Raw genomic sequence first — 68,507 nt, forward strand, 5'->3', positions numbered from 1 at the left:
TCCGCATCATACTAGTTATTTTTGGAAATAATACCAAATACAAGAGGCATACGATTCTAGAGTTTCGAATTTGTTTTCGATATAGTGTTCTTTTGTTTTTCTTTCCCTTGTGATTTGATTGTTCTTTTCGGTTAACCTAAAGTTATTTTAGAAAATTAAATATTATCTTTCTATAAAAGGTTTTGTCTAGTCGGTGGTGGTTGCTCCCATATCCAAGAAGGCCGTGTGCCTCGCCACGTCAGTACTGGGAACTAATTATGGAAATTAATATTTAATGGAATTAATAACTTAAGGTGATTTGGGTCGAACGTGTTAAGTTCCGCAGGAGATCCAAGTCAAAACCTAAAAGAACAAATAGATTAAGTTTTGGATCAAACGTGTTAAGTTCCGCAGGCGATCCAAAATTTAATTTAAAAGAACACATGGTAGCTAGGAAAAGGTTCAGACCTTTGTACAAAATTTTTGTACAGTGGAACCTCTAGGTTTTCCAAGTAGCAACCAACACTCAGGTAGGTTCATTTTTCTTCTTGTGCCCTGCTACTGTTCGGTTCCTGATTTTATTATTTTCCTTACAGCTTGGGCCGAGCAAATCGCCACTAGCCATCGGCTAGCCGAGCTGGAGGATCTCATGGAAAAACTCCAAGTCTTGGGGGGTCCATCAGCCGAGCGGGAGAAACAAGCCCTCGAGGCCGAACAGAAGAAGGCCGCCGACCTGGCTACAGAGGTGGCTCGACTCGAAGACTTGGTGAAGAAGCGCGATGGAGATGTGAAGCGCGCCAGTAGCCGGAAGAGGCGGGCGATTGCTGATCTGGACAAGATGAAAGTTGAAGTCCGAGCCCTAGATCAGCAATCTAAGAAACTGGAAGCCCAACTAACTGCTGAACGGGAGGGGCGCTCGGCTGAACGTACTAAAGCAGAGGTCGACCAGAAAGTTCTCCAAGATTCACTTATTGCCTCCCGGGCGACGCTCAGAAAATATAAGGAGGGAGAGCCGAGTCACCTAGTAGCAGCGTGCCAAGAATACCTCCGCTCAGAGCGGTTCGGCACAAAATTCGGTGGCAACGTCTCCTCAACTTTCGCCGAGGCGGTCAAGGTCACCATGGCGTACTTGAAGAAGGGTGGCCACCTTCCTGCGGGAATGCACATTCCTGCCTCCGACCTGGCGCCCATGATAAATGATATCCCGGATGCCTTTTTTGATTTTGAGGACCCGGAGTGAGGCGAGTTCTTCCAAGTACTTCTTGTATTTCATCCGCTCTGCTGATGTAAATTTTTGCATGTGCCGATCGGCCAAATTGTGTTCCTTTGCCTGTATTTTTGTTTGCCCTTCATTGCCCTTTTTTAGTCTGTTTGGTGCTTATTCGTAGAATCAGTTAAGCTCCACGTGTTTCCCACTGGACGACCGATCAGGTTAATCAATTGGCTTGTTTTCCTGGAAATCGTTTAGCGATTGGCTGCACTATTTGTATTCAGTGAATGCGAAGTATTGGCAAACCGATGGCCGATCGGACTTCATCAATTTAGTACTTGCGAACGCTCGTTATTTGGCGTCCTTAGTTCCGTCCAGTAAGTTCACAGTCGGGGGCCTTCGCTCTCGAGCTCCCAGTTCGAATATTTATAGCCGATCGGCGCGGCTCTCGATCTTTAACGACGGAGCTCGTCGGCGCGGATATTTATAGCCGATCGGCGCGGCTCTCGATCTTTAACGACGGAGCTCGTCGGCGCGGATATTTATAGCCGATCGGCGCGGCTCTCGGAGCTCGTCGGCGCGGATATTTATAGCCGATCGGCGCGACTCTCGATCTTTAACGACGGAGCTCGTCGGCGCGGATATTTATAGCCGATCGGCGCGGCTCTAGATCTTTAACGATGGAGCTCGTCGGCGCGGATATTTATAGCCGATCGGCGCGGCTCTCGATCTTTAACGACGGAGCTCGTCGGCGCGGATATTTATAGCTGATCGGCGCGGCTCTCGATCTTTAACGACGGAGCTCGTCGGCGCGGATATTTATAGCCGATCGGCGCGGCTCTCGATCTTTAACGACGGAGCTCGTCGGCGCGGATACGTCTGTGGAGCACTTCAACTCCTTCTAAGTCCCCGGGCCCGAAAATGACTTCCGGTCCACTTGCCCGCTCTTGGCTACAACCGACTGCGTGGATCTGGAGCTGCCGGACGCCCGCCTTTCTGGCTCGGTTGGAGTCTCCTCCGGTCGGCCCACCAGCAATAACGTTGATCTCGCCCCGGGAAGTATTGCTCCTATTTTCCTCTTCCCGAGTGGACGGTCGGGACCGTTCTCTGGACGCTCGGCGATTCTCCTGTCTTGGAGATCGGTGTCGATCGGGCGTCTGTTGATGTCGCCTCTCGGTGCGGGTCCGGTCGGTTTCATGGGTCCTTTGTCTCCGGTCGATGGAAGGAGACCGTCGTTCGGCCTTCCTGGGAACGGGATTAGCCACGAAGGGAAGACTTCGACAATCCCTCGTGTTGTGCGTATCCGTCCGGTGGAAGGAGCAGAACATAGGGGTCCATCTCTTCTTTGGCTTGGTCCGAGCGGCAGCTACTTCTTGCACTTGGGATCTCACACGAGGGGAGCGGATTGCTTCGGCCCTTGGTCCTCTAGGCGGTTGATGAGCGGCATGCTGTCTCCGTTCAGCATGAATAGGCGCCCTCTCGGTTGGAGTTTCCTTTTTCCGGGCGGCTTGCGCTTCTTCCACGTTTATGTATTCGTTGGCCCGATGTAGCATGTGATCATAATCTCGGGGCGGCTTTCGGATGAGCGACCGGAAGAAGTCCCCATCCACTAGGCCTTGTGTGAAGGCATTCATCATGGTCTCCGATGTGGCCGTTGGAATATCCATTGCCACCTTGTTGAACCGCTGGATGTAAGTTCGAAGCGATTCTCTCGGCTCTTGCTTGATGGCGAACAAGCTGACACTTGTCTTCTGATAACGCCGACTGCTGGCGAAGTGGTGGAGGAAGGCCGTTCGGAAGTCCTTGAAGCTTGTGATGGATCCGTCCGGCAGCCTCCGAAACCACCGTTGAGCCGATCCCGAGAGAGTGGTAAGAAAAACTCGGCATTTTACTCCATCTGTGTATTGATGGAGTGTAGCCGTTTTATCAAACTTACCCAGATGATCATCCGGGTCTGTTGTTCCATTGTACTCGCCAATCGTCGGAGGCACGTATTGCTTGGGCAGAGGGTCTCGTAGAATAGCCTCCGAGAATTGGCGATTGATCCGCTCGGGAGATGAGTCCACTCGGGGGGCTTTCCCCTTTATGTCATCTCGCCTAGGCATCTCGTCTGAAGAAGATCCTCTATCTCTTCGAGCTGGTGCGGCTTCAGGGGTGCGAAATAAGGCTCGATGGAATGCGACGGTGGCTGGAGGTGCTTCCGCTCGGCCACCCGACGCAGATGTTGCTTGCTGCTCCGGCCGCTCGGCTACTACTTTCTGCTTTTTGCTCCACAAGTTTGGCGGCCCTCATCTCAACCAGAGCGTCGAGTTCTTCTGTTGAAAGCGCCACCGTGTGTTGTCGTCCAGCCTCGTCCATCGTTCCCGTTCGGATGCAGGTGCGTTCCCACAGACGGCGCCAAATTGATCCTGTCCGAATCAGAAGTCAACGGACGCTGGGGACGTGGCGCTCCCTGCTGGACCCTCGAGTGCTCCGGCGAACCTGCAACAAACCGAGCCGGGAGGGGTGTCCCGGCGACGGCCCTCCGACGCTCAAGTCAGGCGAGGAATAACAAAGAGGTGGCTTCAGAGATTAAGACCCGCGTACCTCCGATGAAGAAATGGAGGCCTTATATAGACCTCTCGAAGGAGCCTGGGCGCGCCAATCAAAGCAATCACCTGCTTTCGACCATGCTCAGGTATGGGTTTGTCAGAAGGGCATCCATAAGGCCATACCGCTACTGTATCAACCTCTCCATGATGTGACGGCGAGATCCTCCATCGTGCACTCTTGTGTACGGCGTAATCATCAGACATGCCTTTGCTGACATCCCATATCCTGAGCCGAACGAATAGGCCGCTCGGCTAATCTTTGTATCCTCGCCCTTATCCTGGCCGAGCGGACCACCCGCTCGGCCCTTCGGTCCCAGCCGGGTGGACACCCGCTCGGCCATTCAGTCTTCCCGCCTTGGCGTCGGAAACCCAAGCCCATGGCTGGGTTATCTTTGGCTCCGCTCGGACCTACTCAACTGCTCGGCGCGGCCATTAACCGCTTAGTCAGCCCTCCATCTGTCCTCAAGCTGGGACCCTTCAGAAAGTGGGTCCCTCATTCTTACCGTCGGATCACCTATAAATGTAATGTAGGTGGAAGTAGATAGCTTGCAATTTATATACTTAATCATTGAGCAGTGTCTAATAATTATGAAGGTGACCTTGGAAGCTACATTATTAAATTTCTAGTGTTCTTAGAGAGAAGGCAAATAATAAAGATCCTTAAATATCTTCAATAGTAGATGATTGTAACTCACCTAAAAAGACATAATACATTTAATTTTTGCTCAAATTGTAGTTAGTAATTTAGTGGTTCATAAGGGCATCCGTAGTCATAAACCTCTTAAAAAAATTTATACTCTACCACATAATTGTCACATCAAAAATTAAAAACCTTACTTTTTTTTTAAAACCCACTATCTATTATCATAAAACCTCCTTTCTTTTAAAAACTCTAATTCTTTTAAAATTCTCTCTCTATCATCTCTCTACTAATTTTTTTATAAACATAGTCCCAAAATTTTAATACAGGTTTACAAAAAAAAATTATAAACTCCACCTGTGTAATGGGAGAGAAGTTTATAGCATAAAAAATGACTTAGGGGTTCAAACGCACCCCGGAGATGGTCCAAACTGTCGTCGAAATCAAACCGGTCGACGTTGGGATTCCCGCCGGCCGCTTCCAGTAGGGAGCCCACTGTGGAACACCATCCAGGTTGTTCAGCCAATCATTACTCTCCACGTTACATGTTAAGGTTTCTTTTGTCTCTCGTCTCTTTTTAAACTCCTTCCAACCTCCTCGATCCCAAATTCCCTTTCGGATTCCACCAAAAATGCCGAATTCTTTCGCTTCTGGTTGCTAGATCGGATTTGCGGCGCTTGAGATGGAGAAGAGCTTCAAGATCAGGCTGCTGTTAGGTTTACTCTGCTCTTTCGTTCTGCTTCTTTGGCTCGCATTGTGTTTCGTCCTCTGGAAGAGAATGATTTTCCGCAGCAAAAGCGAATCCTTGGAGGCCGGCGGCGAGGGAGGTGGGGCGGGGGAGGATGTGGAGGCGGAGGAGGGTCTGGTGAAGTTCGCCGGGGGAGAGTGCTTGACGGTGCACGACATCTTGGACGCGCCGGGGGAGGTGGTGTCGAAATCGGGCTACGGGACGCTGTACAGGGCCAGCATCGAGCAGAGCGGCGCGGTGCTTCTGCTCCGTTTCGTGCGGCCGGCTTGCGTGGCACGGATTGAGGAGGTGCTGCCGGCGATCCGGGTGCTGGGGGCTATCCGGCACCCGAACGTGGTGCCTCTGCGGGCGATGTACGTCGGACCGCGAGGGGAGAAGCTCTTGGTGCATCCGTTCTATGCCGCAGGGTCGCTGAAGCAGCTCCTAAGAGGTGAGTTTGCTGGAAGCTTAATTTTAGTGCTTTTTTAAATCCAGATCGAAGAAAAAATACCGATTTTTTTCTTGCTCCGAACAAGAGAAATATGCAACGACCTTGTGATCTTGAAAAGAGCAATTTTCCTATCTACAATCCCTCTTTTTGGCATCTATTTCGTCGGTTCATATTTTCCTGTCTAATTGTCCTGTTAAATTGTCGCATTTCATGTTGTCGTTTACAGTCGGTTTTCTTCCGATGGATGTGAAGAAAAAAACAAAACAAAATTGTGTGATAAACAAAGCTTTTTTGTTTTGAGAAAAAAAAATGAAATCATGAAAAAGCAATGAATGATCAATCTGTTCCAATGACTACAGCTGGTGTTGCAGAAGCATACCGATGGGATATCATCTATAGGATATCAATCGGCATTGCCAAGGGATTGAACCATCTCCACACGGGTCTGGAGAAGCCCATTGTGCATGGTAATCTCAAGAGCAACAACATTTTGATTGATGTCGATTACCTGCCTCGCCTTTCGGATTTCGGTTTGCACCTTATCTTGAATCCGTCGGCGGCGCAGGACATGCTCGAAGCCTCTGCAGCTCAGGGATACAAAGCCCCCGAGCTGGTCAAGGTCAGAGATATCAGCAAAGAAACCGACATTTACAGCTTCGGAGTGATCCTACTGGAGATGCTCACTCAAAGGGATCCTGTCAGCAACAGCAAATTCTTAGAGTCCAAAGATTTCCATTTGCCCAGTTCCCTGTTAAATTTTGTCCTTGAGCACAAAGTCTCCGATGTTTTCAATTCTGAGCTCCTAAATCAGAGCATAGATCAAAACTCCACCAATGAACAAGGCCTAGTGATGCTGTTCCAATTGGCAATGGCTTGCTGTTCCCCTCAACCTTCTGCGAGACCAGATATCAAGCATGTCATCACTCAACTCGAAGCCATTGTTCTCTGATCCTCAATGCAGCAATGCAGCTTGCTGTCGCAAAGCAAATGGTTGCTCATAGTGCCAAGAAGATGACAAAACCTTTCATTGCTTGAAACAATGAGTTGTTCCAAGTGCCATGAAGAAATGACAGAATCCTTTATTGCTCGAAAGGGACTTGTATGTTTCACTTGTGATCGGATGGCTTAGGAAAGCAGTTAGCTGGGATGTGGTCTCCACTCTCCAATGTGACATCCAGTGCCACCAGCATGGATCAAGGTGGTTGCTGTATGGTTATGACAGGTATCTTAAATTTTACAGTGAAAGTTGACACCAGAACAGACGGCTCTTTAAATGCCAGAATGGGCTCACAAGCTGTCTACTTGCAGATGAAAACAAAGTTCAATAACATCGCACTGTTGACCTTTCTTCACACCACCAGTGGAATACATCTGACTCAACTGTACTTACTGCAATCACACAATAAGGGCTAAATGTGATTGGTGGATACAATCTTCTGTGGTATATACAAGGTCTGGATTGAAAGGATTGTGATACATATGTTAAATTAGAGGATGGATCTATAATAGCATCTAGTTATCATCGAACCAAAACTACCCAATCAATTTGGGAGCATTCTATGCTTAGATTAGTACTTATCAATTGATTGGTGAACTTCCGATTGATATAAGAACAACCGATGATAAATTAATCCTAAACTGATACCAATTGATACATCAATGTTAAATTAAAGGATGCATCTATACTAAGATTTAGCTATCAACAATCATAAGGTTAAAACTGAAATCGATGGAGTATCAAACCAAATGGGCTAATTTGAATCCATCGCAAGAGCTTCGTATTGTTTACTTGTCACCGTAGCCGATTCTTGCAATGCAACGGAAGTCTTATGCAGGATTAAGCGGCAACTTTAGCTTGGTCTCAATTGGGAAGCTTTTATGGAAATTTATCAAATGACGCATGTAGGTTTCCGAATTGACCAAAAGCGCACGTTAATTTGACATTTACTAAAGGGCGTATTCAATTATATGCTCTTCCCATTATATTCTTCTGTCAAATATGAATTTTTCTCCTCTTTCCTCTCTCATATGCATGTAAATTCTCTTCTCCTCTCTTCTCTTTCCTGTCTCTTTTTACATGCATGCATAAATATTAATTTCAAGTTAACATTGGGATCCACATTAGAGTTTACAGTCGATTCTTCCAATAATATTTTAACACCTATGAAAAAATAGAAATTACTAATGGAGGGTACCATTGAATCCTTGCAGTCTCAGAAATCTACAGGACCTAAAATGGGTCTAATCAGACCTGTTTAGGTCCGTCAATGGATTTCAATTAAAATTCACTGATGGACCTAAATATGCCATATTGGATATATTTCGGGTCATTTATATTTCTGACATTGTAAGGATTCTATATTAGGCCTACGTTGGGGTTTAGAGCCGATACTTTCTTATTACATTTTAACATCTTCGAAGAAGTAGAAATAAACAATGGAGGGCTTCGTTAGATTCCTTGCAGTCTCAGAAATCCAAAGGATCTGAAATAGGTCCAATTTGACCTGTCTAGATCCATCTGTGGATTTTGATCAAAACTCATTGATGGATCTAAAGAAGTTTGATTGGATCCATTTCATATCCTTTGGATTTCTAAGGCTGTAAGTAGTCCAATGGTGCCTTCATTGTTTATTTCGACTTTTTCAGAAGTATTAAAATTTTATTGGAAGAATCGGCTCGAAACCCTAATGTGAGCCTAATATGACTGTATCATGTTCTTATTAGGTCTAACATGAATTTGATATGAATATTTATGCATGCATGTAAAAAGAGAGAGGAAAGAGAAGAGAGTAGAAGAAAGAGAAGAGAGTTTGCATACAAAGGAGAGAGGAAAGAGAAAAGAAAAGAGAAAAAAAAAATAGATTTGACATGAGGGGTAGAATTGAAATAACACATAATTGAGTAAATACCTTTTGGTAAATGCAAAAGTAACGTGTGCATTTTGGTCAATTCAGAAAACTGTGCGCTCCCTTTGATAAATTGGGGAAGAGTCCAAGGGGGGGGGAGTAACAAAAATCCTCTTGATCCAAGATGCTTAAATCAAAGGAAGTTTCTTCCTCATGTACCAAGTCCATCATATTAGGACCATCTTATTGGATCGAGATGCATGTAAGACGGGGGTGAATCACGTGGTTTTGAAAAACTTTTTCTTTTCATTTTGAAATCAAAGTATGCGCAGGGGAAAAACGTGAAAACAAAAATCAAGTAAAAAGATAGGTTCGGAGCCTTCGGCGACTCCTACTCCAAGACTCAGGTCCTGAGAACCTATGGATGGATAATTCACTAATAACCTCGTTTAGAACCGTCGGAAGAGGGGATCGAGTACAAAAGAATAGAATAGGTGTAACACATTACACTTTTCCTTTTACAATAATTAAATATAGAATTTAAACTTCGTTACTAAACACCCTTTGTAGATAGTTGGTTCGAGCTCGGTATTGGATGGCTCCTCAGTTGGGCGTAGCAAAGTCATAGCAGGGCAGGAGTAGGAAGCTGGAGAAGTCGGAACCCCAATCGGACATATAGAAGCTTGTAGAATTGATTATCTCAAAACCTTGGTCGAGATGGTCTTTTATAAGGTGTGGAAGGTGCCTTCCATAGTCCTGAAGGTGTCTTCTATAGGCAAAAATCTATCCGAAAAGAGATGCTCTTTATCATCGATGAAGTCTGATTTTTATCTATTGGAAGGTGCCTTCCAAGCTCTCGAAGGCGCCTTCCATGAACAGTTTACTAAAGGCGCCTTCCGTGGCCTGGAAGGTGTGGCGGGTACTGTTCACTCGAGACCTTTTGTGCTTCCTTTGCCCTGCAACAAGTGTTAGTCCAATGCAAAGATATTTAACATGCAAAACAAGGTTAACACAATAATAATATGATTAATTTATGACTTAGACATTGTCTTTCAGACCAGGATTTAGTCAGTGTCTCAATTTAGATTTTCAAAATGGACTTAAATTTGACTGACGCCGACTATCCCCTTAACCGGGACGCGTCTTGTTGTGCCCAAAGAATGTCCACATATCTCCACAATGACATGATATTATCCATTTTGGGCGTAGACCCTCATGACTTTGCTCTTGGGTTCTCCCCAAAAGGCCTAATACCAATGGAGATATTCTACATCCTTTTAACCACATGATCTTTTCCAAATCTTTCCAATGTGGGACTTTGATTGAACTCTAACAATCCTCCCCTTAAACGAAGGACCACAATTACTCTCATGGTCCGGGCCTTCCCGTGAGTATTCAGTCACCTTGACCTGTTCTGGGCCTCCCCACAAGAAGCTGGATCCGATCAATCTTGACCTGCTTCGGGCTTATCACCCTGACCTGCTTCGGGCCTCCCTGCGAGCATCCAGTTACCTTGACCTACTTGTCTCCCTGCAAGTATCCGATCACCCTGACCTACTCTAGACCTCCCCGTAAGCATCTGGTCACCTTGACCTACTCCGGGTTCCCCATGAACATCCGGATTCGGTCACTCTTGACCTACTTCGAGCCTCCCTGCGAGCATCCGATCAACCTGACTTATCCCGAGCTTATCCTTAACTTCGTTCAAGGCCGTCCCATATGACATCTGGTCTGGACCATGACTCTGATACCAATTATTGCGTAAAGAGGGGGGCAACACCTCAACCTCTAAAGCGCAGAATAAGAGAAAGAGATAAAAGATATCGCACAGAGCAACAAGACAAAGACGCACAAAATGAGAGCAAACACGAGGAAGGAGAAGAAGAGAAAGAAAAAGAGTTACTGTGGTTCGGCGGCATGCCTACTCCACAAAAACGGCCGAAGCTTTATTAGAATTCTCGCTACACAAGAGAATTACATCAAATGATTCTTGTGATTATTGTTGTACAATAGGTTTACAATGACCCCTATAGGTAATGCACAAACCCCAGACCCAGTAAAATCATAATAGAATTTTGTTATGAAAAATCGCAACAGAATTCTGTTATGAAAAATCGTAATAAAATTCTGTTATATAAAATCGTAACAGAATTTTATTACGAAAAATCTTAGCAGACTTTTCTTTCATAACATTTATCACATTGACCTCATCCAAATATGAGTCACCCGTCAACAATCTCCACCTTAGTGAATATTCACCCCTTCGAAGAACACGAGTATCTGAATAAAACTCCACCTGGATCTCTGGGTCTGAGCTTCCTTCCTCTAGCATCTAGAGATATGGATCAAGTTTAAGCAATGCTTAAACTTCTATGTAGTCATTGGCTTGGTCAGCATATCTGTAGCATTGTTTGCAGTGTGAACCTTCTCAAGTTGAATTTCTCCGGAAGCAATTAACTCCCTGATTTTGTAAAAACTCACATCAATGTGCTTGGTTCTCGCATGATACACTTGATTCTTCGCCAAATAGATAGCACTCTGACTATCACATAACAATTTGACTCCACCTTGCTGAACACCTAGTTCTCTGACCAACCCTGTAAGTCATAAAACTTTCTTCTGCTTCAACTGCTGCCATGTACTCAGACTCCGTAGTAAACAATGCAACAATAGATTGTATCATAGATTTCCAACAAATAGGTCCTCTTGCCACAGTGAACACGTATCCTACTATGTTTCCCAAGAACACAAAATTTGCGGAATTCAAGCTTGCACATCTTAACACCCTTCAACAAATCTCTCTTGTGAAATTCTAGCATCCCACGTTCATCCATATGCCCTGGCTGCATATGCCACAAGACAGTACTATCTGATTCAGACTCCATCGAGGCGACTCCACCTACAACTGTAGTCCCTATCAACTTGTAGATGTTTCCTACTACCTTTTGTCCTTTCATTACCGTTAGAGCTCCTTTGCTAACCTTCATCACCCCGCTCACTGATTTGTAATTACAACCAATACCATCCAGTGTGCCTAGTGAGATCAAGTTCTTCCTTAGCTCTGGTATATATCTGACATCACATAAAGTTCTGATCACACCATCAAACATCTTGATTCTGACGTTCCCTATATCGATAACTTTGCATGACGCATCATTGCCCATCAACACTGAACTAGAATCCACTACCTTATAGGTGTCAAACCAATCCTTATTTGGAGTTATATGATATAAATATGCAAAGTCTAAAATCCATGCATCCGTCAGTTGTTCTGAACTTGACATAACTGATAGCATATCTCCATCACCACTTTCTGAATTTTCTTCTTCAACTATGTTTGCAGACTTTGTCGAACTACCTTTTCTCTCTACAACATATTTCTTTATCTCTGGGCAATCTATCTTGATATAACCTTTGTCTCCATATTTGTAGCACGTGATCACCTTCTTCCTTCTCGATTAGAACGAGTCTTGTTGTTGTTACCCGATCCATGTCGAGATTTGCTCCTACCACGCTCTTGGTTGCTATTTACTACAAGTCCTTCTCCCTGAGAAACTTTATCGCTTGTTTTCTTCCTTTGGTGAAAACCTAACAACGCACCTGTGATCTCCTCCAATTTAAGAGTTTCCTTACCCCACATCAAAGTAGTAACCAAATTCTTGTACGTAGGAGATGAAGGTAGAGAATTCAACAACATCAGCACCTTGTCCTCGTCTTTGATCTTCACATCAACCCGCTTCAAATCGCTCACCATCTGATTAAATACATTGATGTGCTGGCTTAGATCGGTTCCTTCTATCATCTTCAGCCCGAATAATTTCTGTTTGAGATATAGCTTGTTTGTTAATGACTTTGACATATACCTGCTTTCCAACTTTTGCCAAACTGCCACCGGTGACTCCTCGTCTATGACATGGTACATCACATCATCTGTAAGATAAAGTCTAATTGTTGTTACTACCTTCACTTGAAGTTCTTCCCAATCTGATCTCTCCATACTTTCCGATTTCCTTTCTCCTAGCGCCTTCATCATGCCTTGTTATACTAACAAGTCCTTGACTCTTCTCTGCCATAATCCGAAGTTTCCGGTTCCGTCAAACTTCACGAGATCAAACTTCACAGAAGTCGTTCCCGATATGTTGAAGAAATCAACAAAAACCTGTAGCTCTGATACTAATTGTTATGCCCAAAGGATGTCCACATATCTCCACAATGACATGATATTGTCCACTTTGGGCCTAGACCCTCATGACTTTGCACTTGGGCTCTCCCCAAAATGCGTTATGCCAATAGAGATATCTTACATTCTTTTAACCCCATGATCTTTTCTAAATCTTTCAAATGTAGGATTTTGATTGAACCCCAACAATCACGTCCTTACTTAGTCACTCTCCTCCAATGACTTACCTTCACTTACCAAGTGTCAAGTTACCTCCTTAACGTCAATCTGATCCACCAAGCATTTCTGTCAGAATCGCACATCTGGACTCACCAACCGAGAATCGAACATCCCGATCTTCTGCCGGAATCGCACATCCGGATTTCCTCCCGTTGGGAATCGAACATCTCAGCCTCATGCTAGAATCCCACCTCTGGACTTTCTGACCGATGTCAGGTCCTCTTGACCCGTCAAGTTAGTAAACCCTGCTCACTTGATAATAAGATTAAATCAACAACACATCTTACTTCATTTATCATTCATCAAAATTTAGATTTGATCATTGGTGCCAAATATACCAACACAACTTTAAACTCATTCATCATTTACAATGAATAGAATTATGGAATCTATAGAATTACATCCAATAATATAAATTCCCTTCGTACTTAGAGCATTAAATCATTTAATTAACGTTTAATTCTTTAATGACATAATTATTAGTTGTTGTTGTTAATCAAAGGTTAACCCACCAAACAGTCAGTGGCTGCTTCAGTCATTTCTGTAGTTGCTAGAGACAATACTCATACAAGGCACACAAGGACTGGATTTTTTTTTTTTTTTGGGTAAAAAGAATGACATAATTCAAGAACTCAGCCTTTGCCTCTCAGTTACTGATTTTTAAAAAAGCTGTATCATTCATTGTCTTACAACAACTTTTGTGCAGAGCTTCCCTGTTGCTTGGTGCAGATTTCATTGGACCACACTTAGATTTGCTATCATTGATTGAATGAGCTTGGCTTGTTGAGCAACTGACTGGTCTGAAACACCAGCTCCACGCCAGTCATCAACTCACGTGAGGAAATCGTGTAGCATCCAACAGTATTTTTTTTAAAAAAGAATAATTGATATTAAACATATAATTTACACGGACTAATTTTAAGGATGATTGATCCAATTCTACCATGAAGGTAAATAAAAAATCGTTAGCTTAGCATTTTTAGATCCGACCCATGTGTGGTTATGTTGCATCCGACCCTTGTATGATTTTGCTGCATATCTATATAGGTGAATCCGTTCGTCCCAGTATCCCCATCAACTCGTCTACATGCCTAGAGAGAGAGAGAGAGAGAGAGGAGTTCATGTTTGTTTGTGAATTAGCTTCTGCCACTTCACAAAATCTAGCCAAAAGTAGTAGTGTCAGTGGACTAAACTTGGCTCGACTCACTCCTTTTTGGATCATGCTCATGTCCACCCCCCAAAAAAGCCAAGGTCAGTTCCAGCATAAGCTCGAGTCTCGGTGTAGCAGGTTGTGCTCAATGGGCTCAAGCTCATCGAGCTTAGTGAATGGATCGGGTTCCACCGTCAGATTGTGTCATGCACTATCAAGCAGCTCAACTCATTCAAAACCTCTAGCCAAACTGAAACAATTGAGGTTTTAGAGGAGTTAATTGAGAGAAGAAAATGATAGAAAGAACCCATTCATAAGGTCTTAAATGTGAGAAACAAAACCAAACTAGCTAGACAATACATTCATCACTGAAAATGAAAAAGAAAAAGAAATCATTAATCCATGAATCAATTCCACTATTGTGCCTCTGCCTTTGGGCTATGTAGCATTGGAAGTCCCCATGCAGAGGTTGCAGGAGCATTTATCGACTGAACTAATAAAAGAATTATAAGGAAAATAAAACAAAACACAATGATGCAAGTATCAAAAACTAACACTCTTTGAATCAGTAAACGAGTGATCAGACAGAGTTGGCATCATTCGCCTGCCACAGAAGAAGAGAAGAGTTAATAACAACTCATTAGCTCATGAAGCATAATACTTTCAGCTACCTTTAAACTATCACCCTTATTTAGTATTACAAATGAAAAACAATCAATATTCATATGTTCGATAAATTATCGAGTATAAATATTTAATATAAACACCAGGGCCAGTGCCTGCGCCTGCGTGCTTACAGAGAACAATGTTGGGAGCATAATTGAGAATTGAGGTTAAATCTCCTTATCAGAGCTCGGTCTGGCATTACATGTTGGATCATATACCAAAGAATGACCATCTCTAGGCTGCTTCAGAAGAAGGAATACCATGATAGGCGTGTGAGTGTTCTGAACTCACCGGGTTAGCATGATACTGACCATAGAAGGCATACATCACAATTGAGATCAAGCTGACTATGACGAATCTGAACCATGCTTCTTCATGAAGCTGCAGCACCATCAAAAAGAGCATTAGCCACAGTTTGTTGTGACAAACAAATTGCAAAATGGAAAAAATAATATTTAGTCCGCTGAAAGAGGTTTAAATGGAATTGAGAAGCTAACATGAAACATGAAAAAGTTTAGGAAGCTAACCTGTGCAAACAAGAACATATTGAAGAAAACAGAAACTATAGGGATAACAGGAACCGCGGGACAAGAGAAGCCAGGGGGATCTGTGTAATCCTGCAGATGCAGAGATGTTGTCAAACACAAGAATTTCAAATACTCATGGCATGAAATTAAGTTGGAAAGCAACTTTGGTATTTCAATTAAATATGACATGTTCCAATAACAAATGCTTGATCCAGAATTACATCTTGCATTATCTTCCGTTTTAATAGATTCAACTTCTATATCTATAAAATCTATTGGCGCAAACCAAGGGGAAAGGGTGTCTACCTATGATAAAAAAAATAAAAATAAAAATCTATTGGTGCCTATGGACATTGTCTTTATTCAACATATTTTCTCTCATTTTATTATCTATTGGAACTATACCTAATTGTTATCATTTTATCATGTAATAATAATATACAAGTAGAAAAAAGAAAATTCTAGACAAAAAGCTATATATCACTCACTTGTCGGAACTGTAGAGCAGCTGCTCCAAGAACTGCTATTATTATAGCAAATATCATAAGCATAATTGAGGCATTGAAGCGGTAGCACAGTCCAGCAATAAAACCACAGAAAGCAATTGCAACAAGACAAATAGTGCCTTCAGATTGAGAAGTAATATATTTTTGAGAAACTTGATTGGTCACTTTGTCCTTCCGTCGAAGTGTTATTACACATGCTGAAACAACTGAATAGCCAGTCTGCTCCATGGGAAAACCAAAGAATGAGAGAAGTATATCTATACTGCCACAGATTCATCTCAAATAGCAATCATATGATAAACTGGATAATGTAAAAAAGAGTTGAATTGTTGGTGGTAAGGACATACCAGGGTACCAACTGAGAGAATGTGAGACAACTGATGAACATTAAACAAACCAGCCATAATAGTGGCAACAATACCAACCCAGACCTGAGAATGGATAGGAGTATGGCGCACTAGATGCACCTTAGAAAAAATAGCAGGGAGCAAGCCATCCCTTGCAAGCCCAAGATACAAGCGGGACTGTTCATTGTAAACAATTATGCATTTAGTTTTTGACTAAAATATTTGAATTGTAGATAAGGTAGTAGCTCAACCACCTGAACATATAAACCAACAAGAAGGGTTGTAGTGAGGCCAGCCACAGCTCCAATGCTGATTAACACAGTAACAAATTTCAAACCTTTAGCAGTAAATGCCTCAGCTAAAGGGGCTTCCTCACCAAGAAATTGGTATGGAACCATTCCGGTTATTACTAAGCAGACGGCAACATAGAGCATTGCACATACTAGAAGGCTTGCTAGAATGCCAATAGGCAAATCCCTCTTCAAGAAAAAAAGGGAAAGTGGTAAAGAATTTAAGATTTAATGATTCTGTAATTTACTGCTACTGTTTCTCTGATACAAATAATGAACTACCAAATTTTGAACCAAATTTAAAACCCAACAAACAAAATGGATGCTTAGATGTAAGATACCTGGGGTTTTTTTGATTCTTCAGCAGAGTTGGCCACAGCATCAAATCCAACATAAGAGAAGAATACAACTGTTGCTCCTGTGACAATTGCTTTAAAACCATTTGGGGCAAATGGGGACCAATTTGATATATCCACTTCAAAAGCACCAGCAAATATCACAATAATGACAATGACTACCTGTAATATATCTCACAACATCAATTATCATGGACAATTATATTCTTCTTTTGATGAGCAATACCTTATGCAACCCAAAGAAAATGCTTGATAGTAGCTTGAAGAGTAAGGTAAATAAATTTCTAAGGTTAAGTGAAAATCATAGGGAAATACAATCATTTTCAGAGAAAATGATAACAGCTTATGTACAATATCAGTTGTATTTAACAAAAGAAATGAAACAGCAGAAAAATACCACCAACACCCTGTGAAATTTATAGAAATCATAACTTACTCTTTTTTTTTCCATAAAATTCTGTTTGATTTCCATTAAAATAAAGATAGAACAACAAATTCTAAAATTGTTGATATGCAATATTCATATCTGTACAAGTTTTCATTCTCTGACTATCTAATTAATCCTATTCATTTTTGTTGGAAAAAATAATAAATTCATTACTTGTTTTAATATATGGCATTGTATTTGAACATAATATTTACATATAGTGAAATAGTGATAAATCTAATGAATACAATTACGTTTTTTTCTCCCAACTAGGAATCAGAAGCTTCAGAATATCCAACTCTTATATCCTGTCCTCGCTCCCAGCCTCCCACTCTTCCCCTAGTGTTGTTTACCACCTTGTTATGGCTTTCTCTATCTGTTATGGAAATTCAATTAGATGCAGCTCGCTTGGTGATGGCTGACCTTGTGGTTTGTTTTTGTTCAAACCTGTGTTTTCGTTCGTTTCTTGACCAAGTTGCTATTGACTTACTCAGTTGGCAGTCGGCACATTTCCATTCAAAACCTTCTTTGAACTATTGAGACATTCAACACCTTGTAATTTTTTTAATAAAAGGTACCATTCTTATTAATGAACTTAGTTCTATATTCCATGTTATTTAAATTTGCACAGCACACATTTGGGAACTGAGCTTGATCTCATTCCTATTCTATACCGTGTCCTGCTAAAATTGTGATTCACTGTGATAATCTATGTTTTTTTTTGTTATGCTCACTGTGACATGCCATTCATAAACTATTGTTTACATGAAATTCATCAAACATGCACATTCCTTTTGTGGCCAAATTCTGAACAACAATAGCATATGATACAACAAAACCATATAACCATATACCCTAGAAACTGAAAAGAAACTAGTGAAAAAAAAAACTAGAAAGTTCAGCATCTAATTCTGGTGGCTATCAAAGGTATGAAAAGCCAAAGAAAAGACAGTGTATCCCACTGTTTAGCAATTATTCAGTCATAATACACAAGCATTTGCATACACACTGTCACAGAGGATACTAGTTAGTTATGATATACAATTCTCAAGTATCAGCATGAGCTGAGATTGCTTTGAAGGGTACAAAATAAATATCCTAACTATAGAGTACCTTTAAGTGAGAAACAATGGACCTGCTCATAAAAAAGCTTAATGACAACATTTGTACAATGACTACCACTCAAACTAAAAAGTTACCAAGTTGTTAAATGCAAATTCACCAAAATTCAGATTGCAGATTGCCTAACTCATTCCTCACCGATTACCAATGAAATGACAAATACATTGCAAGATCTTCATAAAAATAAGATCCATATTGCTTAGAGTATTGTTGAAATAAAATATTTGTAAGAAAGAATAATTAGAATACTTACCTTCGTTGCAGTCATAAAAGAGTTCACCACTGATGATTCCTTGACGCCACAGCTGAGAATTACAGTTAAAATAACCAAAAGGATGGGAGCCAATATGTTAATAGACACAACTCCTCCAAAAAACTCTATTCCCCCATGCCCAATCCAACTAGGAAAATGCCCCTTGAAAAAAGGAAGAAGTTCCAAGAGGGATACAAAGTAACCAGCTAAACTGCGGGCAATACTTGCAGCGCCTATATGATAGTCCAGCATTAACTGGGTAAAAACTAGAAAGGCAGTGAGTTCGTTAAATGCAGCATATGTGTATAGGTATGCTCCACCAACCACTGCAGGGAAACGGGAGGATAGTTCCGCATAACACAAGGCATTTAGTACACATGCAGCTCCAGCAAGAGCAAAGCTAACTGTAACACCTGTAACAAAGTGTTTGATGGGTCATATAAAAAATTGATAGACGGGTAATGCGAAAAAATTTTAAAAATGGAAAATGGAAATCAGTTGCAGTAAAGGGAACAACTAAATACAAAGACAAATTTTCAGCTTAAATTTGGTAGTTAATTTTATTAAGACAAAGAAGCCAAACTTGAAGCATTATACATCAATTCTATCTCATCTGGTATACCAGTAATAGCATAATAACAAGATATATGAAAGGTAAAGGAAAAAATAGTCTATGATACAGCGATTGAGGTGGGGCCTAGAGTCGGGTTAGAGTCCAAGAAGGGTTGATATGGTTGTCAAAGTCAAGGAAGGGTCAACCCTTGAAGCCAGGGCAGTCAATTGTCGCGGCCAAGAGGTTATCCGATATTAATGAATAACTCAAGACTAAGTCAACACTCTCTGGAGCCAAGACTCTTTTGTCATTTGAAGATAACACGATTAACTAGCTTAGTCGAGTAGTCCAGCCGATCGGAACTATAGTCCGATCAGACAGAATAGGCGTCCGGTCTGATTGAACTCTTTGGTTAAACAAATAGACTGAGTGAGGGACGAGTCCTTGACAATACTCTATAAATCCGATCGGCTTGCCCTTACAAGCGATTGTCGATCGAGTCATAGGAGGAATTTGGTCAGCTTGCCATGTAAGCATATTGTGGGCTCTTCAATCCAATGGCCTCATATTCCTTTTTGGCATCTTGTGCCATGGAGAACAAAGAATATTCTGTATGCTACATTAAATGCTTTCTTTCTGCCAAACACAGAGATTGCGGGTCTATTTTGGGAAAAGTGTTAGACTAAAGATGGTCTGTCCTTTTTTTGGAAATGCTTTGAGATTCATGCACAAACAAACAATGGTGGCAAAAGGCGAATACGCTCGCCTCCAACGGCCCCGCCAACCCGTCCCAGGGCCAACACGGAGGAGACAAATCACAAGCGGCTACTAGCCTTTGGAATAGTGATTAGCACATAAGGGAGGCATTTACCTCGACTTTGCTAAGATTTGAATCCCAGACCTCATGGTGGCAACATCTCATGCGCTAGCCACTAAACCGTGAAGACAAACAATAACACTATAGAAGGGGGTCTCCAGGCACGGGTACGCAACGCGATGCGACGATACACAACTTTAGATACTCATAGCTACTATTCATTTACGGTTCATCATCTTCAATCGGATCACTGACTTGAGCGTCGAAGGGCCTATGCCAGGGACCCCTCTCTGACCCGGTTGCAAACGCTCCTTTTGACATGCAGGACCGCTCGGAGTCACATTTTGCTGAATCAGAGTTTTCAAGCCATCAACATTAGAGTCACCTTCCCAGTCAACCATCTTCTCTACTTTCGGACAGGATCATATTTGTCGTCTATGGAAACTTCACCAACATCCGAGACGTGAAGATAGACGAGACTAGACGACTCACCGTAGTAACTTTGTCGTAGGAAGATTTCGAATTGTTAATAGCCGCCCAAGCAGCTAGATTGGTGCAATAACAGTAAGTAGCGACCGGGTGCCCTCCTAATAACCCGGCTATATCTGTAACCGGCCTGCAAGCCGAGCGCGGGACCACAGTGGAACGCCCGACTAGATTCCAACAGATCCACCCTCCCGCGGTCACCATCCCGCTAGCACCTTGCAGCCGACCAACCTTTCGCTCCTGCCTCCATCGCCGATTGCATATCACCGAGCGTTGTTCCGAACGCCCCTTGATGACATGGGTTGAGCGGAAAGGTCTCAAGGATCATCTTCTGAAAATGCACCTGCCGATGACTTGAGGAAAGGTAAAGCTCCGATGGCCAACAGCTCTCCCGAACGGGCGAGCATGTTGTTCTCCCAAGAAATCTTAGAAGATAAGTTGCCAAGTCATTTCTGACCCTGTCGATCAGAGAATACGGAGGAGCGACCGACCTGGAGGACTACCTGCTCAAATTTGAAAATGCAGCTATCCTCCATCAATACGGAGTCAAATGCCGAGTGTTCCTCACCACCCTATTTGGCTTAGTACAAAGTTGGTTCAACCGGCTCCCGACCGAGTCCATCTGCTATTTTAAGGATTTCTGCAAGGCATTCCTTCATCACTTCGCGGGCAGCTGCCGCTACCATAAGACAACGTTGAGTCAAACAAGGACCCAAGGAGACGTTGAGGGCTTACATCAAAAAATTCAATCAAGTGACCATGAACGTCCCCTTGACTATCCTGGAGATTCTAGTGAGCGTCTTCACCCAATGGCTCATATATGATGATTTCTTCTAATCTCTCATTAAGAAGCCTACGAGGGCCTTTGATCATCTGCTCAGACGAGCCACCAAGTACATCAACGTGGAAGAAGCTCAGTCCGCTCGGAAGAAGGAGGTTGCTCCTTCTGCTCCTGCCTCTGCTCCTGAGCGTCGAGCGCCCCCTCTTGCATTGCTTCCTAAAGGACCTCGACGGAGCCAATTGTCACATCACCATGAGCCGAGGCCACCTGCGGTCCAGCATGTAGAAGTCGAGCGAATACGCTCCCCCGAGCCTCGACAATGGACTCCTATGATTTGCACCTACCACCGTCCGGGAACACACAACACTGAAGATTGCTGTCATTATAATCAGGAAATACGCCATGCGGTCGATCAGGGGTTTCACCGACGATCCCCTTCGCCCAATCATCAACGTCATCGACGACCGAGCTGACCTAGTGCAGAGTCCGGCAAGGGCTGATCGGAATCAGCAAAGGTCCCAACAAAGAAATAACCGAGCACTAGCATGAGCCTCTGCAGAACAGCCCCGCCAGTTGACTCGGGAAGAAGAAAATCGTGGCAATGTCACTCGGGACGATATTGGTATGATTGCAGGAGGCCCAACCAATGGTGATTCCAATCAAACATGGAAGTCACAAACTCTTCAACAGGAGATGTACGCGGTCGGATATTGCCAAGAGAAGGCACGGGGGCAGGAAATCAGTTTTGATCCCAAAAATTTAGAAGGGGTAGAAATACCCCGTGATGATGCCCTAATTATTAAGGATGTAATAGCTAATTATAACATTCATCGCACTTTTGTTGACACAAACAACTCTGTCAACATCATTTTTAAGAAGACGTTTGAGCAATTTCAGATAGACAAGAGTGAGCTCCATCCAATGACAACACCTTCGTACGGGTTCAATGACAACAAGGTGTAGCCGATCAAACAAGTCTAGTTGGCTATCTTTCTTGGGGAGGAGCCCCTTATGAGGACCCGCCCCTCAAACTTCATTGTGGTAGATGCACTTTCGGCTTATAACGTAATTTTGGGCCGACTGGCGCTGAACGAATTTCGAGCCATCATCTCCACCTTCTGCCAAAAGATAAATTCCCGGTCGGTGACTCGGTCGGCGAGGTAAAAGGAGATCAACTGGTGGCACGCAAATGCTATATGGAAGTGGTGAAGACCGAAGCTCGTGCCGCTCGGAAAACTCAGTGAGTAGAGGTTAACGTCATTCAAGAAGCTCCCCCGGCCTTAGTTTATGAAGAAAAAGAGGAAGAACAGATTCACCCCGACCGACCAGAGGTCATCACACAGATTGCAGCCTATCTGAGCCTTGAGAACAAAGTAGAGTTGATTGCCTATTTGATGCACAATACAACGTCTTCACTTGGGCGCCGTATGAACTCACGGGTATCTCACCGACAGTGATGAAGCATGAGTTTCACGTCCGTCTGGACACTCGATCGGTTAAACAGAAAAAGAGATATTTCGGAGCAGAACAGAACCAAATTATCCGAATATAGGTGGACAAGCTACTTGAAGCTAGGCATATCCGTGAAGTACAATTCCCGAGCTAGTTAGCAAATGTGGTGTTGGTGTCCAAGCTCGGGAACAAGTGGCAAGTATGTGTTGATTTCAGAGATTTAAACAAGGTATATCCGAAGATTACTACCCTCTGTCGTGCATCGATTAGGTGATTACTGGCTGTGCGATATGTATGTTAGATGCATATCAAGGCTATCATTAAGTCCCTCTGGCTAAAGAGGATTAAAAAAAAGTTAACTTCATCACTACTGAAGGGCATATTGTTATAATGTCATGTTGTTCGGACTAAAGAATGCAGGAGTAACGTATATAAACAAGGTGTCCTGAAGGCAGATCGGCAGAAACATGGAGGTATATGTAGATGATATACTAATTAAATCCCTTCGAGCTGCTGATTTATGTGCAGATGTAGAAGAGACATGTCGAACCCTAAGGAGGTATGGACTCAAGATGAACCCTAATATGCATATTTGGGGTTAAGAGCGGACGCTTTCTCTGCTACATCGTGACCAAGCGAGGAATTGACGCCAACCCGAGCAAGGTGAAGACTCTCTAGGACATGCTCCCGCCGTGCAATTTGAAGTCAGGACGAATCACGACTTTATTCCGATTCATCTCAAAATCGTCCAATCGGATTTTATTATTTTTCAAGATACTTCACCGAGCTACAAAGTTCAAGTGGGATGTCGAGTGTGATAAGGCTCTGGGAGGGCTTAAGAATTATTTATCTTCTCTACTTGTACTTGTAAAGCCCATGGCTGGTGAGTCGCTCTGGGTATACTTGTCCGCCTCTAAAAGGGTTATCGGATCGGTGTTGGTAGAGAGGTCGGTAAGGAATAACAACATGTGTATTTCTTAAATCATTTATTAAAAGACGTTGAATGTTGTTATACTACTCTCGAGAAGTTTGCGTATGGGTTAGTCTTAGCCGTTCGGAGGTTACGCCCTTATTTTCTTTCTCATTCTATAATTGTATTAGAAGGGGAGCCTTGGCACAATGGTAAAGTTGTTGCCATGTGACCAAAATGTCACGAGTTCGAATCCTGGAAATAGCCTCTTGCAAAAAGCAGGGTAAGGCTGCGTACAATGGATCCTTCCCTAGTACCCCGTATGGCGGGAGCTTCGTGCACCGGGCTGCCCTTAAATTTATCCTATAATTGTATTAACGAACAATACCTTGGGCCGAGTGCTCATCAATCCAGAAACATCTGGAAGATTAATCAAATGGATCACGGAACTAAGTGAGTACGACATACAGTACCAACCTCGATCGGCCATCAAAGCTTAAGCCTTACCCGATTTTGTGACGGATATACAAGGCCCGAGCCGGATGAGATTTGGAAGATTTATGTGGATGGATCGTCCACTCGGCAGGGTAGTGGAGTCAGGATCCTTATGATATCGCCATGAGAAAATAGAATGCAACAATCCGTTCGTCTAGAGTATCGGGCCACTAACAACGAAGCGGAGTATGCAGTAAAACATGTGGGAGCTTCCCGAGTCTTGATCTACTCGGATTCTCAACTAGCAACTCAACAACTGTTTGGCAATTTCGAAATAAATAATGATCGATTGAGGTTATATGCAGAGGCATTTGAAAAGTTAAAAGCTGGATTTCAAAAGATAGTGTTACATAACATTTCCAAATCAGAAAATCAGTATGCAGACGAGTTAGCCAAGTTGGTTAGTTCCCTAAGCCCCAGGAAGTTGGATAAGTCGGTCGAGCAAACGTTATTGATAGTTGACATTGAGGAACAAGCTGAAGAAGAAACACAAAGTGATTGGCGAACACCTTTGTTTTCGTTCCTTCAATAAGGAATTTTACCGGCCGATCGAGAGCAAGCACGTATGATGAGGAAAAGAGCTAGTCGGTTCACATTAGTGGGAGATCACTTGTACAAGGGAGTCTTCTCTCGTCTGCTACTCAAGTGCGTCGGATCAGACGATGTACGGTATATTCTACAAGAAGTATATCAAGGTTCATGTTCGGGCGGTCAGTCACTTGCTCGGAAGATCCTACTAGCCAGGTATTTTTGGCCCACTCTGTAGGCGGACTTGGCTCGGCTTATAGCAATTTGTTTATCATATCAAAAACACCAAAACCTTCTGCATTGACCCACGAAACTATTAAAGATCTCTATTGTCTCCTGCTCGTTCAATCAGTGAGATATGGATATTGTGGGGACCTTTCCAATGGCATTGGTCGACAAAATTTCCTCCTAGTAGCAGTGGATTATTTTTCCAAATGGGTGGAAGCCGAGGTGCTAGACAAGATAACCGAACCCCATGAAGGTGGCAGCTCCTCGGTGTTGGCCGTCGCGTCACTCCTCTCCGCAGCTAGGCTCGTTTCCTCTCCGTTGGTCAGCTCCTCAGATGGGCCGATCAACGACAACCCATGGATTTCTAACTTGGCTTCCCCCGAACGTCCATCTCTTCATCCACTAACTTTGTCGAGTCACTCGGCAAGACATTCCACATGGTTTTCACTGCAAAATAAAAAAAAATAAGTTAGATCCAACAGCAATAGGAGGATGAATTTTGCACCAAAGCTGTCGGGCAGTCTAGTTCAAATGGGACTTAATCCAAATATGTACAGCACTCCCTAAGTCAGCAACTTATGAATATGATACTTCAAACCGGCTAACTGAGCGAATGTGAGGTAGAGCGGCTCCCATTTGTACTTGCTTAACTCAGGAGAGTTGGGCAATTCCATTTACCACCCAGTCGGGAAGGTTACGGGATGAGCCGGTAGGAGGAAGAAGCAGTGGGACTTCCAGCCTTTATTAGACAAGGACATTTTATAAAAGAATATCGCACCCACTTAGGCTTGGAAGATAAAAATGCCCGACTCGAACTTCTTCAGATAGTAGAAGTAGAGGAAGACTCGAGGATACAAGGGGACTCGATATAGGTGGAAAAGTACGATGATCCTGTACAGTAATCTAATGGAGTTAGGCGCTAATTGTTGTAAAGGAATATGAAAATAAGAACAAACTTCGAAGAAAAAAGGGTGCAAGGGAAAACGAAGGCCGGCTATGAGCTGATCCTTGAAAAAGGCCAGAAAGTCGGTCGGAGGAAGATGGGGACGGTCGTAACCAGAAAGGACGACGATTCGATAGTTAGAAGGAATGTGGTAGGAAAGACGCATCTCGTTCACCTCCTTGCCATTAAAATCAGGGGTGATGGAGGTGTACCAGAGCCCGTGGACAGCGACAAGAGGGAAGGACGTCATGATGAGAGGACAAAGAAGATCGAAAGTGAGAGAGAAATGGAACTTACTAAGAGAACAAGGAGTTTGAACAATCGCCGGCGACAACAAGAAGAAAATAAAGAAGAAGAAGAAGATGAAGAGAGGAATGCGAAAATAATGAAGTGGCATCAAAGCGTAAACCTTAAAAACCCTACAGAGGAGCCCTGAGAGTCGTTCGATCAAGGGCATAAAAAAGAGAGATTTAATCTGGATCATCAAATTTGAACCGGCAGCAGTCACATCGAATCTCAATAGATAGTCTCTCCATCAGCGTTTGACACGTGGCAACAAAATACCAGCGACATTTATGAGGGATGGGGTCAATAAGCAGGCGTGCTTATCATGTTCAGCATTAATGATAACTTACGTGCCCTGTTTCCAAGGTATTAGAGTGATGTCAGTTCAAGCCGAGTGGCAATATAACGAATGAGCGTCTGATCGGGAAACAGGGAATCCCAGAAACACTAATAGCTAAGTGTAACATCAGTATTGAGCTGATTGACATAAAAGAGAATGAACGCCCGATCGGACGACAAAGAACACAAACAGCACAAGTATCCAGTCAGTTGGACTTATAGTCTCCTTCGACTAAACTTGAAAGGGAGGCTTATGATACGACGACTGAGGGGGGCCCCCGAGTCGGGTTAGAGTCCAAGAAGCCGGCTGACATGGCGGTCAAAGTCAAGGAAAGGTCAACCCTTGAAGCCAGCACAGTCAGTCGTCACGGCTGAGAGGTTATCTGATCGAACCATCGAGCGGTCGGACGTCGAGTCCCTCAATATTGATGAATAACTCAAGACTAAGTCAGCATTCTCTAGAGCCAAGACTGTTTTTCCACTTGAAGATAGCATAATTAACTAGCTTGATCTAGTAGTCCAACCGATCGAACTATCGGAAAGAATGGACGCCGGTCCAATTGAACTCTTTGGTTAAATAGATAGCCGAATGAGGGACAAGTCCCTGACAACACTCTATAAATCCGATCGGTTTGCCCTTACAAGCGATTGTCGATCAGGTGAGGAACTCGGTTGGCTTGCCATGTAAGTGTATTATGGCCCCTCAACCCAACAACCTTATATTCTTTTTTGGCGTCTTGTGCCACAGAGGACAGAGAATATTATGCATGCAAGTTGTATATATGAAGCTTCTTCTCAGCCAAACGCAGAGATTGCGGGTCTATTTTGGGAAAAGTGTCAGAGCATCTTTATGGTTTGTCCTATTTTGGAAACGCTTTAAAAATTGTGTACAGACAAATAGTAACACTATAAAAGGGGATCTCCATCTACAAGCGCAGGTACACAACGCGATACGACGCTACACAACTTTAGATACTCAAGTTACTATTCATTTACGGTCCATTTTCTTTAATCGGATCACTGACTTAGCATCGAAGGGCCTACGTCGGGACCCCCTCCCTGGTCCAGTTGTTAACGATCCTTTTGACATGCAGGACTATTCGGAGTCACTTTTTGCTGAATCAGAGCCTTCAAGCAGTCAACATCAAAACCACCTTCCCAACTAGCCATCTTCTCCACTTTCAGACAAAATTAGTCTACAAACTTGATTTTCTTTACCTCTTGTCTGAATACAATATACAAATAATTGGTGATAAGATAAGGTACAAATTTTGAAATTGTTAAATCCTGTAGCTTTTGGTTTTAGCATTTTTCTCCAATAAAAGCTACCCAGTTCCTCAGATTTCTATCATAGGTAAGTCCTAGTTGCAAATTTATTCCTCAAACACATATTCAATGAATAGATAATTCTATGACAGAGAGAAACTGACATTTATCTGGCAACTTGACGAAAGTTACCTTACGAATGAAAAAACGAAATTTTTATACGATTCGAAAGAGATTCGAATACAGAAGACTCGTATCTCCAGATTAGAGACTCACCCGGGCCGGCATCGTGAGCGACCGTCCCAGTGACAACGAAGATCCCGGCGCCGATGGAAGCGCCGATGCCGAGTAGAATAAGATCGAAAAGGCCGAGGCTCCGGACGAGGCCCCCGCTGTTGTCCGACCCATCAGACGGAACCCCTATGGATTTACGGCGTCGAGCGGATGACCAGAAGCCGGCGAAGGAGGATCGGCCACCGGAGGAGGTGGCGGCTACTGGTGATACCATCGCAGCAAAGGGAAGCGTAACGCCACAACCTACCCACTAGCTCTGTCTGTTTACTAACTCTCGCAGAAAATGTGGGACCCAATCCCAATATCAGCCGGTAAGTGAATCGGCAAGTAACCATTGCGGGTACGTTATGTGGAGTAAATGAAAACGTCTACGAACTAAATCGGACGAGCGAATAATAATTTGCTATATAAATTTACTTCCGCAATTTACCAAATAGCTATTTTCGTATTTATCCAACCGTGTATTCTTTTTAAGTAGATTTTTTATTCTATTCTTCTTATAAATCTAACCTTTTTTTTTTCTTTATCATTTTTTTTCTTTCTCATTCTCCTTCCCATACAACTTTCTATTTATTTTTTCTATCATCTCTTCTCTTTTTTCACTTCCGCATAACATATAGATAACATTTTATAAAATTTAATTAATTTTTTATAATATTTTAATACATTTGGAGAAGTCAAAATGAACAATGAATAGTAGATTTAAACTCTTTGTAATTTCAGGAATTCATAGAAACTGAAATAAGTGTAATTAGAACTCTCTAGATTCATCAATGAATTTCGGTCAAAATTCACTTATGATATTGGAGGTATTAAAATGTAATAAGAAAGAATCATTAAAATTATCCATGACATTGGGTCTAATATGGAATTTTATCAGACCCAATGTGTTAAGTCAAAATTTATTGATGGACCTAAAGGTCTCAAATTACATTCATTTTAGTTCCTGTGAATTTCTGAGATTGCAAGGAGTTCAAATATAGTATCCATTATTTTGACTTCTTGACGGTGTTACAATATAATAAGAAAAAATCATCAAAAATCTCCATGTTAAACCTGATATGTATTTTATCGGATCCAACATGAGCTTGATATAGACTCCAACATGAGCTTGATATAGACTGATATTAAGTCCACATTAAACCTGATATAATTTCATACCAGGACCACAGAATTTTGGCCGACTATGTAAATTGTGCTCAAACAACTGAACATGAATTGATCGCTCTGCTCCTGCTGCACTCTATTCCTAATTGCAAGGATGTTTATCGCAATATGGTCTATGACCTTTGCTAACTGCTGACCTGGAGAAACAGATACCTCCTATTAACTCTGCATGTTGGTAAGCTTAGCCATGTAATATGTGCTCTATTGCAAATTATTCCATCAGAGGGAATGCAATCTTTTAATCCTTCAGCTGTACTAACAATGCGATAAAATTAGTTTCGTCTATGCACTAATTTTATGTAATCTGGTCATTCGACAATTGATGATCAATGCAAAACTGGAACTTTGTTGAATTCATCAATATGTATGATCAAATTATCTAGTTACCTTTGTAAGAGATGATTCTGCTCAATTGATCTTCCTATCTGATGTGGATATGTTGTAAGGGTAGGGGAGCAAATAATAGAATGGAGAGGGGTATGTTGGTCATTCCAGTGTAGCAGCCCTATTAGGGCACTGTCCAGCCCTATTAGAGCAGTGTCCGACTTGAGGGCGTCCCCTGGGCTAGGGTACGTTTTTCGTACTCGTCCCTCATTTATTTCATTATTATATTATTAGCAGTTACTTATGTATTCGTTGAATTTGCCTCGAGCCTCGGGGTACCAGAGACCGGGGCGACCCGGTCACTGGCTGCAGGTAGCATTGACAAGAGGACTTCTGAAGACTTGGTCAACACAGAAGCCATCTCAGCACACCCCCCCTCGGGACGTCGCGACTCTGTCAACATTTCATCCACCTCATCCGACGATCCGTTTGACTCAGATTCCGGACATGATCAGTATCCTTTCGTCTAAAATATGAGAGGAATATTCAAGATCAGTGTATATATAATGTGCAGGTCATTGCAAACTAATTAATTTAAAATACACATATCATGAAACCTAAATCTGATGATATATTGTTCTCTATTCTTTATTCTAGGAAATGACTTATCTTCTAAATTAGTTATCAAATATCAGGGTCACGATAGACCTGATATGATTCTATATCAGGTCCACGTACATATCAGGCTCAACGTGAAAATTATTAGTAATTCTTTCTTATTATATTTTAACACTTCCGAGAAGTCAAAATAAACAATGAATAACATATTTGAACTCCTTGCAATCTCAAAAAGCCACATAAACTGAAATGGATGTAATATGAGATCTATAGGACTATCAATGAGTTTTGATTGAAATCCACTGATGGACCTTAAGAGCTCCGATTATACTCATTTTAGTTTCTGTGGATTTCTGGGGTTGCAAGGAATTCAAATATACTATTCATTGGTTATTTCTACTTCTCAAAGGTGTTAAAATGTAATAAGAAAGAATCGTCAAAATTCTTCACATTAGCCCTGATATGAAATCATATCAAGCCCACATGGATCTGATATCATTTCATATTAGGCCCATATTGGGTTTGATATGATACATATCAGGCTCAACGTGAAAACTTTTGGCGATTCTTTTTTTATTACATTTTAACACCTTCGAGAAGTCAAAATAAATAATGGATGACATATTTGAATCTTTACAACCTCAAAAATCCACAGAAATTGAAATGAGTACAATTGGAGCTCTTTAGGTGAGTTTCGATTAAAATCCACTCATGACTTAAAAGATCTCAGACTGTATTCATTTCAGTTGCTGTAGATTTATGAAGTTGTAAAGAGTTCAAATATATTATCTATTATTTATTTCAACTTCTCCAAATATATTAAAATGTTATAAAAACTCAATTAAACTTTATAAAATGGTATTCCTACATTATACATGCATACAAAAAAGAAAGAAAGAGAAGAAAGGAGAGGAAAAATAAACGTGCACGAATAGAAGAGAGAAAAGTGATAAGAAAGAGAAAAAATGGCAAGAAAAAAAAAAGTAAAAGTTAAATTTATCATGAGGGTAAAATAGAAAATATAATTGAAAAAATATGTCTTTGATAAATAACAAAGTATCATACAACGTTTGATTAATTTAAAAATTTGGATGCATGCATCATTTGGTAAATTATACTTAAAAGGAATTGGATACATAAGATGCGTTAGGATTAAATTAGACCGACTAAAATTAAACAAAGATGAATCGGAAAAAAATTTTGTCCTTTTGTTCTTGGATTAATACGGACGAGATGATAGATGATGTCTAAGAATCAAAATAACTTTTAAAAAATATTTAAAGATTAGAGTAAATTTTGATTCACTCTAATTTTCAAACAAACAAAAATAAAAAGGACACTTTCCTTTTTTTTAAAAAAAAAGTGTATTTTAATATATCTCTAATCTAAAAATTAGCTTTATTCGACTGGTATAAGTATTATAATATAGACTAAAATTATTTTAATTTGATAAAAAAAATTATTTATGAAAGTTTGCTATATATAAAAATACTCTATTAATCAATCACTTATTTAAATTATTTAAATTTGATTAAAATTATTTCAACTTAATTCAATAATTATAATAGCTATATTATAATTTTTTTATATCAGACATCCCGTTTATACCAATTAATCATGGGTCAATAATTATTTATGAAAGTTTGCTATATATATAAAAATACTCTATTAATCAATCACTTATTTAAATTATTTAAATTTGATTAAAATTATTTCAACTTAATTCAATAATTATAATAGCTCCTAACGTGGGACTCCATCGTCACTAATTGACAAGGTAGCTCCCGACGTGGGACTCCATCGTCACTAATTGTTCAAACATCTTATTTATGCGCTGCCTAGGTTTTGACCTTATGATTGCTTAGGAAAAGTACTCTATCTCTTACCACCACATCGGGGCAATAACTTACTCTAGTTGTCATCATGCCCCAAGGGACAATAACTTACTCTAGTTGTTAATGTAATAACTATTTACCCTAATGACTTCCATGTATACTAATTTGATTAATTTTATAAAATAGTGATATCCTGCGCGACTTATGATCTGCCCCTATGCGCGACAAGTACTCGAGCCCCTGGAATTGATCCAGGCGCCTCGAGCGTTGTTTAAATTTTTTTTATATATGACTTGTGTTACGTTATTTTTGTTTTTTTTTTAAATCAATATTTTCTTAAATCTTAAACCCTAAATATATATAATATATCCCATGAGCATTTAAAAAATGTTAGTGTTAAATTATTTTAATTTGAAGACTATAACATAACCGCTAAACCCTAGAGGTAAATTTAATTGGCTTTACCCCATAGCTAAAACTCAGCTCTGTTGGCTTGAGTGATTTCGACTATTCAGAATATAGCTCACTCGAATCCATTTTTCAACCTTCTCACCGAGAAAGTTTCCATTCCAGCTTTTCGTCCATCGAAAATGTTGCGTACTTCTTTTTCGTTCGCTAGCGTACTCTTCCACAACACCTCGTCCATCAAAAGCACTGAGTCAGTCGACTCTCTCCAGTGTCGTCTTTCTCGCTAGCTACGTCTTTCGCTCGACTTATTGTGCTCCTAAGTTCCTACACACTTAGATACAAGTCATCAAATATACACATGACCTAACTTAACTTGATTAATTACACCAAACCACAATGGAGTGCTTACACACTGTCTCCTCAGTTCAAGGGTAAAACATTGAACCCTTTATGTTCGATCTGTCCAAGGGTCGGTCGGCTTTTTTCCGCCCAGCTCGAAATCCAACCAGGCTGATTCAATGAGCCTTAGCGCTAGGTAGCCAATCAGAGCCAGATGGGGAGATGTTTTTCTCCATTAACTTTGAATGTCACGTTACCTTATCTTTGACCGTCATGTTATCTCCTAGATCCACTCATTATAACCCGTATCACATACATACATACATACATACATACATTCATAATAAATAATATTTTTTTTATTTTTGATTTTTCCAAATTTCTCATCCATTTAATACCAATAAATCAACCGATTATTAAACTTTCGTCTCTTGTGAAAATTCCTATAAATGACAAATCTAACTTATATTACAACTATTAATTATTTAAAAACACAATTCACAAATTTCAAAACAAATCTTAAGACATTACAAGCTTTTTTTTTAAAAAAAAAATCTAAACTCCAACGGACGAATTTAAAGAATGAATTAGGAAACCAAATTTCCAATCAACTCAATTACCGGCCTCGATTGAGGTGACCAATCAGCATATTTTGGCAACAAATAAATTAATCCTTCCGGAAATGTTTCATGTTGCCTTCAATTCACTCAATTTGAATAACATAAAAACCAAGAACAGCTCAATCCCTCTCTCAAATCACTTACTTCAATAGCACCACAAATTGCACAGTCCCTCGAGTTTTCTTCTCCATCCCAAGAAATGCACACATGCATCGTTTGTCCGAGGAGCACCAAAGGCCTCACCAGACTGATCACCCGCCAGGTACGTAATTCCTCACTCATGCATTCGCAGACACACTGAACACACTGTACAAGAACATTATCGCTCGAATTCGATCGTTGCGCCATATCTACAGATCAAAGGCATGTCTTTGCGCCCCGGCCGGCGCCGGAAAAGGCTGCAACGCGAGGCTGAAGAAGCAGCAGCGAAGTCCGGCGAAAGACAGGAAGAAGGAGAAGTCGGAGACGAGGAGGAGAGCGAGTGGGTCTCAGAGCCTGAGCCCGGAGTGTTCATAACTTTGGTGCCACTGCCCGAGGTAGGCAATCGCGTGAAGAAGATACGATTCAGGTGCGATTTCTCTCACTAAAACACAACTAGACTTCGGATCGAAGCTTGGTGTTTAACTCATTGAAATTTAGCAAGGAGCGGTTCGATGATTGGGGAGCGCAGAAATGGTGGAGCGAAAACTACGATAAGGTTATGGAGCTCTACTGCATCGTCTCCCAGCAATCTTCTCCCACGCTCGCTCCATCCGACGATGAAGTATGCTGTTTTTAATTAAGTATTAACACAAGTGCAAGCACAATGATCATGTGTCTGTAATTCAATGCAGAGTCAATTAGTTCATAATCAAGAAGAAGAAGAAGAACAAGAAGAAGAAGCATCACGCTCCTCTAAGAGCACCACTGGTTCCTCCAAGGCGTCCCCAGAGCCGCAAGCTCACAGTGAGATGTCAATGGAGAGTAAATTAGTTCATAATCAAGAAGAAGAAGAAGAAGAAGAAGAAGAAGGGAATGAAGCAGCATCACGCTCCTCAAAGAGCACCGCTGGTTCCTCCAAGGCGACCCCAGAGCCGCAACCTCACTGTGAGATGCCAGTGGAGATCGGGAACAGGGTGCTCGAGTGGAACGTGGAAGATGAGACTGGTGTCTTTTTCACTGTGCGATCGATGCCTGATGGCTCTCGGGAGATTCTACGAATTGTATTCAGGTACCATAAGTTTCGCGAAACTGATCGATCGATTGATCGAACGAACTCAGTATCTGGAAATTTAACTCGTGGAATCGAACTATTAACAATGCAGCGGGGATAGGTTCGGCGAGATGAAAACCAGAGTGTGGTGGGAAAAAAACAAGGCGAGGCTGCAACAGCAGTACAGTCTCAATTTGTAGACCGGAGCAAAATGGAACGAGGCTGCAGTAATCGTTTGTCAATCGTACTGTGTTTGAAGATGGAACAAATAATTTTCTTCATCTCTTTAGTTCATCATCTAGTGAATTATCCAGTCGTGTACCACTAAATAATTAATTAAGAATCTCTTTGATGTGATATTCTAAATCCAAATTCGCAAAAGGGCCTCAATTAACCTCGCGAGGACGTCGTGGCTATTTCAAAGCAATTACGCTTGAATAACCACGAAATTGCTCTGCCACATTGTAGCAAACATATAACAGCGGAGTCAATATAAATAAGAGATAGATTTCCCTTGTCGTCCTTGAAATTAAATGCATTAAGGAAAGCAAAGGAATTGGAAGGAAGAAATGGGTCGAGAGAAGGTGGTGAAGCTATTCGGCGTGAGCATTCTTGCAGGAGGACGCGAGGTCGACGGTATGACAGAGGAGGCCACGAAGAAGTGCTCCGGCAACGGCAATTTGTCCTCCTGTGCGGCGGAGATTCCCTCTCCGGCCGCCGGATCCGATAGCGGCTTTCACCAGCCCGGAGGGAGGAGGAGAAGACAGAGAGCCGGTTAAGAAGTGCCTCGTCCTCGTTGCTCTCTGTTTTGTCGAATTGTTTGTGATAATCGATTGTGGGTGGTCGTAGGCATTCCATGGAGTGAGGAAGAGCACAAGGCCTTCTTAGCAGGGCTGGAGAAGCTCGGAAAGGGCGACTGGAAGGGCATCTCGAGGGAGTTCGTGACCACCAGAACCCCAGCGCAGGTGGCCAGCCACGCTCAGAAGTACTTCCTGAGGCAGAAGAAGCCCAGCAAACTGAAACGCAGGTCCAGTGTTTTTGACCTCGCCGCCGCCGTAAACATCTCTCTCGTCTTTCACTCTCATCTTCACCAACTCTTTCCTTCGCTTCTTTTAATTTAATTTTATCGTTCGATCTTTAGGGCGAGTCCTCAACTTCATGAGCTGAAAACCACCAGTGATTTGGAGCTGAAGATTCCAGTCTCTCCCCAGGCGGCGGCTGCAGCGGCGGCGGCAACAGCAGCTGGTGCAATAAGAGAAGACTGCGACATGTGTGGCCGATGGCCATTTGGATCCTTGTGCGAGATATTATCAAAGATCAAATCAAGTCAATCATGAGTTGAATAATCACAAAGATACATACAATTGTTTTTTTTTTTTGAAAAAAAAAATATTTAGCTTTCCTTCAAATCGTGCATTCAAAATTACTGTTATGGGAGTGCTAAAGTCCAACATTGCAACCTTCGTATCGATAAGTAGATTTAAAGAGGCGACGATTATATATATAATCTTGTTTCCCCCTAATTTGTCCCGATGAGTAGATTCAAAGAGGCGATGATTATATATATAATCTTGTTTCCCCCTAATTTGTCCCTGGGCACATCTAAATTATTATCTAAATATTCACCGAATTTTTATAATTATGATATATTTATAGAAATTTTTTCTCTAAATAGAAGATGTAATCAAAGGATGCTAGTGATCCTGTCCGAAAGCTGAGTCGGACGAATGCTGGTCGCGACGGCCTGGTTGCTGACGGAAAGTCGTGGGTGATTCGGCTCCCACGAGCGGCTGACGATGCTGCAGGATCCTGCACACACTCAGACGATCTCCCCCCTCACGTTAGAGACCAGAACCCAGGGAAAAAGTCCCCGGATCAGACCCTCCGACGCTCAAGTCAGGTCCTTTTTCCCCAGAAAAAACAGAGAGCCGAAAAAATGACTGAAAATGAAAAGTTATGGAAAAAAGTGACGAGAGAGCGTACCCGCGTACGAAGAAGCCTCCCCTTTTTATGCCCCCTTCTCGCTTCTAGAACCCGCCATCCTGTCAGAAAGCGTTAGACGCTGGGCTTTGTCGTGTAGTCCCGGACACCTGTCGTGCTGCTATTGGTCGTGAAGGCATCTTCTTGTTTAGGAACCTCCGCCTTTACACATGGGTTTTGTCTTGTAGCGAAGGACATCTGTCAGGCTACTATTGGTCATGAGGGCATCTTTTCGTTTAGGAACCTCCGCCTTCGCACATCTCACTAGTATGTAATGATTACCCTTGACGGACAATTGTGATCCTTCGACTCCTGCACAGCTTAGCTCATCCTATTTATCGTGGTCTGCATCTACCTCACACCCCTCGACCAGATCCAGCCTCTAAGCGTTACTTGTCAGTCGGGCTAACCCTGAACAGCCCTGTCGATCACGGTCTGTACTTTGTACCCTGTATTTCCTGGCGCTCGACCATAAGCCTGTAGATCGAGCTGTCTTTGCACAGCTCTGCCGCTTCCGACCTGTGATTTGTGACTTGCACCTCCGGGCCTTCGAATCGCAGGCCTGTAGACCGAGCTACCTCTACCCAGCTCTGCCGATTCCGATCTGGGATTTGTGACTTGCACTTCCGGGCCTTCGAATCGCAGGCCTGTAGATCGAGCTACCTCTACCCAGCTCTGCCGATTCCGATCTGTGATTTGTGACTTGCACTTCCGGGCCTTCGAATCACAGACCTGTAGATCGAGCTGCCTCTACCCAGCTCTGCCGATCCCGACCTGTGCCCGGTGTTCCGCCTGTCATCTCCCTTTGTCTTTCAACTACTTTGCCCCCTTGATCGACAAGTCTGCCTGACCTCTGACTACCCCATATGCTTGCCTCTGACTGCCTAGTCAGCTTGACTATTGACTGCCGAGTCACCTTGACTATTGACCGCCACGTCCTCTTGACTTTTGACCGCTATATGGCCTTGACCCTTCTCACCCTTTCCTCTTGGGCCCCTCCATTGCCAACCGCATCACAAGCCTCCCTCACAAGTCTAGTCGAAGGAGGACGACAGTCTGACTGACTAGACCTCAGCACATCTCTAAGATCTCAGCATATCTCCGTCACCTCAGCATATCTCTATGACCTTAGCCTATCTCTGTGTCTTACCACACCTCTGCGCGCTCTGCTTCCTGCCTCACACACCAACCTTTGTGTCGCGTCACTGGGGATGTCATGCCTCCTTAATTGCTCTGTCAGTCGCTTGGGGTACCGTGCCCACGTAGTTGCTTTGACTTGGCTACCCACCCTCTTTATAAAGAGCCTTACGGTCACTTCTTTATTCTATCCTTCTTCTGTCACGCCTTCCCACTTTCTTTTGCTAACCCGCGTTCCACCAGCTTTTTCCCCACGCGATGCATTCTCCTTTTTCTGAGGAGGTTGATCAACCACCTTCCCAAATGCGGATAGATCAGCTCACCTTACAACTTGCCGAGAAAGAACGTGAACGGGAGCGCGTATCCAAGGACCGAGCCCGTCAGCTAGCTGCCCTGCACTCCATGGAAGCCCAGTATCGTCTCGCGAAGTCTTGCGTGCATGCTGAGAAGGCGAGGAAAGAGGAATGCCAGGCTAGCCTGCAGCGCCAACTTAGTCTTCAGGAACGTTTGCAGCAAGAACATGAAACGGAGCTATCTCTCCTCCGAGCGTGTCTCGACGATAAGCAACACACGATTGCTCAGCAGCAAACAGTCATCAGATCCTTACACGCGCAGCTGGCTTGAGCCCTGAACGCCCCAGAGACTCCTGAGTCCCCAGACATTTCTTCACAAGGCAGTGCTCATTCTCCATGACCAATCCTTTCCCCGAGTTAAAACTAGTTCAGGCATAGTTGTCTCAGTGGCTCCTTTGCTGCAAAACGTTCCCTCTTGTAGCCTTAGCTGTATCGCCTGCTTATTGAACTGTGCTGCTGTACTTGTATATCTGTCCTTTTCCGGCATAGTCTTTCCTGCTCAATTTTCATCTAGCAAACATTTTTAGAAACTGGCCCGTATGTAAGAGCCAAGAGTTGCATCATGACTCCCTTTTATGTATGAATTTTGGATAATAAAACCAACATAGTGCTTGAAAATTAAAACTACAATGAACGTACAAAACCTGATTCCGCAGTTATTATTGATGCTTTAGGGGTAGAATGGATGGCCTCCTGTACTCCGTACCTTGCATATTTGCAATTTGCATAAAGGAACTACAACAAGACCAGATGTAGTTAACCTAATTATTGGGGGACGTTCCGCTCATCGTGAGGCATATCCATTTGAAAGGTAGTTAGGCGTGGGCGCCGAGTTCGCTTATGATTTCCGCAGGGGAGATGATTTTTGATTCCCGCATGGGGGCCGACCTGAAAGGTCGTTGGGCGTGAAGACAGAGCTCACTTATAACTCGCACTGGGGCGAGAGTCTGGAGATGCCGACCTAAAAGGTCGTTGGGCGTGAGCACAAAGCTCACTTTTAATTCTCGCACAGGAGCCGACCTGAAAGGTCGTTGGGCGTGAGAACAGAGCTCACTTATAACTCGCACTGGGGCGAGAGTCTGGAGATACCAACCTAAAAGGTCGTTGGCCGTGAGCACAAGGCTCACTTTTAATTCTCGCATGGGAGTCGACCTGAAAGGTCGTTGGGCGTGAGAACAGAGCTCACTTATAACTCGCACTGGGGCGAGAGTCTGGAGATACCGACCTAAAAGGTCGTTGGGCGTGAGCACAAGACTCACTTTTAATTCTCTTATGGGAGCCGACCTGAAAGGTCGTTGGGCGTGAGAACAGAGCTCACTTATAACTCGCACTGGGGCGAGAGTATGGAGATACCGACCTAAAAGGTCGTTGGGCGTGAGCACAAGGCTCACTTTTAATTCTCGCATGGGAACCGACCTGAAAGGTCGTTGGGCGTGAGAACAGAGCTCACTTATAACTCGCACTGGGGCGAGAGTCTGGAGATACCGACCTAAAAGGTCGTTGGGCGTGAGCACAAGGCTCACTTTTAATTCTCGCATGGGAGCCGACCTGAAAGGTCGTTAGGCGTGAGAACAGAGCTCACTTATAACTCGCCCTGGGGCGAGAGTCTAGGACACTCCGGTCCGAGACCGGTGGCGATGGTGCTGGTCTGAGACCAGTAATGATACTCTGGTCCGAGACCGGTGGCGATGGTGCTGGTCTGAGACCAATAATGATACTCCAGTCCGAGACCGGTGGCGATGGTGCTGGTCCGAGACCAGTAATGATACTCCGGTCCGAGACCGGTGGCGATGGTGCTGGTCTGAGACCAGTAATGATACTCCGATCCGAGACCGGTGACGATGGTGCTAGTCCGAGACCAGCTGGACCCCAAACAGCGAAGGCATAGATGCATTGCTCTTCTCCGCCTTCATCCGTCTCGCCTATGCCGACCTCATTGCTTTGGTTGATCTGGTCGTTATTGCTAGCTTTGGGCTTACTCATTCGCGTTGCGTTTCTCCCTGCAATTGCATTATGTATGGTATAGAATTAAGAATAGAGAAGGGAGCGTAAAAACCTTACTCAACCCTTGGGCCATAGTGCTCTTGCAGCTTATGATGACCCCGCAGTTCTCGCGATGCGCTTGGTTAGCTGATCGGATCAGGGGCTGCCTACGCAGAGCTACTTGCTCGGATGATCCGAGCAAGCAACACCCCCACAGGCCCGCTTGATACTTCTCTGATCTGACATTCACTTCTGCTGACCTGCCTTGTTTCATTCGCGACCCTTTTGAATTGCCTGGGTTCTGCAGCTTTATGAAACTTCCCGCCTTTGGCCCCGAACAAGCATTTCAGAGGATTCAGCTTTACACCATATTGCCTTAGAGTCCCGCAGGTTTCCTCTACATCTCTTATGAGATTGGACGCCAGGGGGGACTTGATTAGGATGTCATCAACATAGACTTCGACGTTCCACCCAATCTGACTTCGAAAGACTTTGTCCATCATCCTTTGGTAGGTAGCCCCAGCATTCCTGAGTCCAAATGGCATGACCGTATAGCAGAAAGTACCATCAGCCGTTATGAAGCTAACCTTCTCCTGATCCTCCCTAGCCAAGGGTATCTGATGATATCCTCGATAAGCGTCCATCTTGCATATCCTCTCACAGCCAGCAGTTGAATCCACCACCTGATCGATCCGCGGGAGAGGATAACAGTCTTTGGGGGTGGCTTTGTTGAGGTCGCGAAAGTCTATGCACACCATCCACTTGTTGTTAGGCTTTTTTACCAATACAACATTAGAAAGCCAGGACGGGAACTGCACCTCTCGAACATGTCCTGCCTTCCTGAGCTGATCCACTTCAGCTCGGATGATTTTATTCTGGTCAGCAGAGAAGTTTCTCTTCTTCTGCTTGACTGGCTTGGCTTCGGGCACTGAATGCAGCTTGTGCTCGGCTACCTCTGGTTTGACTCCAGGCAGCTCTTCCGGTGACCAAGCAAAAACGTCCTTATTACGGCTCAGGCACTGTATCAGCTCCGACTTAAGCTCCGGCGATAAGTCGCTGGCAATGCGAGTGATGCTCTCTGCTCTGTCAGGGTGCAACTGAATCTCTTCCCAAGGGATAGGCTCCTCGGCAATAGGCAGAGGCTCCTCGGCAATAGCGTGTACACCACCATCCTGCGTCCTCCGGTTTTTGCGCGCCTCCACCCGGACCATATCAATATAGCAACTTCGGGACACCTTCTGCTCTCCCTTGACTTCTCCGACCTGCTCGCCGACCGAGAACTTAATCTTCTGGTGGAAAGTAGAGATAGCAGCCCTGAACTCATGCAGAGCTGGCCTTCCCAAGATGACATTATAGGAGGAAGGAGAGTCCACCACTATAAAGGTGCTCCTCTTGGTGCGCACTAGTGGCTCAGTGCCCATGGATATGGCCAGCTTAATCTGACCCATGGGCTTGACTTCGTTACCTGTGAACCCGTATAAAGAAGTGGTTACGGGTTGGAGCTCAGCGGCGTCAATCTGCATCTCCTCGAACGCAGCTCTAAACAAAATATTGACCGAGCTCCCGGTATCCACAAAGACCCGAGTCACTCAGCTATTAGCAATAACGGCCTTGATTATGAGAGCGTCGTCGTGGGGCAGTTCCAGACCCTCCAAGTCTTGGGGCCCAAAGCTAATAACAGGGCCGGACGCCTGCTCGTGGCTGCATCCCACGACTCCCACATATAACCGCCGACCATGTGACTTACGGGCTCGGCCTGAGTCCCCGTCAGTGGACCCTCTTGAAATCATGCTGATTTCTCGCACAGCAGCGTTGCCCCGGTTTTCCAGCTCTCCGGCATCTCTTCGATCTTCCCCGGGACCGGCTTGGTTAGAAGGACCGGCTAGGTCGGGTCGGGTCTGACGAGCACGTCCAGCCGCGACCCGTTCTTCCTCCATTCTCTGTATTTGGGCCGCTAACTTCGGGGGGGGGGGGGCAGACCCTGCTCGGCAGCTCGCCTGGAATCACGAGCGAATTGGAAGCAGTTACTGAGATCATGCGTCCTGGATCGATGATATGTGCAATATGGTGCTCCCCTTGGTCCAGGCCTGGGCGCGTGTATGGCAGCAACTCGTGGGGTTGGTCTGACTCCCTGAGCGGGCTGAGGGGCAGGCCTGGGTTGAACGCGCTGAAAGGGCTGAGTTGGTTGCGGTGCTCTCCTTTCAGGAGGAGCCACCGTCTTTTCAGCCTTCCTCCTAGCGGCCTGAGCTTCTTCCACCTTGATGTAGCAAGAAGTTTTCTCCACCATATCGTCAAAACTCCGAGCGGGGTTTTTGATGAGGTCCCTGAAGAATTCCCCTTCTCGCAATCCGTGGGAGAAGTCGCTCATCAATATTTCTGAGGTGGCGGAGGGGACGTCATTAGCCACCTGACTGAACTGGTTGATGTAGCTTCGTAGAGGCTCGGTCGGCTCCTGTTTAAGAGCGAAAAGGCAATGGTCGGTTTTTTGATACTTACGACTACTGGCGAAACAACGTAGGAAGGCCATTTTGAAATTCATGAAGCGGTTGATGGACTCTGGGGGCAATCCATCGAACCACTTCTGCGCGCGACCCTGATAGGGTATGTAAGAAGACTCGGCATTTGACGGCATCGCTGTATTTATACAACATAGCCGCGTTCTTGAACTTCCGCAGATGCTCTTCCGGGTCCTTGCTCCCTTCATATTCTCCGATGTTTGGGGCTCGATAACCCCTTGGCAGGCTTTCCCTCAAGATCTGAGCCGAGAAGGGTACCTTATCATCCGGATCTTCAGGCAGATCTCTGGCAGAGATTATAGCCTTCCCCTTTCCTGAATCCCGGGATGGATGTAAAGAGCTCTCCGCCACCGACGCCGGCGGCTCTTCTTTCTTCGGACTATGCTCTCGAGGTCTAGATCGATGATAGTTGCGGCGAGGCTCTCGGAATGAAGTACGAGGGAGTTCTTCCGGTTGCTTTCTCTTTAAGCTCCTGTCGGAAACAGGAGATGGTTCTTTGGACGCTTCAGGTGCTAGGCGAGGTCGTGAAACTGTGCCTTGTTTTTCAGAGGCGGCTCGCTTTCTGACCTCCTTGAAGAGCTCGTACTCCCCCGCGATCATGGTAACGTTAATCCTCCTGCTGGAGCTTCGACCAGAGTCCTCCATCTTCACGCTTCGGATCAGGCTGTTGTGTTTCCCACAGACGGCGCCAAATTTGATCCTGTCCGAAAGCTGAGTCGGACGAAGGCTGGTCGCGACGGCCTGGTTGCTGACGGAAAGTCGTGGGTGATTCGGCTCCCACGGGCGGCTGACGATGCTGCAGGATTCTGCACACACTCAGACAATCTCCCCCCTCACGTTAGAGACCAGAACCCAGGGAAAAAGTCCCCGGATCAGGCCCTCCGACGCTCAAGTCAGGTCCTTTTTCCCCAGAAAAAACAGAGAGCCGAAAAAATGACTAAAAATGAAAAGTTGTGGAAAAAAGTGACGAGAGAGCGTACCTGCGTACGAAGAAGCCTCCCCTTTTTATGCCCCCTTCTCGCTTCTAGAACCCGCCATCCTGTCAGAAAGCGTTAGACGCTGGGCTTTGTCGTGTAGTCCCGGACACCTGTCGTGCTGCTATTGGTCGTGAAGGCATCTTCTTGTTTAGGAACCTCCGCCTTTACACATGAGTTTTGTCTTGTAGCGAAGGATATCTGTCAGGCTACTATTGGTCATGAGGGCATCTTTTCGTTTAGGAACCTCCGCCTTCGCACATCTCACTGGTATGTAATGATTACCCTTGACGGACAATTGTGATCCTTCGACTCCTGCACAGCTTAGCTCATCCTATTTATCGCGGTCTGCATCTACCTCACACCCCTCGACCAGATCCAGCCTCTAAGCGTTACTTGTCAGTCGGGCTAACCCTGAACAGCCCTGTCGATCACGGTCTGTACTCTGTACCCTGTATTTCCTGGCGCTCGACCATAAGCCTGTAGATCGAGCTGTCTTTACACAGCTCTGCCGCTTCCGACCTGTGATTTGTGACTTGCACCTCCGGGCCTTCGAATTGCAGGCCTGTAGACCGAGCTACCTCTACCCAGCTCTGCCGATTCCGATCTGGGATTTGTGACTTGCACTTCCGGGCCTTCGAATCGCAGGCCTGTAGATCGAGCTACCTCTACCCAGCTCTGCCGATTCCGATCTGTGATTTGTGACTTGCACTTCCGGGCCTTGGAATCACAAGCCTGTAGATCGAGCTGCCTCTACCTAGCTCTGCCGATCCCGACCTGTGTCCGGTGTTCCGCCTGTCGTCTCCCTTTGTCTTTCAACTACTTTGCCCCCTTGATCGACAAGTCTGCCTGACCTCTGACTACCCATATACTTGCCTCTGACTGCCTAGTCAGCTTGACTATTGACTGCCGAATCACCTTGACTATTGACTGCCAAGTCACCTTGACTATTGACCGTCACGTCCTCTTGACTTTTGACCGCTATATGGCCTTGACCCTTCTCACCCTTTCCTCTTGGGCCCCTCCATTGTCAACCGCATCAGCTAGGTTTCTGGACTGACCACTACGTGCGCTTCCCGATTTACCCTAATGATCGATGGAAAAATTCCGTAGAGTCGAGCCGGTCACCCTAGTGATAATCAATGAGAGTAATTGATATTATCATTTTTTATTTCTCACGTAATTTCCTTAAAGTCGAGAAAAAAAATTTTCTTCGCATTGGCCAACTACAGTTTTCTTACCTCCTCACAGATGATTGTGGGATCGATCGTATGAGACTGCTAGGGTGACGGATTCCACCTTTATTATAATTATTTCTCACAAAAGAACAACGCGCTAGTAGTGAATCATCTTCTATCACATTATCAAAAAAAAAAAAAAAAAAAAAAATTCTTCCGAGCAAGTTGAATTGGTGATTAAAGGACAAATTTTATTATAATAGGTAGCAGCCCGATTCTTGATAAATTCAAATAATTTTTCTCCGTAGTGGTCAGTTATAGTTTCTCAATTTTTCTCTTTCTCTGCAGTGGTCGTAGGTTGACCGTGTGAAGCTGCTAGGTGGCCGATTCTATTTTTTTTTTTACTATAATTGTTTGAATTAGTGTAATCACAAGAAGAATAAATATAACAAGATCCACGTCTTTTAAGGATTCACAATCTAAGCATTCGTGGCAAAGTAAAATGATACAGGATTTCCATATTTTCTAACTAAATTGGCAAGCACAAGCGCAGGCAATCGCCTTCAACTATCCTCCTTCAGAAGCGGCGTGGAAGCAGAGCCGCCTACACAAAGAAAGAAACAAGATCATACAGCCGCCATCAAACAAACATGAGTGGAAAAGGCAAAACAAAGAGAGAGAGAGAGAGAGAGAGAGAGAAATGGTGCTTACCAATCAAGGGATTCCTGTGGCGATGAATTATTTGAGATACCTCTTCTCGAACAAGAACCAACAAGAGGGTGCCCGCTACGAATGCTCCGAGCATCAGCATCATGAACACCGAACTCCACCCCTTTGTCGATAGAAATCCTGTGACGAGAGGCCCAACCGCAGCTCCGACCGAGCCTGTGCCATCGATCAGCGCGGTCACAGTCGCCAGTGCCCGTGAATCGCCTTTGAGGGACTTGTGAGTGCCGAGGTCGGCTGAAACAGCAGTGGTTATGAGAGCGTAAGGCCCGTTCACGAACAAGCCAGTGATCATCATCAGCACAATGTTTACTGTCTTCGATATGCCTCCGTACTTGTGGTAGATGTAAAGGGAAGGAATCGCTAGATACACGAACGTCGCTGCCGTAGTGGCCCTGGCATTGAGTTGGTCGGATATGCAACCGGCCAGGATTCCGCCAATGATTCCTCCAACATCAAAGAGAGTCGAAAGGTTTCCGGCAGATTTGACAGACAGGTATTCTCCTCCGATAGCTTCAGCAATAGAAACAACACCAATTGAGAAAGAATGAAAAAAAAGAGTGGAAATTAACCAAAAGCTAATTAAGATTAATTCGGAATCGAAGAATTACCTGTCTGGCTGAGGTAAAATGGCAACCAGTATAAGAATGTGTAAGCCACGAGCTTGGAGAAGAAGAGACAGAGTGCAAAAGGAATAACGCCAGGTATCGAGCATGCCTTGCGAATTCCCACTGCGCTTCCTCTGTCCTCTGTTTCTGTCTCCTGCCGCTGCGCGGCTTCCTCGTCAGGAACAACAGAGAAGACGACATCTTCCGGGTAGGCAGCCAAGAAGAAGAAGACCAGAACGCCGCCGACGGCGATCAGGGCCCCCGGAAGGATGAACGACCACCCCCATCCGTATTGCAGAACGCTGGCGGCGAGCAACGACCCGCTGATGTTGCCGACGGAGGTGTGGGCGTTCCATATCCCCATGATGAGACCCCTCTTCCGTTCCCCGAACCAGTTCCCCACCACCGCCACCACCGACGGCCACCCGGTCGACTGGAGAAATCCGGCGAGCATTGGCACGGCGAGGTAGAATTCGAAGGCGTGGATGTTCCAGAAGTACCCCATCCCGAACAGGGCGACGAAGGCGCCGCTCCCGATCATTCCGACGGCGAGGAAGAGGCGGAGGTCGAGGCGGTCGCCGAGATGGCCGGCGGCGTACATGCCGACGGAATAACAAGCGAGGAAGGCGACGTCGATCTCGCCTAGCTTGGCCGTGCCGTCCGTGCCGTTGAACGGCGGCCATCCCTGGCCGCTGTGGGAGACGCTGCCGGCCTCGATGAAGATGGGGCCCAGCGGCCAGAGGCGAGGTTCGGCGGAGGGGTGGGCCTTGGGGTCGAGCACGCTCTTGACGATACTGGGCGGCTTGCGGGAGGCGTGGTAGCAGGCGTACGCGACGAAGGTGAGGGCGAGGACGAGACCACGGTGGGCGTTGCGGCTCCACTCCTTGCCTCCTCCGAGGCGGCGGAGGAGGCTGAGACCCGACGGCTCCGACCTCATTGGATTCACTCAGAAGTCAAAAATCCGATCTTTTTCAATCATCTGGAGACAAAATCCGATCTTTATCGTCGGACGGCGGTAGGGGATGGATGGCGGAAAGAGAGGAGGAAAGAAAGCCGGTATCAGGGTGGGTTGGCGAGCGGGTGTTCGGGAGTTGGAGAAGGGGCGTGGGAGGGAGGGAAAGGCGGCGCCATTGTCGTGCTTGTTGGAGGAGGAAGAAATGGGAATGGACGGACGGACAGGACAACCATGGCAGTGCATGACACGAAGCAACGGCTGCTGCCGTCGGTTTCCTGTTCGGTTCGCTGCTTTTTCTCGCGTCTCAAGCACTGGCGGAGCCAGGATTTGTAGCCCGCCGGGGCTACCAATGTCTTTCAGGTTGCATCCCGGGCTAAAGACCGTATTTTTTTTATTTAGAAATCAAAAATTAATGACATCAATAAATAAAATATACATCACCCTAACTGATCCACCCGGGCTATAACCCGGGGAAGCTTACACCTGGCTCCGCCCTTTCTCAAGCCTCCAGCGATATTAAAAATAGTCTGTCCAAAAAAACAAGAGCTGGCAAATCCATTTTTCCAACCATTAAAATCGCATAATCATAAAACTTCTAATATCTAATGAAATTTTGCAAATTTCTGATAAATATTGTTAGTTTGGATATATAGTAAGTGGATTACATTCTCCACCGAGCCTCATTTGGTTGATCGACATATCATTTCTTCAGTTGAATAACCATATACACTAACAAAGTATGACAGAAACGCGACAAGATAGAAAAGCTGAAGGTGCGTTCTGTAACTATGCTCCCCATGACTGAATACAGGCTTTGCTTGGTGGCCAAATAGGTACAATACCTGTGCCATTAAGCTTCTTCCATGTCGCGAGGCTCGCACGCAGATAACCTACCTTGGCTCTCAAAGTTCGACAGCAATTTGCGTGCATCGTGGTCATTTCTTTCAAGTTATTGGTTAACTGACAGAATCCAGTGAAGTGGAGAGTGTCTAGGAACTGAATTCTCATGTCCAACAGATTAAAGACGCCCTGAGATTTCAAGGCTACTAGAACTTCTTGATCATTCATTCTAGGAAGATTTTTCCTCGCACTGAACCATATGTCAAACAACTTCTTGGTTTTGTGATTTGAGGCAGCATAGAAGAAGCCTGTGTTGATGTTGTTAGCCTCGTCGAACGGCCTGCCATTGAAGTCGTCACAACTTATCATCATGTCTTGCCCGTAAAGAGTCAACTTGGGAAATGGATTGCGAAGCCAGATTATGTCCATGTCCTAGTTACAGAAATGGGGAAAACTTCAAGCAAGCAAATTCAGAAAAAAACTATGTTCTAAAGTTCTGAATTGGCTATTTCTATGAGATGGAGTTTAGACCTACTGTGAAGATGAAGTTGTATCCATGCTTGAGAACTTCTCTGAGAATTGCAATCTTTTGCCACACTAAGTTGACGTAGCCTTCTGACATGTAGACTTGCTCTTTGGAGAAACTGAGATCCCCAACTTTAATATTATAACAATGAAGTTTCAATACATTGCAGCGTTGATACGAGATCTCATCAACTGTAATGAGGAGGAGGTGTTTTCTCAAGAACGCTGTGTCTTCCCCTTCCTTCAGGCTTTGAAGGAAGAGATCAAGCATGCCATTCTCTTCAACATATGCCTTGTTCAGGTAACTGACGATCACTGTCTTGTTTTTCATGGAAGCACCTTGCAAAATTCTCTTTAGCTGAAGATTCTGCCATAGACAGTGAAACATGCAAAGAAAAACAAAGTAAGAAATAAATATAGCGGTGAATTTCAATTGGCCTCTTGATCTCACCTTCCATGATTGAGTACAAGAAGAGTAAGCAGGAAATGACACATTAGAATTCCCATTTTTGTATGTCTTCCAAACATCAAGTATGGCTCTGAGACCTTCAAGCTTAGCTTTGACATCGGGGCAACAATTTGCGTGCAGTGCGATGAGCTTTGCAGCATCGAGTTCATCCTGGCAAAGGCTGCTGAAGTATGTTGTGTCTAAGTACCTGACCGTCACGCCGAATTGCTGCCAAAGGTCGACTCCAGACTTCACCAGATAAAGCACATTGTCTTCCTCCTCCTTTCCTTTTTGTCTTGTGAACCAGGTGATAGTCTTCTCATTTGAGGAAACAAAATAAAAGCCATTGTCGATGAATGTGGAAACATCCACAGAAGGACCTCCATTTTCAAGATTGCGACTTATTTGCAAATCATCTACACTCTGCTTCAATCTCGGTAATGGATTTCTTAGCCACATTACATCGACATCCTAACAATAGAAAATATTTCAATAAAAAAAATTTAAACCAGTCGCTGCTACAAATTATCCAGCTGACCGTGAAGATGAAGCTGTAGCCACGCTTGAGCACGTCTCCTAAGAATAAGCGATGGAGGGCTGTGCCAGAAGAAATCAGAGCATTCTCGGAGGAAAGCAGGAAGCAGTGAAGCTGAAGAATCTTGCAGTGTTTGTAAGACGCATCGTCAGTTGCAACGAGGAGAAGGTGGTTGATCAGTAACAAGGTGTCCTCCCCTTGGCGCATGGACTGAAGGAAGAGCTGCAGCGTGCTGTCTTCTACGGAGGTTTTGTTGATCATTGCTATCATCAAAGTCTTATCCGCCACGGAAGCTCCTTCTAGCTGTTGCTGAAGCTCATCTTTGGGAACCGTCTGTGGACATGAACAGAAAATCAGAAGAAAATCAAGTAAAACTGGAATTACAAAGGTCAACAAGGGTGAATTTTAGAAAATCAGATAGAAAACAAAATATCAATAAAATCAAATGCAAACACATTTATGATATATCTTTCAAGTCAACTAGTTTGACCGGTTCAACTAATTGAAACACCGAACGAAGAGCTTTGCTGATGCGATCTCCGTTCATGAGAACACTTCCTGCGAGAAATAAAGTGGAGCTTCCAATATTACAATAAACTATAATTGTTCAAGGGCCATTAAGCTTGAGTGTTTGGTTTAGTAAGTATTATGAGATACACAAGATCTAATTGAGGTGCTAGGAAGATACGGAATGATGAGATTTTACAGAAAAGATTCATGAAAACCGATTCACAAAAAAGATTTTAAAGAATAATAAAAACACAGCGACTATTTGAAGAGCACAAATATTAACAGGCATCAGGAAATTAACTGGAGCAGAGTGTACCTGCACGCGAAACACAGAGGATATCCAAGGTATATGGGGGAGCCATAAGCAGTCATAAATCAGAACTGAAACCAGAAGAAAGGCTACAAGAACGCGAGGACTGCGGCGACCGATCATGCTCCAAATCTGTGCAAACAGAGGCAGCAGAATTGAGAGGGATGCTGATCAACCTGAAGAGCTTCAGCTTCTTACCAAGCCATCATTTTGCCTTAAAAATGAGCACTTGGATTATTTAAATAACACTAACATTAATGTCAAATCCTTTCAGGGCAAAGTAGTCTGTCAACCTTTACTGGCTTAATTTTAAATTAAAAACATAGATTTGAATCTAATCGTCGAGTACAAGAGGGGAGGAATTGGTAGATATCTCACCTGTTTATGCAGATATCTTCCTGAAGATTGGATCTCTTTCTCCCAAGCTCACTGGACAAAAGTTGACAAGAATCCTTCCACTAATATAATTAATACAATTTACTGAATGCGACATTACAGAAAATATGCAAGAGACAATTATTTACTTTGAGGGCTAAATTGATTATGGATCCATTTTTTTTAATAGAGAACCTATACTCACACTTCTCCTGATTAAGAAATTAATCTTAATTGTTCTTTTCAGCTCTGCTATTACTTTCAGGAACAATTCAAATTACGCAATGCAAGACTTTTGGAGTATTTTAAACCGGAATATGTGGTGTAGTAAAAGAGGGTTAGGTGGACCGAATCTTTCAATGTGTAAATTTTTTGATCTTTATCTTTGATTCAGTACTTGTTGGAAAAAAGAATTAAAAATTTCAAGTACAATAGTTTTTTGGAAATATAAAAAACATTTATCATATGCTAAATAATTAGTTCACCTACTTTAATATATTGCTCATTTCTTGCTCATTTGTTTTGTGCACATAATGAGAATTGTATCATGCAAATATTGTTTATAATGCTTTGTTATAAGGATTATCATTCAAACATAGCCAATGTTTGTATATACTGACTGAAAATAAGCAATTTCTCGTTCTGTGATTGAAACAAATCACTGTCTACCAGAGGCTCTTCTTCTTTAAACAAGTTCAGACAAGTCACCATGGAAGTATGACTGGAAGCCAAACCATATCTCTATTCAGTCTAAGATGGATTTTGATCTAATGTGTTTTCTGGTGCCTGCAAGATCATTCAGGAGATTATCATTATGAATAATGGATCTGACATAGAATGGAAAACATAAGATATAAACACCAAGCAAAATGCATCCTTTAAATGAGTAGAGAAGTGAAAAGAAATTAAAGATATCAGAGGATGTTTATGATGTGTTGATGGGCAGCGGTAAATGTTAAAAGCTCTACTCATTAACCATAACTGGCCGAACTCATCTACGTTTTAGCTTGTTCGTGAACTAGACTGAGCTTCAACGAAGTCTGCATGCTTATTTGTTCATCATACTGAACAATCATAGAGGCATGAGCTTTTCATTACTTTGTTAGTTTATAGCACCATCAATGGTCTTATATGCGAAATGCTATGTTAGTCTTCTCCACTAAAATGCTATTGAATAACATAAAAATTGATCTAGTTAAATACAAGTTCCCGGTACTTGGGAGATCATAATCATACACCGGATTTACGAGAGTTATACAATTAGAAAAAAGAAAATAAACATGCCTAAAGATAGGGGAAGAACTTGATGGTTGTAATTATTGAACCAATTGCTCGACTTTAAATGAATATCATGTTCCTAACATACCTTATCAGCGTTGTAGAAGCTAATGTTCATGGAACACATGAAAAAATCAAAATCAGCCCAGAGCTCATCGATAAATTTCTCGTGATCAGACTTGTCAGCTACTTTTGGTTCGGTATCCCATGAGAAAATGTCTGGCTCCTCATTGCAAAGCTCGTTTTTGGGAGACTCAGGAGGAATATCTTTTGTCTTGTTGCATATCATATTAACAAGGAGCTTTGAAATTGAACAGTTTGTGGGTTTTATATCCCTCTTTCTTTTTCCAGATTTGGCACTGTTTGATGAGGATGATGGTTCATCTTTCTGAGGTTCTGAGAACTTTTTCTTGTTTAATGAAGATGACGGTTCATCGTTGGGAGGTATTGAGATCTTGTTCTTCTTGTTTAATGAAGACAATGGCTCTTCATCATCCAAAGGATGGTCTGTTTTTGACAACATTTTCTTCTTTGACGAAGACAATGGTTCATCTTGCTCTGATCCCTCCTCTTCTGAGAACTTGTTTTTCTGGTTTAATGGAGGCAATGGTTGATCTTCCCAAGGAATGTTAGTTTTTGAGATCATTTTCTTCTTTGATGAAGAAGATGATACATCTTTCAGTAATCCCTCCTCTTCTTCATCATCATCCTCGTTAGAGTCGAGCGTTTCAAAGTATCTACAGTATGAAACTCTTGGCTGATTTCCAATTGATGATCTAGTCCTACTCGCAGGACAAGAATATGCCACTGGATGACAAGTTTTGGAAATTTTCTCATCATCTTCATTCCATTCCTTGTGTTCCTTATCCTCTTCATCATCTTCCTCCACATCTGTCATGATTATCGTCTCAAAGTTATCTTCATCCATCACTTCCACGCTAGAACTGGAAACGTCTGTTGTGCATGTATCATTCAACTGAAACTTGGAATCGTCCATTGGCTGAGCATCTCGTTCTGAAACCTCTTCAACTTCCAAATCCCCATCAGAGACTTTCTGAGTAGAGCAAGAACCAACTGTGACCTTTTTCGACTTCACATTGCCCTCATTGTCATTTTTATCGCTATTGATTTCAACAATGGGTACCTGTGAGAGTGGAACCGATACCTGTCGTCCTTTTCCTTGACCCTCTACCTCCTCCTCTTCATCGGTATCAAAGATGGCAATCACCTCCGGGTCTTTAACTCCGCCGCGGTCAATGGACCCGTTGGTGTCTCCTCCGTGATCTTCTCCAGCGAGGTCCCACGAGGGTTGGCGAATCGGCCTCCGCTTCCGCTTCGAGAAAGGTTCCATCACTTGTGAGTTGTGACTATCTGCGATGAGAGAGAAACAGAGTCCATGAGAGGCAACAGGCGACGGGCTCGTCCCAGCGCCCCCGCCAGTCCATACATCACCATAACACAGAGGAAGTAAATCAAGGCAGGTGCAGGGATTTACATCCCGTCAACCCGAGGTTCGCCCTCGAACTCAGTGACAAACCTCTATCCACTTATCATCTAAAGCCCGTGGGGGAAACAGAGTCCATGAGAGCACGAGGAAGAAGAAGATGCTCTGTTTCCAGCGAATGAAAGCGTAGACGTACCTCTTAAGGCAGCGGAAGAACCGAAGAAGACCAGAGGGCAGACAGCTTAAGCTTTCACTAACAGATAGTACGCAAACGAGGAATCGCGAAGGGATGCCCTTGGCGAGCGTCTTCGAGGATGTGGACGACTCCACGGGAGGTCGCCGCGTCACATGAAACAGCAAAGACGGTGGAGGCAGCGGGGCCGAGCGAGGCAGCGGGGACGAGCGAGGCGACGAGGCCGAGCGAGGCGGAGGCTGCAAACGTCTCAGGTTTTTTCCTCTTCGAGTGGAGACGAAGAAACAACGGGATGCAAAACAAATCAGTGCAATCCCCTCACACTACAAATCACTTGAAAGGGCAATCTTGATCGTTAAATCGATCAGGATTTAATCTTAACTGCACAACTCTGGTAGCTGGGTTAAATCTTGCCGCATCCAACGGTTAAAAGTCCAATTTGATGTGTTTTTTCCACAAGGAATTGCATGTAATATTTGAGCTGATCACCCACCGTACACGAGACAGTTACTGATTCTAGAATGGAGGCTGACACAGCCAAATGCCTTTTTGTCATACGTTGCAATCTAGAATGACTAAATTACCCCCACCCTTAGTTCTGACCCTTCTAGAGTACATAGGGTTATAAATGTATTTTAACAGGGGAGGACATACTTTTTCTTTCTCTAATTCTGATGAAGAAGCACCGAAAATTAATGATTATTAACAAATAAAACAAGTAATTCAAAGAACACATACGCATAAATATAATGATTTAAATATCCTTTAATCCAAATGACAATATTATTCGATCTATAATTCTGTTTTTTTTTTTTTTGTCTGTAGTGCCAATTTATTTTCTGTTTAAATTATACGTTTCACCTGCCATATATAGTTTTAGATCTGTCTCCTCGTACTTTATAATGCAGCAGTAGCTTCTTCTGGTTTGGAGCTCCGGCGACCGCCGCCTTTGATGAAACCGACGTAAAGATCGGAGTGGCTGCGATCGCTCCTCGGAAGCTCACTCTTCCTCCCGCCTTCCGACATCTTCTTCACGAACGCGACGAAGTGGCGCCAGTTCTCGCCCTCGAACAGCCTCTTGTTCATCCTCAAGTACGTGAACGCGCTGAGCCCGACGCCCTCCTCCGCCGAGCCTGCGGCCGTCACCACCACCTGCGCGTAGGCGTTCTCGTCGTACCTCTCCAGCGCGTTCTCCCCCGCCAGCTCCGCCCCGGCCGCCGCCACCGCCTGCCGCACCTGCCGCACCAGCATCTCCGGCGAGCACCCGGCCTGCCCCGGCTGCTGCTCGTCGCGCATCTCCATGCACGTGAAGTTCAGCACCGCGCCCCGCCGCGCCAGCCCCCGCGCGATCGGCACGTAGCCATCGCGCTGCCGCGTGTTGTAGTATCCGGCGGTGAGCTCCGCCGCGTGGGAGCGCGTGCAGTAGTGCCAGTGGATCCCCGCGACCTTGCCGGAGAGCTTCGCGCCGCTGCGGCGGAAGACGCCCTCCGCGGCCGCCAGCACGCGGTCGCCGTGCTCCAGCAGCTTCTCCGAGTACCAGTCGAGGAAAAACTCGCCGTAGCTCGTGCTCCACGTCCCTTCTCGCCGGAAGAAGCCGGTCTCCTCCGGGAACTGCTTGTAGTGGCCGGCGTCGTGCGGCCCGTCCTCGCCCCATTCCTCGTGCCCTGCTGCAACCGCCGCAGCTCGCAGAGAAGCCTTCATGTACTGCAAATCGCATCAAACCCAAGTCTCGGATTAATCAACGCTCGATTCTCCAAGGAAACAGAACCAAATCTCGAAATTTCAACAAATCAACCTTGTCGTAGCACTGGAATTCCCCAATTCCAGGAAACCTCCACGTTCCATTGCTCTCGGGATAGGACGGATACCTGAGCTCCCCGCAAGGCCCCATTCCCACTTGGATTTCCTGAAACAGAGGAGATTTTGCTATAAAAATGCATTTCGTCGAGAACAGAGGTTGAAGAAGAGCGACTGCACGGTCACGGAGCTTACAACGATGACTTCGCCGAGGTAGTCATTGAATCTTTCCTTGAAGCTCCTCATGAAATCAGAGTAGACTTGGATTGGAGTTCTTCCTCTGAGGACCGGCATCATGTCGCAGCCTAACGAGATGTACTCCGGGTTCCTTCTTCCTGATCTGTCAGTGTAGACGATGTCTGGGTTTTCGTCCATTTCCTGAAGCACCCATGGAGGCAACGGAATGCTGCCAAGTGTTTCCGTTAGTCAGAATCGACTAGTTTTAAGCTACGTAACCAGATCAGAGATCTGAGAGGTTCTCTGGAATGAAGTAGAACAAGCTAAAAACTGATGGTTCCACTTGGATTATGACAGACCGAATTATGACGAAAATCGGCATGAAAATCTAGATTTATTGGACTTGAGTGTTCCAACTTGAATCTATTTTTAAGAAAGTGAGAGAGAGAGAGAGAATATGTATCTTCACCTGCAACAGTCACCGACGTTGCCACCGCACTGGTGGAAAGACATGACCATCTGAAGCTTCAGGCCGTGGCGCTGCACCATCTGCACCAGCTCGGCGTAGGCCTCCCAGTCGTACCGCCGGGGGCCTTCCTTCTCCACCAGCCCCCACCACACGTCCACCATCACCCCCTCCACCCCGGCGCTCCGCAGCGCCATCAGGCTCGCGTTCAGCGCCCGCGGCCGCTGCAGCCGCCCCTCTCTGCTCACCGTGTCCAGCCCCAGCATCACGTACACCGCCACTCCTACTCGCCCTCCTCCTCCCACCTCTCTCCGGTGCGCCGCCGCCCCGTGCAGCGCCACCGCGACCTCCTCATCCTGGCACCGCCGCTGCGGCTGAGCCGCCCGCGCCGCCGCTTTAGCAACCGCTCGCAGCCGGCCACAAGCGGCCCTGCTGACGGGCGCAACAGAGCTGGCGACCGGGAACTCCTCCGCCGACCGGTTGCCCTTGATGCCCGCGTCGAGCCGGCTCATGAACGAGGTCGACGAACGTAGAGTCAAAGCCATGAACAAACTAATTAACTATAATAACACCTACAGATTCTCAATCTCAACAATGCAGAGAGAAACAGATCTATATCTATAAAAGAAAGCGTTAGAACAAACTACGGAGATTGGCTGGCAATTTATAACGCAAATTTGAAGGGCACGGCACGAGATAGACACATGCGGGTGGACCGGCCAAGATATCGCCGACTTGTAAAAAGGAGAAGGAAAAAAGTGCATAAACAATCACAGAATTCTGTGCACCACAAAAAACAGAGTATCTTCTAACCAGAGGAAAAGAGACGGCTTCTGATAGCCACCCGAAGGAATATATTTCAAACCGTCAGAACACATGGTAATTAACTCATCTCTTTTTCCAATTTTCTTGTGCCAATTCACCATCTTCCAACAGATGGCACGTGAAGATGATTCAGATCAAGGGGCAAAAGAACAGAGGAAGAGGTTCATGACTAAACCATGCGAGAAGAACTTAGATTTGGTAAGCGTTACAGTGGAAAGATTGCAAGAGCTGAAAGTCAATTTGGGATCGAATTCTCCGCAGATATTGTGTGGGCCAGTAGTTCAGGCGTCCCACCTCTCTGTTTTTCGTGTGCGTTGGGATGAGCATCACACGTCGACACATATCTTATGGTTACGCAGAGACGGCATGGCTTATTCCTGTGGCTCGGCGGCATACGAAACTCGTTTCCTTTTATGCCCAAGACAAAAAGATGCTTCCATATCTAGTTTCGAGCATTCTCCTAATCAAATACGGAAAATTGAGTAATCCGGTCAGAAATTGATAAAAATTGGAGTACCAGTGAACTGGTGAGCTGTCTTGAAAGTTAATTTAGAAAAAATCCTTGAAATAGAAACACCGTAGGGAGGAAGTAGGAGCTTAGTAAGTAGTTAGGTTCTCTGGTACCATCATTTCTACGTTTAAATTAATGAGGTGAAGAAAATGAATGGCGGTAGAAATATGAGATGTAGCAAAAGTCATCCTTGTTGATTCCGTCCGGAAGCTGAGTCGAATGAAGACGAGTCTTGATGTACCGGGGGTTGACGGAAAGTCGCTGTGGAGTCCGATCGATCTGGCACTCTCAGGAAGGGTTCCCACAGGCGTATGACGAGGGATGATGATCAGGATGACGACGCGAGGATTCTACACACACTCAGACGAGTCCACGAGTCGTTAGAAACCAGAAATCAGAGAAAAAGTCTCCGGGTTAGACCCTCCGACGCTCAAGTCAGGTACTTTTTCCCCAGAAACACAGAGAAAGAACGAAAAGTAAAGATGCGTGAAAAGTGACGAGTCAGCGTCCCTGCGTAAGGGACAAAGCCTCCCTTTTTATACCGCAACGGATTCTTCTGGAGTCTGACAGATGCCAGAGAATGTCAGATGTCAGGCTTTGTCTGGCGGTGGGTGACATGTGACGTCTTCTTATAGGTCTAGGAAGGAATCAAAGTGCTGTAAGTACCCGACCATTAGCATATTCGCTGACAGACAGCGATTATTCTCTGACATGCGATTACGATTCCCTGGATTGCTTGTCTTGTAGCGCTAGGCCTCCTCCTCTCATTATCCCTGTACTGGCTCTTTATATATGTTGATCACGATCTGTGGGTGCGGACCTATAGCTATCCTCTACTGCATCACTCATTTGGACCTGTGCATGCCCTGGGTCCCAACTTGTAGGGTTCAGTCTACTTTTGATTATCCTGTACACTTGCCCATGTATTCCGACCTACTTTTGTCCTTGGTCATCCAAGGTTTGTTCGTCCCGACCTGTACGCCCGATCTGTATGTCGACCTGCTTTTGTCCTCGGTTATCCAAGGTTTGTTCGTCCCGACCTGTATGCTCGGTCTGTATGCCGACCTGCTTCTGTCCTCGGTTGTCCAAGGTTTGTTCGTCTCGACCTGTACGCCCGGTCTGTATGCCGACCTGCTTCTGTCCTCGGTTGTCCAAGGTTTGTTCATCCTGACCTGTATGCCCGGTCTGTATGCCGACCTGCTTCTGTCCTCGGTTGTCCAAGGTTTGTTCGTCCCGACCTGTACGCCCAGTCTGTATGCCGACCTGTTTCTGTCCTCGGTTGTCCAAGGTTTGTTCGTCCCGACCTGTACGCCCGGTCTGTGCTACGCCAAAGGCTTTTCCTTCCGCGACTTTACCTGGTCTGTGAGCCCGGTCCGTAACTGTACCTGGCCTGTGGGCCCGTCCCTTAATTGTCATCGAGGTTGGCTCTCGCCCCAACTGTATTCTTGACCTTTGATTGTCCTATCAATGGAAACTTTGACCGTGGCCACATAAGCTTAACTTCTGACCTTTACGGGAGCTGGACTTATGACCATCCCATGGGCTTGACTTTTGACCACGTCAGCCGCCTGGCCCCCTCCTCATGCACCGTATCACAAGCCTCCCCCTCAAGTCTAGTCGAAGGAGGATCTAGTCCGACTGACTAGACCCGAATTCTATTGTCACCCGATCTGGATTCCTGACATCTGCCCTACATTTGCCTACTGGCTGGCCTTTTCCAATGTCTCGCTTAAACTTTACCACCTTTTGTAAGAGATAGCCTGGATGTTAATGTGTGCGCAATGACTCTTCGATTTTCGATCATGCCTTTGTCTTATAAATAGCCTACTGTTTCCCAACATGTCATTTAAGGTTCCAAGGTAATCCCTTCACCTTCTCCTCCCCTTTAAAAAGGTCTGAGTATACTTCTATCATCTTTTCTTCAAGCTATCCTCTTGTTAATAGAGTATCAAGCTTCCATGGAACCTGCAACGGAATCCAACGAACTTGCTTCTTTGCTTCAACAAATTGCCCATCTGAGGGAGTTATTAGCTCAGAAAGAGGAAGCCTTACTAGAGATGACTGAAAGCAGAGATCTTCAAGTGTCCCTTACTCATGAAATGGAAAGCCTCTGGCTGGCCGCCAAATCCAGAACCCTGGCCGAGATTGCTCTCAAGCTTAAAGCTCAATCGGACTTCCAGAGCCAGGTTCACTATATTATCCACTTGAAGATGAAACATGAGGATGAGGTGGCCCTCCTGAAAGAGGAAGGACGGATCAAAGATGAGACTATTGGTCAACTGAAGCGCGTCATCGATCTCATTAAGGAAGATCTAACTAGAGCTCAGGCTCATCTGGCCAAGAAGGATCAAGCCTCTGGATCTGGTAGCAATGTAAACCCTTAAAAAATATTCACCTTGTTAACGAAATAAAACATGTTTCTTGGATTCCGTTCATGGTGTAGCCCCATGTCCTCTTACTCTGGTATCGTTGTGTTTCTATAAAACACCTGCGTTCCTCTAACATTTCTAGCAAAAATAATAAGGATAACCTGCTTACCCCGCCTTCCTCATACCTCTCACTAGAAGATCCAAAGGCTTGAGCAGCTAAGACGCTTGAGAATATGCCTGTTAATTTTCATATTTAGCAGAAACAATGGAAATATAGCTTACTGTCCGGTTAGGCACGAAAACATGGCTTGTTGTATTTTGCCCCGGCGAATGTAAAGGATACTGACCGGGAGAGTCATTGCATCGACCGAGAAGGTCGTTGGGCGTGAGAACATAGCTCACTTATAACTCGCACTGGGGTGAGAGTCTGGAACCCGATCCAGACGGTCGTTGGGCGTGAGAGCTTAGCTCACTTATAACTCACACTGAGGCGAGAGTCTGGAACCCGACCTAGACGGTCGTTGGGCGTGAGAGCTTAGCTCACTTATAACTCGCACTGAGGCGAGAGTCTGGAACCTGACCTGGACGGTCGTTGGGCATGAGAGCTCAGCTCACTTATAACTCGCACTGAGGCGAGAGTCTGGAACCCGACCTGAACGATCGTTGGGCGTGAGAACTCAGCTCACTTATAACTCGCACTGAGGGGAGAGTCTGGAACCCGACCTGGATGGTCGTTGGGCGTGAGATCTTAGCTCACTTATAACTCGCACTGAGGCGAGATTCTAGAACCCGACCTGGACGGTCGTTGGGCGTGAGACCTTAGCTCACTTATAACTCGCATTGAGGCGAGAGTCTGGAACCCGACCTGGACGATCGTTGGGCGTGAGAGCTTAGCTCACTTATAACTCGCACTGAGGCGAGAGTCTGGAACCCGACCTGAACGCCATGAAAAACTCTTCTTGGCTGGTCCAGGAATCGGGCTAACAATTGCAGACTGGCCTATGAAGCTTTCTTGAAGTTCCTGCCCGGGTGATATGCTTCTAGATGGCAGACCAGCAATGCTCTGCTTGTGATGTCCCCTGCACACATCTCAAGCAAATTCCAATTAGATCAATATTTGTTTACTTCTTATCTGAGAAGCGCCAAATTCAAATTCTTGTCTTTTCGTCTTCCTTCCTCTTTCCCAAGGTAGTCCTATACTAATAACACATGGTCTTGCTTTTCCCAAGGCAACCGCATAGTTGCCTTTCTTGCTAACGTACGCTCTTCGCGCGCACCGAAATGATGCCATACAAAAATTCCTTTTGCTGATTTCCTTGTCACATCCATCATTAAGACCTTTTTAATGCCTTTCCTAGAGAAGCGACATGTGTCCCACGACCTTATAGCGCAACTGTAGATGATCAGCGCCTTTTAGCACACTACCCTAGATCCGACGACTCAAGTTACCGTATCTTCTTCTCTTCTTTCGATGTTTCCGAGGGGCCTCCCTTTATAAGCCCTAAAGGTCATTCGTCGTCACCTTCTCACCTTACTGTCGTTCTTTGGTTCTATCGCTTATTGTTCCCTCTCTTAAGCTCATCTCTGATCGCTGTTCGCTAGCACTTCCCCTCCCCGTCTTCATCTTCTTCCCTACTCTAGTTTCCAATGGCAGAAGGTAATATAGTACCTTGGTATACGTATTACATTTCCGACATAGATAATAGTGATTTGATGATGATCCGGGAAAGTCTGTATCTTCCCAATGAGTATCGACTGTGTGCTCCCAGACCGACAGAGCATCCTTCTTCCCCTCCTCAGGGCTTTGTAACTTTTTTCAAGGATCAACTTTTGGGAGGTCTTCGCTTTCCCCTTCATCCAATTTTCTCTTCTTTGAGTCAGTACTTTCGGGTCCCTCTTTCCCAGTTCGCCCCAAATGTTATTCGCGTCATCTGTGGCATGGTCATCCTATGTAGAGTGTACCGAATTTCTTTGACTCCCGAGCTCTTTCATCACTTTTATTCGCTTGAAAGGTCCGAGCCTGGGATATTTATGGTGCAATCCCGGGTGGGATGTAATTTTTTCTCCGATATGCCTTCCTCCAACAAAGGTTGGAAATCCCACTTTTTCTTTATCAGACTACCCGAATTGGTGACTTGGTCGACCCAATGGCGCCCTGCTCTTCCTACTCCTTTGGAACTACTAGAGCATCGCCATCAGCCAAAGTGCCACATAGCTTCCTCGTAAATAAAAGGAGTCAGTCTTCTCTTGTCTATAATATTACGGGAAGGCTTTTTGTACTTCTTTGGACTCAGCCCAGTCCCTGCGGCCATAGGAGCTCCTCTTGGTAAGATGTTACTTTTCCTTCCACTGGTCTTCACTAACTGAAGTATTTCCTATTTTCTTTACAGAGGCTGCTATGTTTCGGGCCTACTCCAAAGGATCAGGCCGCATACCCAGTAACCTGCTGCAAGCTGTGGGCGATGAGGTTGCCCAGGGCTTGGTTGCCCCTTCAGCTATTTCTTCTCACAATATGGAAGGAGAGCCTTCAGAGCATTCCGTCCCCTTGCCCCCGCCCAAAGGTCCTTCTGGGGTTGAACCCATAGCTCTGACGTCCATCACTGAGGAACGGGTCCCTTCTCCTCCCTCGGACAAACGCCTACGACTCTAGCGCAAACGCAAGAGAGTCGCTCCCTTAGTCCAATCCTCTCCTTTGCTTCCACCCGAGCGGGCTTCTTCTCGGCCTCCCACAGTCCAAGTGGCCACATCCAGAGTCCCTGCTCAGGTGTCTCCTCGAGCGGCGGAAGTCCCGACCCCTTCCCCAGTCCAAGTCATGGCTCCTGAACGGGCCGGTCCTTCTACTAGGGATCAACCTGGGAGCTATGCAACCCCCTCCTATTTTTCTACCGCCCCTTCTTCTTCATCCGCACGTACCCGGGCGCGGCCTCCAAGAAGTGAACAAGATTTCCTGGCCACTTGGCGCCTACCTTCTGTGACCGGCTTAGAGTCAGACTCAGCGGGGACTTCAGCGACAGACGTCCCTCCGGTCCGTGGCAAGATCCATCTGCTCGGTGACCTAGCCACCTTTTGGCGCTCAACCACTGATCAATTCTGCACCAGCTCCCAATGGGAAAGTCTGGATTTAGCTTCTCATCATATTATATCGGTGAGTGTTTCTTTCCTCGTCTTACTCCTGACCTTATTGTTGATTTACTTCTTTTTATGGGGCAGGCCTGCTCCAGTGGTCTGTGCTTGGCCCATTTTGTGGCTGACCTGCTTCGAGAGATCAAGTCTTTGAAGGCTCGCATTCAAGAATTAGAGCTGCCACTGACTCCCCGCAACCCGTTTGATCATCTAGATTCCTATCTGCACGCGGCCGGGGAAGCAGCTCAGTCTGCTCGGGATCTGGGTTAAGAATCTACCTCGAAGATAAAAGAGCTACAAGCGGCCCTGCAGACTAGCGACTCCCAACTAAACTCCGAAGGGCAGTGTCGTCGTCAATTAGCCGCTGAGCTGGAAGAGAGGAAATCAAAGCTGGCCGCTCTTTTCGCAGATCTGCAGGCCCTTCAGGAATCTAATAAGAGTATCCAAAAAGACTTGGAAGTTGCCCGTGCAGACCTAGTAGCCAGTGCCGACCAGGAGAAGATTTTTAAAACTCAACAGGAGAGAGATCAGACCACCATTAAATCTCTCCAAGAAGATCTTCTGAATGCACGGGCGGAAGCTTCCGCTTTAAAACAGGAAAGCGCTCTAGCTCTGGCCACCACCAATAAAGTAAAGGCAGAGCTGGAGGAGTATCGATCGGGTGAAAAGGATCGCCTTGAAGCCAATCAGCTTGCTTATGTCAAGTTGTTGGTCCTCCAGAAGAAGATTGGCGATTTCTCTGATCTGATGCTTTGTAACGGGGGTGTAGGAGCAGTGTGCCAGCTGTTTGAGCACAAACTTCTTCATTCTACCCCCCCCGGGCTGACTTTCTAGACCGAGAGCGCCTGATGAATGAAGTGTCAAACAAAGCCTTCCCGTCCTTCGTTGCAGACATCAACTTTTCAACACTTCAAGCTCCTCTTCCGAGCGATGTACCTCCGTCGGACCCTCAGCTCTAATGTAATCCTTTGTGAAAATTTAGAGTTTGACAGACCTGCTCATGTGCATAAACTCGGGGAATTCTTTAGCGAGCCTCTGTTCTGTGAACTCTTGATTGCGTATTTCCTGGTCGGCGTTATTTGTTTTTCGTTCCAGGATATATTTCCCAGACCTATTGGTTCTACAACCTTAGATCTATTTGTTCCCCCCTTCCGGGCTTTGTGTGTTTCCCAACCTGGGCTTTGTTTATGTCTCGACCTAGGAATCATCTATTTCTCTTATTTCTCCGCCTCTTATCAACTCCTTCCCTGACCTGCGTCGTCATTTTGACTTTGATGACTTTCTGATTGGTGTTCATGCCCTGGAGCTTAGCTGGCTCTGTGCCCCGAACTGGTCCCCGATCAGGGTTTACCCTTACACTTAGCCATGGCGATAAATACCGATAGCCTAGAGAAGCCCCCTAGCGTTTTGTAATGTGGCTCACTTTTTTTCGAGGCAACTCATGATGACCCTCGGGATTTGTGCCCTTTATTGTTTCTTGCTTTGTTTTCTACAAAGATCCAACGGCTCATCTTGCTTTGATACACTACCCCGCTTCTACTACGAGCCGTTGGATAGTAATTTGACCATTTTTTCCTTATGGATTTCAACTATAAATAGATCAGCGTCGCCACTTCGTGGAACCATCTCTTCTGCGCCTCCTCTGTTCTCGCCTTCTGCTCCTCTGCTTTGTTCTTGGCTTCCACTTAAGTTTTCCCCATGGCTTTCCCCAACATCATTTTTCCTCCTGGAATTTCCCACTTTGAGGGTATGGATCTAGACAATCTTCGCTTTACCTATGAGATCTCCAGAGATATGCACATCATTATTCCCACCATCCTGCACCAGGCTTCTTCGCCTCTCACAGGTTACGTTACCTTTTACAAGGAACAATTTGTGGAAGGCCTTAGATTCCCCATCCATCCTTTCTTTTCTGAAGTGAGCCGCTACTTCTGCATCTCTTTGGTCCAACTGACTCTCAATTCGATAAGGATTTTGTGCGGCTTCATGGTTCTGTGCGAAGCTTGTGAACTCTCCTGGTCCGCCCACCTATTCCACTACTTCTTCACTCCTCGACAGCACAGTGAAGGCTTATTCCGCTTCCAGAGCCGCACTCGGACTACCTTCTTTTGTCCCATTCCCTCGTCTGATCCGGCCTGGAAAGATAAGTATTTTTTTCTCAAATTCCCTTTTGCTATGGAATGACTTACTCATTGGCAATGGATCCTTCCCGTGATACCTGACCTGGGGGACTACAGCGATGACCCCCTTTTCACAGATTCTTTGGCTCAGTTGGGGTGTTGGCGATTAGACTTAATGAGACTAGTATCTGAAGAGGTACTGTCTTTCTTCAGGCTGAGTCGCATCTCATCCTCCGAGTTTCCTCGCTCCTTAGGTGAATTCCACACCCTTAAGATTGTCTCGTCTTGTTTTTTGGCCTACGTATCCCGACCCTGATCTCCATATGCAGCTGACACATTGTTCCGCGCCTCCAAGGTCCAACCTCTCCCTTTGAGTGAGCAGGAAATAATGCGACGGGGCCGGGTCATCTTGGATAGAAGCATTCTTCCCCATTCGGCTCCTGCTCAACTGGGAGGGCCTGCTGCTGCCATGCCCCGGTCAGTTCCTCTACCAGTTTCTCAGTCGACTCCATCTACATCCCGTGCAGCTACGGGACCTTCCTTCCAACCAACCCCCCGACCTTCCTAAGGCTTAGCTGATATTCCCCCCGCCAGTCCGTCTTTTCGAGCAGCTTCTAGGGCCTCCTGGCAAGCACGCCTTGCTAGGAATCCTCTCAGAACTGACACACACCCCGTCACTCGGCGACCACGATCTTCTCCTGGAGGCTCAGACTCAGATGATCAGCCCTTGAGATTCCGGAGAAGACAACTTCGACGAGATCCAGATCAGGGTGTTGAGAATGCTGGCACCCCATTTACCGATCCAGTTTCCTACTCTTCCGTTCCCTATGCACCTGCCACCCATCCTACGATTGCGGAAGTTCCTCCCACGTGTGCCCAGGAATAGGCTGCACCTTCCTCTGAGCCCATCAATACTCCTTCCCAAGTACCGGGTGAAGCAGCCGGTCTCTCAGCTGTACCCCGGCTAGATGAATCACGACCGGGCCCCTCTCTCCCTGCTTCTCATCCCCATCCTGTAGCCTCAACTTCACAGCAGCAGGACTTTTCTTATCGTCGATATTACTCTACCAAGCCTTCCGAATCGGGGTTGAGGCACCAACGAGATGCTCCCACCAGCCGCCTCACTCTGAGAGGCGACACGACTACCTGCTAGGAGCAAAGCTTTCACTTGATGGAGAATCTATCCGTACCTGACCGGATGGACAGGTTTTCTAAGTTATACGTCCAGGTAAGCCTTACCTACTTACGCTCTCATGCTATTAACATTTCTTCTTTCTTCTTATACTCTTTCTTTCTTGGCTCAGGCTCATGCTGAATCAATGATGATTAATTAAACACTTCACCTTAATTATCATCGCAATAAGGTGTTATCTGACATAGTAGCTGAGCTAGAGTTATAATTGAATGATCCCGCCGCAGCCGGTCGTGCTCAAAGGGCTGAAATAGAAACTCTGAAGAGATCCAATGCCCAACATTGCCAAGCTCTGAGGACGGCCAACCAGGAGAACCGAACTCTTCATGAGGAAAAGAGTCAGGTTAAGGGTCTTCATAAGCAAAATGTAGATCAGCTAACTCAGGACTTGCAAGCTAAAGAGGTCCTCCTTAAAGTGCAGAACCAGACTAAAGAATCCCAGGCCGCTGAACTAGCGGCCTTGAAGGCTGAACTATCCCAGGCCCCCTCTGGCCTTTCTGGAGTTTCCTCAGCTCTGGAAATATACAAAGCAGGAGAAGATGAACGTTGTAGGCAGAGCCGGGAGGTCTATCTACATTCTCCAGAATTCGGCGTCTAGGTGGGAGATCGTATGGTGGTCGCTGTATCTGCTGGCGCGGTTGGGGCTTTGCGGCAGTTATATGAATGGGGGTTCCTGAAATCTGCTCCTCCCGCAGACTTTTTGGATCATCACCACATCCTGGACGAGATACCAGATGAAGTTTTTTCTACTTTCAAGTAATTTGTATGTGTACATGATATAAATCGAACTAATCGCTGTTTAATGTTCTATCTTATCTTGTGCTCCCTGAGCGTGAGCCTTTCTATATGTGATCTTTTGTATGTGTTCAGAATGGCTTTGATGATGTACAAAGAATAAAGATAACCCTGGCTAGATACACATTCATATTGGTCGGTCGGGTCAGTACTCCCGATCTGGTTTGTCCTACCCTTAATGTGTTAGGATGTATACTAAAGTTTAGCTTTTAGTATAAACATTTATCTAGAAATAAGAATCACATTGGTCAAATATCTACATTTATGATAAATGTAGTTGTTCAATTAATTTATATTGTAGATAACATGGTGTGTGGTGTCACACACAGAGGATCATGTTATCAGTACCTTATAAATTATAAACAATAGCTCATGACCAAGATGGAAAGGAACAAACCATTGGAAGGTTGTAGTGTAATTAGGTATTAGTTTATCTTAACTATATAATTACACTAGTACACTTAGAGTGTATTGAGTAGGACCATTAGAGGTCGTTTCTTTTTATACTGACTTTATAAAGGAACAAGGACCTCAGTTATTATGGAAGTGTGTGCTCTTAATCCTAATATAATAACAAGCACATATATTTGATATTTATTTCTTTAATTTATCAATGGGTGAGATATAGTTCGATAAATCAATAAGCCCGATAAGTTGGGAAATAATATCACTTATAGTGTGTGTTGTTGATTATAGAAGGAAACTGTGTCCTAGTGATCTAGGTTGAGAATGTCCCTAAGAGGAACTCATAAGGATTGTCATGTTAAACCCTGTAGGTGGACTTAGTCCGACATGATAATAAGGTTGAGTGGTACTACTCTTGGACTAAGATATTAATTAAATGAGTTGTCAGTAGCTTACTTAATTAGTAGACATTCGACATCTTAAACATAGGGAGACTAACACACTCATAATAAGAAGGAGCCCAAAAATATAATTTGGGATTGGTGCGGTAGTTCAATAATAATTCTTTAGTGGTATGAATTATTATTGATGAAGTTAAGTTGTGTGTTCGGGGCGAACACGGGAAGCTTAATTTCATTGGAAAACCAAAACCAATTCCTCCTCTCGGTCCCTATCGTAGCCTCTTAATTATAGAGTACTATACCCACCTATACCCACCTTCTTACCCATCCTATAGGGGTCGGCCAAGCTAGCTTGGAGACCAAGCTAGGGCCGACCATGGCTTGGTTCATGGGTGAATTCATGTGGTCGGCCCTAGCTTGAACGCAAGCTTAGGTGACCGACCCTATTAAAATAAAAAGAAATTTTAATTTTAAAATTTTTCTTATGTGGATAACATGATTTAAAAGAGAGTTTAAAAATTTAAATCTTTCCTTTTATAAGATTCTACAAAAGATTAAGAGAAGAGCTAAATCTCTTTCCTTATTTGTAGATTAAAAGGTTGATTTTAATTTTGGTAAAAACTTTCCATTTAATCATGTTCATGATTTAAAAGAAAGTTTAAAAAATTAAAAATTCTCTTTTATTAGTTTCTACAAAAGATTAGAAAAGATTTAATATCTTTCCTTATTTGTAGATTGAACGGAGATTTTAATTTTTAGAGATAACTTTGATTTTTAGAAATTATCCACATGTTTAAAAGAAAGATTTTAATTTATAAAATTTCCTTTTTATTAACCAATCATGAAAGGATAAAAATTATTGGAGAAATTTTTATAAATTTCCGGAAACAAATTAGGAAGTTTTTGTTAGAGTGTATACTGAAAGCCTAAGCTTTTGTAAACATTTATTTTGAATAAAGAATCACATTTGGTCAAATTATCTACATTTGTTTGTAGTTGTTCAATTAATTTATATTGTAGATAACATAGTATGTGGTGTCACATACAGAAGATGATGTTATCAGTACCTTATAAAATTATAAACAGCAGCT

The 68,507-nt window shown here is 44.6% G+C and overlaps 8 protein-coding genes across 15 annotated transcripts; 3 read left to right on the forward strand and 5 right to left on the reverse strand.

The window, feature by feature from the left end:
* The first annotated feature begins 5,052 nt into the window (after positions 1-5,052).
* Positions 5,053-7,164, forward strand: LOC122022550 (putative kinase-like protein TMKL1). 2 transcript variants are annotated; one of them, XM_042580581.1, is made up of 3 exons: positions 5,053-5,598; positions 5,958-6,065; positions 6,164-7,164. In XM_042580581.1, the coding sequence occupies exons 1-3, from the start codon at positions 5,103-5,105 to the stop codon at positions 6,364-6,366; spliced, it is 807 nt and encodes a 268-aa protein (XP_042436515.1). In that variant the 5' UTR covers positions 5,053-5,102; the 3' UTR covers positions 6,367-7,164. The 2 variants fall into 2 exon arrangements, with proteins under 2 accessions (XP_042436515.1, XP_042436514.1); XM_042580580.1 differs by having other exon boundaries at positions 5,958-7,164.
* Positions 7,165-14,525: 7,361 nt separating this feature from the next.
* LOC122024768 (cationic amino acid transporter 9, chloroplastic-like) lies at positions 14,526-28,132 on the reverse strand. The gene is made up of 8 exons (XM_042583462.1): positions 27,847-28,132; positions 18,488-18,900; positions 16,671-16,847; positions 16,294-16,518; positions 16,040-16,216; positions 15,675-15,911; positions 15,187-15,276; positions 14,526-15,040 (listed from the first exon to the last, which is right to left on the reverse strand). The coding sequence occupies exons 1-8, from the start codon at positions 28,076-28,078 to the stop codon at positions 14,894-14,896; spliced, it is 1,698 nt and encodes a 565-aa protein (XP_042439396.1). The 5' UTR covers positions 28,079-28,132; the 3' UTR covers positions 14,526-14,893.
* A 5,242-nt stretch (positions 28,133-33,374) lies between these two features.
* LOC122025156 (protein Brevis radix-like 2) lies at positions 33,375-34,567 on the forward strand. The gene is made up of 5 exons (XM_042583924.1): positions 33,375-33,437; positions 33,532-33,743; positions 33,815-33,938; positions 34,009-34,385; positions 34,480-34,567. Exons 1-5 carry the CDS (start codon positions 33,375-33,377, stop codon positions 34,565-34,567), a joined length of 864 nt encoding a protein of 287 aa, XP_042439858.1.
* A 209-nt stretch (positions 34,568-34,776) lies between these two features.
* Positions 34,777-35,826, forward strand: LOC122024753 (transcription factor MYBS2-like). 2 transcript variants are annotated; one of them, XM_042583439.1, is made up of 3 exons: positions 34,777-35,141; positions 35,217-35,394; positions 35,509-35,826. In XM_042583439.1, exons 1-3 carry the CDS (start codon positions 34,937-34,939, stop codon positions 35,702-35,704), a joined length of 579 nt encoding a protein of 192 aa, XP_042439373.1. In that variant the 5' UTR covers positions 34,777-34,936; the 3' UTR covers positions 35,705-35,826. The 2 variants fall into 2 exon arrangements, with proteins under 2 accessions (XP_042439373.1, XP_042439374.1); XM_042583440.1 differs by having other exon boundaries at positions 34,788-35,141; positions 35,217-35,422; positions 35,509-35,821.
* A 9,225-nt stretch (positions 35,827-45,051) lies between these two features.
* Positions 45,052-46,995, reverse strand: LOC122025159 (putative glycerol-3-phosphate transporter 4). Its single transcript, XM_042583927.1, has 3 exons — positions 45,826-46,995; positions 45,200-45,727; positions 45,052-45,092 (listed from the first exon to the last, which is right to left on the reverse strand). The coding sequence occupies exons 1-3, from the start codon at positions 46,757-46,759 to the stop codon at positions 45,052-45,054; spliced, it is 1,503 nt and encodes a 500-aa protein (XP_042439861.1). The 5' UTR covers positions 46,760-46,995.
* Positions 46,996-47,398: 403 nt separating this feature from the next.
* Positions 47,399-50,465, reverse strand: LOC122025563 (uncharacterized protein At1g28695-like). 4 transcript variants are annotated; one of them, XM_042584389.1, is made up of 6 exons: positions 50,324-50,465; positions 49,952-50,159; positions 49,129-49,458; positions 48,594-49,061; positions 48,153-48,509; positions 47,399-48,049 (listed from the first exon to the last, which is right to left on the reverse strand). In XM_042584389.1, exons 2-6 carry the CDS (start codon positions 50,066-50,068, stop codon positions 47,564-47,566), a joined length of 1,758 nt encoding a protein of 585 aa, XP_042440323.1. In that variant the 5' UTR covers positions 50,069-50,159; positions 50,324-50,465; the 3' UTR covers positions 47,399-47,563. The 4 variants fall into 4 exon arrangements, with proteins under 4 accessions (XP_042440323.1, XP_042440324.1, XP_042440325.1 ...); XM_042584390.1 differs by having other exon boundaries at positions 49,952-50,077; positions 50,324-50,458; XM_042584391.1 differs by lacking the exon at positions 50,324-50,465 and having other exon boundaries at positions 47,825-48,049; positions 48,149-48,509; positions 49,952-50,317.
* A 436-nt stretch (positions 50,466-50,901) lies between these two features.
* On the reverse strand, positions 50,902-53,500 carry LOC122025564 (DNA topoisomerase 1-like). Of its 3 annotated transcripts, none has more exons than XM_042584395.1 (4): positions 53,239-53,500; positions 52,764-52,969; positions 51,687-52,652; positions 50,902-51,106 (listed from the first exon to the last, which is right to left on the reverse strand). In XM_042584395.1, exons 2-4 carry the CDS (start codon positions 52,947-52,949, stop codon positions 51,071-51,073), a joined length of 1,188 nt encoding a protein of 395 aa, XP_042440329.1. In that variant the 5' UTR covers positions 52,950-52,969; positions 53,239-53,500; the 3' UTR covers positions 50,902-51,070. The 3 variants fall into 3 exon arrangements, with proteins under 3 accessions (XP_042440329.1, XP_042440328.1, XP_042440327.1); XM_042584394.1 differs by having other exon boundaries at positions 52,743-52,969; XM_042584393.1 differs by having other exon boundaries at positions 51,687-52,969.
* A 504-nt stretch (positions 53,501-54,004) lies between these two features.
* Positions 54,005-56,292, reverse strand: LOC122024650 (beta-amylase 3, chloroplastic-like). Its single transcript, XM_042583310.1, has 4 exons — positions 55,679-56,292; positions 55,228-55,438; positions 55,031-55,141; positions 54,005-54,939 (listed from the first exon to the last, which is right to left on the reverse strand). The coding sequence occupies exons 1-4, from the start codon at positions 56,218-56,220 to the stop codon at positions 54,133-54,135; spliced, it is 1,671 nt and encodes a 556-aa protein (XP_042439244.1). The 5' UTR covers positions 56,221-56,292; the 3' UTR covers positions 54,005-54,132.
* Positions 56,293-68,507: the final 12,215 nt, after the last annotated feature.

The sequence above is a fragment of the Zingiber officinale genome, chromosome 9B (genome assembly GCF_018446385.1).
Source record: "Zingiber officinale cultivar Zhangliang chromosome 9B, Zo_v1.1, whole genome shotgun sequence".
In the NCBI taxonomy this organism is placed as follows: Eukaryota; Viridiplantae; Streptophyta; class Magnoliopsida; order Zingiberales; family Zingiberaceae; genus Zingiber; species Zingiber officinale.

Bases quoted from the DNA above. Each gene is read 5' to 3' on its own strand.
- LOC122024753 (XM_042583439.1), top strand. From the start codon at position 34,937: ATGGGTCGAGAGAAGGTGGTGAAGCTATTCGGCGTGAGCATTCTTGCA. The intron at 35,142-35,216 runs GTTAAGAAGTGC...GGGTGGTCGTAG, and splicing joins GAGGAGAAGACAGAGAGCCG to GCATTCCATGGAGTGAGGAA. The intron at 35,395-35,508 runs GTCCAGTGTTTT...TTCGATCTTTAG, and splicing joins CCCAGCAAACTGAAACGCAG to GGCGAGTCCTCAACTTCATG.
- LOC122025563 (XM_042584389.1), bottom strand. From the start codon at position 50,068: ATGATCGGTCGCCGCAGTCCTCGCGTTCTTGTAGCCTTTCTTCTGGTT. The intron at 49,062-49,128 runs GTCAGCTGGATA...TTCTATTGTTAG, and splicing joins GCTACAGCTTCATCTTCACG to GATGTCGATGTAATGTGGCT. The intron at 48,510-48,593 runs GTGAGATCAAGA...TGTCTATGGCAG, and splicing joins CTTGTACTCAATCATGGAAG to AATCTTCAGCTAAAGAGAAT.
- LOC122022550 (XM_042580580.1), top strand. From the start codon at position 5,103: ATGGAGAAGAGCTTCAAGATCAGGCTGCTGTTAGGTTTACTCTGCTCT. The intron at 5,599-5,957 runs GTGAGTTTGCTG...CAATGACTACAG, and splicing joins GCTGAAGCAGCTCCTAAGAG to CTGGTGTTGCAGAAGCATAC.
- LOC122024650 (XM_042583310.1), bottom strand. From the start codon at position 56,220: ATGGCTTTGACTCTACGTTCGTCGACCTCGTTCATGAGCCGGCTCGAC. The intron at 55,439-55,678 runs GTGAAGATACAT...AACACTTGGCAG, and splicing joins AACGTCGGTGACTGTTGCAG to CATTCCGTTGCCTCCATGGG. The intron at 55,142-55,227 runs GTAAGCTCCGTG...CCTCTGTTTCAG, and splicing joins ACCTCGGCGAAGTCATCGTT to GAAATCCAAGTGGGAATGGG.
- LOC122025564 (XM_042584393.1), bottom strand. From the start codon at position 52,949: ATGGAACCTTTCTCGAAGCGGAAGCGGAGGCCGATTCGCCAACCCTCG. The intron at 51,107-51,686 runs GTATGTTAGGAA...ATGATCTTGCAG, and splicing joins GCTTCTACAACGCTGATAAG to GCACCAGAAAACACATTAGA.
- LOC122025159 (XM_042583927.1), bottom strand. From the start codon at position 46,759: ATGAGGTCGGAGCCGTCGGGTCTCAGCCTCCTCCGCCGCCTCGGAGGA. The intron at 45,728-45,825 runs GTAATTCTTCGA...CTATTGCTGAAG, and splicing joins ATTTTACCTCAGCCAGACAG to CTATCGGAGGAGAATACCTG. The intron at 45,093-45,199 runs GTAAGCACCATT...TTCTTTGTGTAG, and splicing joins CCACAGGAATCCCTTGATTG to GCGGCTCTGCTTCCACGCCG.
- LOC122024768 (XM_042583462.1), bottom strand. From the start codon at position 28,078: ATGGTATCACCAGTAGCCGCCACCTCCTCCGGTGGCCGATCCTCCTTC. The intron at 16,848-18,487 runs GTAAGTATTCTA...GATATATTACAG, and splicing joins CTTTTATGACTGCAACGAAG to GTAGTCATTGTCATTATTGT. The intron at 15,041-15,186 runs GTTAGCTTCCTA...ATGGTGCTGCAG, and splicing joins ATATGTTCTTGTTTGCACAG to CTTCATGAAGAAGCATGGTT.
- LOC122025156 (XM_042583924.1), top strand. From the start codon at position 33,375: ATGCACACATGCATCGTTTGTCCGAGGAGCACCAAAGGCCTCACCAGA. The intron at 33,438-33,531 runs GTACGTAATTCC...CCATATCTACAG, and splicing joins CCAGACTGATCACCCGCCAG to ATCAAAGGCATGTCTTTGCG. The intron at 33,939-34,008 runs GTATGCTGTTTT...AATTCAATGCAG, and splicing joins TCGCTCCATCCGACGATGAA to AGTCAATTAGTTCATAATCA.